The 72,089-nt window shown below is 41.5% G+C and overlaps 2 protein-coding genes and 1 pseudogene across 3 annotated transcripts; all 3 read right to left on the bottom strand.

Annotated features, from left to right (window-relative positions):
• Positions 1 to 17,489: 17,489 nt before the first annotated feature.
• Positions 17,490 to 35,433, bottom strand: LOC132871505 (P2Y purinoceptor 13-like). 2 transcript variants are annotated; one of them, XM_060905712.1, is made up of 4 exons: positions 35,255 to 35,275; positions 33,102 to 33,140; positions 24,972 to 25,692; positions 17,490 to 20,272 (listed from the first exon to the last, which is right to left on the bottom strand). In XM_060905712.1, exons 3-4 carry the CDS (start codon positions 25,671 to 25,673, stop codon positions 19,928 to 19,930), a joined length of 1,047 nt encoding a protein of 348 aa, XP_060761695.1. In that variant the 5' UTR covers positions 25,674 to 25,692; positions 33,102 to 33,140; positions 35,255 to 35,275; the 3' UTR covers positions 17,490 to 19,927. The 2 variants fall into 2 exon arrangements, with proteins under 2 accessions (XP_060761695.1, XP_060761696.1); XM_060905713.1 differs by lacking the exon at positions 33,102 to 33,140 and having other exon boundaries at positions 35,255 to 35,433.
• A 3,361-nt stretch (positions 35,434 to 38,794) lies between these two features.
• On the bottom strand, positions 38,795 to 39,593 carry LOC132871974 (P2Y purinoceptor 13-like; annotated as a pseudogene).
• A 5,163-nt stretch (positions 39,594 to 44,756) lies between these two features.
• LOC132871141 (P2Y purinoceptor 13-like) lies at positions 44,757 to 65,813 on the bottom strand. Its single transcript, XM_060905249.1, has 2 exons — positions 65,776 to 65,813; positions 44,757 to 46,247 (listed from the first exon to the last, which is right to left on the bottom strand). Exon 2 carries the CDS (start codon positions 46,237 to 46,239, stop codon positions 45,262 to 45,264), a length of 978 nt encoding a protein of 325 aa, XP_060761232.1. The 5' UTR covers positions 46,240 to 46,247; positions 65,776 to 65,813; the 3' UTR covers positions 44,757 to 45,261.
• Positions 65,814 to 72,089: the final 6,276 nt, after the last annotated feature.

Raw genomic sequence — 72,089 nt, 5'->3', positions numbered from 1 at the left:
TCTCTCACATTAACATTAGCCAATGTTCATGAGTCCACCATGAGGAGAACACTGAACAACAATGGTGTGCATGGCAGGGTTGCAAGGAGAAAGCCACTGCTCTCCAAAAAGAACATTGCTGCTCATCTGCAGTTTGCTAAAGATCATGTGGACAAGCCAGAAGGGTATTGGAAAATGTTTTGTGGACAAATGAGATCAAAATATAACTTTTTGGTTTAAATGAGAAGCGTTATGTTTGGAGAAAGGAAAACACTGCATTCCAACATAAGAACCTTATCCCTTCTGTGAAACATGGTGGTGGTAGTATCATGGTTTGGGCCTGTTTTGCTGCATCTGGGCCAGGATGGTTTGCCATCATTGTTGGAACAAGGAATTCTGAATTATACCAGCAAATTCTAAAGGAAAATATCAGGAAATCTGTCCATAAACTAAATCTCAAGAGAAGGTGGATCATGCAGCAAGACAGCAACCCTAAGCATACAAGTCATTCTACCAAAGAATGGTTAAAGAAGAATAAAGTTAATGTTTTGGAATGGCCAAGTCAAAGTCCTGACCTTAATCCAATCGAAATGTTGTGGAAGGACCTGAAGTGAGCAGTTCATGTGAGGAAACCCACCAACATCCCAGAGTTGAAGCTGTTCTGTATGGAGGAACGGGCTAAAATTCCTCCAAGCCGGTGTGCAGGACTGATCAACAGTTACCACAAATGTTTAGTTGCAGTTATTGCTGCACAAGGGGGTCACACCAGATACTGAACGCAAAGGTTCACATACTTTTGCCACTCACAGATATGTAATATTGGATCATTTTCCTCAATAAATAAATGACCAAGTATAATATTTTTATCTCATTTGTTTAACTGGGTTCTCTTTATCTACTTTTAGGACTTGTGTGAAAATCCGATGATGTTTTAGGTCATATTTATGCAGAAATATAGAAAATTCTAAAGGGTTCACAAACTTTCAAGCACCACTGTAAGTGAGAGCTTGTCGAGAGCTTTAACGACGTCTCCATATCTGTACTTTAACTCAACAAGTGCATCATAGCGGGAGGACCAGCGGGTTGGGCAGAGGCGTTTCAAGGTTATGTCCCTGCTCTCTGGGCTCAATAAGTCGCCAAGTAATGCCGATCTCTTAACACTGTTGGCAAAAAAGTTGTACAGTTGTTCAACCACATCATAAAACTGTCTAATCTCTGGGATAGTTTTGACAGAATCATTCAGTACCAAATTCAGACAATGAGCCGCACAGTGCAGGCACAAAGCAAGGGGCTCCAGCTCCGGTATTCTTGCTTGAACACCAGAATAAATTCCGCTCATGTTCGCTGCACCGTCATAACCCTGTCCACGGCATCTGGAGAGATCTAAGCCATTCCTTCAATGCAGCTAATAATTCGGCCCTCCAGTTCAGAAGCGGATGCGTTCACAGTTATCTTGAATCCAAGAAAAGCCTCAACTATCCTGATACTATCCTGATAGCAACACCCATTTCATCTCGATCAATTAAAACATACCTGAAGACTTGGCTCAGATGATCGCGCTTTGCTACGTCTTGAGTGGTGTCCATAATGATGGAATAAAATGGAGATACATTTATTTCATGGACTATGTTGCTCTTGACTCTCTGTGATAATACTCGTGCATCTCAAAAAATTAGAATATTGTGAAAAAGTTCAATATTTTCCATCAGTTATTTAAGAAAGTGAAAATGTTATATATTATAGACTCATTCAGTGGCGGCTTCTGAATTTTTTTTCAGGGGGCGCAATTTTCCCCCGTTATGTCTACACGGACCATAAATGTCCACAGGACTGAAGTAAATTGACCTAGGTAGCAAATCAATTGGCCGAACTTGTTTTTGCCTGGTAAATTCAGATATCAATATAGACAATATCTCTTCTCTCCACTAAGTGGCAACACCGAACAAGTTAAAGGTGGCAAGGTAGCCTAGTAAACTAGACCCACACGCCTAGTGGCCAAAAATATTTTTGCCTACGAGTGGCAAATATTCACATTTAGTCTGGCTTGCCAGGCTAAAACCAAGGAAGATTCATTGTGAAGCCTTCAAAGCAAAACATTTGGCATCACAATCAATTAATATTACATTACTCATTTATTTTCTCATATTTTTCCAGTATTCTATAATAAGTAGACACAAATTCTTAATTATAAACATATTCTAATTTCTTCATTCTAAAGAATGCAATTAAAGTGGCAGGATATAAATCCAAAACAAGTGTTTATTTAAGTTTTGAAAAAGATGAAGAAAAGCATAACCATCAAAAAAACATGTGCAGCTTAATTATGTGTTTTTTTATATGAGTGATTCCACGCTTATGGGTACTGAAATGGGGACATGAACTTATTTTTAAAAATTCACCTAAAACAATTTCTTTTTTTACCATCAGGTCACAAAACATGTAATCTTTAATGAATGATATGTTAAAAGATAACTTTAATTTTCTGAGATGTAATAAAAACATATTTATATGCCAAAGTCAAGCCTATGAGTTCCAAAATGATGTCTGTTACATTACTTCTGTTACGATTGTCCATCTCGTGTCTGTTACAAATTAATTACAATCTAGCTATATACCATGTTAATCTTATTGAAAGAATGTGTATGTTTATTCTACTACACATGTTTATTAATTATATTTGCTAAAACATCAACCTTCCTATGTTTCAAAAAGTAATTCTACATTATTAAAATTGAGAATATATATATGTCCACAACACTTCTGTTACGTTCTGACTTTGGCATATAAATATGTTTTTATTACCTCTCAGAAAATTAAAGTTAGAAAAAAAGAAAAAAGAAATGAAAAAAAAAGAAATGGTTTTAGGTGAATTTTTAAAAATAAGTTCATGTCCCCATTTCAGTACCCATAAGCGTGGAATCACTCATATGGAATTGCACCATTTTAACAACAAATAATAATTCTAAATAAATTCTGCAGTTTTTTTCCCCAAGAATTCCTCCAGAAAGCCATGCCTTAAAAGGAAATTTAAAGTATTACAAGCATGTCAATGAACACAAAAGGCTTTAGTTATTTAGCTATATACACACAAGGTTACACAAGGTTTTGTAGTCAGTGCAACTTGGCTTAACAAGTTGGAAAAAAGGTAAGGTGCTGCTGGCTCCAATGAACACATATACTGTACAATATATAAAAACTGAAAATATGCTTAATTTACACCAAGTCAGAGAGAACTTGAGGCTACTGAAATATTCCAAGCATGGCAATGTTAAACTGCCATTGGTAAAACAAAAACATGGCAATGTTAAACTGCCATACAACTTCCATTGGTAACACACACACAAAAACTTTTGCCTAGTAAATTCAAATATCAGATATCACTGTACCGTCTGCTGTGCTACTTCCAGGGTGGAAGAGAACGCAAGGGTAGCAAAAAAGAGCATTGTCTACATCACAGCCAGCTAGCCAAGTTTTCCGGTGGCACCAGTTCTTGTTAAAACCTCTTGAGCAGGTCTTCTCCCCCTTCGTAGACATTTGTTTGATGTTTAAATTCAGTCTAGGAGGTCCTAGCTGTTTGATTGCCGTTTTCTCCTCATTGGTACGACGACTAAAGGGAACTTCTTTCAGAGTCGCTATCGTATTGTTGCACTCAACACTCGCCGCCATCTTCGTAGAATGTTCACACATTTCCTGCGCAAGTTGCGTTTTCCAGCCCAAAATTATGTTCAAAACCCGCTAAAATACACTTAAAAACGTCCAATCTGGCAACACTTGCGCGGCGCAACAGGCGTATGACGTAAGCACGCTGCTTGTGCGAGCACATAAAACCCAATAGAAAATGCATTGGGAGCATGATTTTCGAAAAAAAACGTATGTACCATTAGTGTCAATGGGAGATTTTGGGGCAAATCTGAACCTGACAGAAATCGCCCCAAAAGGGCGTGGCTACACCAGGCGCGACCTTAGCCTGATTGGACAATGACATTACTGTTGCCGTGGTAGTAGGAGTGATAAAAAAAAAATCTCCCTCCCTGTTTGGGAGTGCGTCGCCCAAATCGCCCCTATTAACGAGCCGCCAGTGGACTCATTACACATAAACTAAAATGTTTCAAGCATTTTTCTATTTTAATTTTAATCAGTATGGCATACAGTACAAAAACATAAAAAAACCATCTCAAAATATTAGAATATTTCATTTAGAGTTTGAGTAAAACAGTATGAACACAGTGTATCTCTCGGTCTAGTTCAGTACACACAACCACAATCATGGGGAAGACTGCTGACTTGACTGTTGTCCAGAAGATGATCACTGATGCCCTCCACAAGGAGGGTAAGCCACAAAAGGTCATTGCTGAAAAGGGTGGCTGGAAAAGGTGCACAAGCAACAGGGATGGCCGCAGTCTTGAGAGGATTGCCAAGAAAAGTTGATTCAAGAACTTGGGAGAGCTTCACAAGGAGTGGACTGAGGCTGGTGTCAGTGTATCAAGACCCATCACGAACAGACAGCTTCAAGAAAGGGGATACAACTTTTGCATTCTTAATATCAAGCTACTCCTGAGCCAGAGACAATGTCAGAAGTGTCTTATCTGGGCTAAGGAGAGAAAGAAATGGACTGTTGCTCAGTGGTCCAAAGTCCTCTTTTCAGATTAAAATACATTTTGCATTTAATTTGGAAATCACGGTTCTAGAGTCTGGAGGAAGAGTGGAGAGGCACAGAATCCAAGGTGTTTCAAGGCCAGTGTGAAGTTTCCACAGTCTGTGATGATTTGGGGTGCCATGTCATCTACTGGTGTTGGTCCACTGTATTTTATCAAGTCCAAAATCAACACAGCCATCTACCAGGAGATTTTAGAGCACTTCATGCTTCCATCTGCTGACGAGCTTTTTGGAGATGCTGATTTCCTTTTCCAGCAGGACTTAGCACCTACCCACAGTGCCAAAACTACTACCAAATGGTTTGCTGACCATGATATTACTGTGTTTGATTGGCCAGCCAACTTGCCTGACCTGAACCCCATAGAGAATCTATGGAGTATTGTCAAGAGGAAGATGAGAAACACCTGACCCAAAAATACAGATATGCTGAAGGCCACTATCAAAGCAACCTGGGCTTCAATAACACCTTAGCAGTGCCACAGACTGATCACCTCCATGCCACACCGCATTGATACAGTAATTCATGGTAAAGGAGCCCCAACCAAGTATTGAGTGTATAAATGAATATACTTTTCAGTAGTTGGACATTTCTGTATTGTAAATCCTTTTTTTGATTGATCTTAGGGAATATTCTAATAATTTGAGATACTGGATTTCTGATTTTCATGAGCTATAAGCCATAATCATCAAAATTAAAACAAAAAAGGCTTTAAATATTTCACTTTACATATAATGAATATAGAATGTATGAAAGTTTACCTTTTTGAATTAAATTATAAAAAAAGGAACTTTTTCATTGTATTCTAATTTTTTGAGATGCACTAGTATATAAATGATCTCATCCTGAATACCATGGCTCAGATATTTAACTGATCCCTCGGGCCAGCTGATCAGTTCTTTCAGGACAGGGTTGTAGCGGGCCAACAGTTCAATGATGGACAAAAAGTTTCCTGCGTTCCCCTGCCCAATGGACTCTCGGTGTCCGTGTCCCCTAAATGCCATGTTACATGATGCTAAGGTCAGTGTGACATTCACAATGCGCTCTAACACTTGCCTCCAAAAGTTAGCCGCATTATGAAAATCCCTCTCCATATCAGCATCTATTGTACCATGGAGTTTCCACTGCTCATAGACTACACACACACTGAGATGGATCTGGGTAGATTCATGCACTGTAATTTTGAAGGAGATATGTTTCCAATCTCTAACTCCATTTACCCAGGCATTATTGTAGGAGGGGGCTTGACAATTGGCAAAAAGCCAGCAAGGCTCGCAATATGCACAGTCAAGCTTGGGTGAGTAGCTTAACCAGCTTCGTGGAAGTTTAATACCAGCTTTAGTGACAGATGTGTAGTAATGGGTTGAAAAACTGCGATTGCCAGTGACGGGAAAGGGACTATTTGGCTTACATGGGCCAGTTTGAAGGATATACCTCTTCACATTAGCATCTGCAATGTTTTCAGGGAAATTACCACAGTCTGTTGGAAAATTACCTGGGTTTGATGATTCCATGCTGGGAATCATGCTACTCACTTCAGCTAACTCTCCACATTCCCTACCCTCCTGATTCTGGTTGCTCATCTCAGCTAACCCCTCTCCACGTTCCCCACCTTCCTCTATATGACTTTGGCCGGAGCTACTGCTAAGCACCACCACGCTACTGCTGCTAGTGCTAACACAGAGCAATGCATGTTCACTACTAGCAAATTCAGGGACAGGAGAAGGCAAAGTAAAAAATGAATCCAACTTTGGAAGTTTAGAGTTTGCCTCCTCTTTGTTTTTATTTTCCTTCCTCTTTGTATCCCACTTTTACTTTTAAACATGCTGAATTCGTTTCTAGTAGACAACCAACAATCGCAACCAGGCATGCACCTTCCTAGTCTTGTTGTATGTCGTTAGACGGATGAGGACGTTAGGCAGCCTTTAGATCCTACCCATCATGCATTGCAGTTTTTTTTGCAAATTCCTCAAATGAAAAACAATTAAATACAAAAGGAACAGCTTAATTTAGCTTGAAAACATTACAATTTATTATATTTTAAGTTTGTTTAGGGATTTCACAGGGTTTTTTTAATTTAATTTTTTTTTTAACCATGATAAGAATGTGTAGCAAAAATGAGAGATATATCGGTCAACTAGTCTGTAATCATGTGAATACTTGTAGATTTCAAGGAATTTCCAATGAAATCACGTAAGGCACACTTATTGGGAGGGCCTGAATGTCAAAGGGTGGGGCCCTGTACGGCTAGAGGGAGGGCCCAAGGCCCAGGGGCAATGGCCCCGCCTGCCCCCCCTTTAGCTCCACCCCTGCATTTAATGTTGTGAAACCATTAAAAAAAAATGTGTTGTGAAAGTCATTAAAAAAAGCAGCTTGTGCAGCAGTGAAACCTGAACAACACCAGAACAGTAGTCCTGAAGAATATACCATGTCTGAAGCTTACTGACTTTGTTTAGTCTTACTTTGTGTTGAGCATCGACCATACAAGTCCTGATGAATGGGCTATTAAAATAGAAACAATAATTACGATAGAAAAGATATTAGACCGACTATATAAATCTGTGAATCTATGAAATATAGTCAGATCTATTGTAAGAGCAGTTGGCATAGAAAATAAATAAAAAGTTAAAAAGTGGAGGTTCGGTTATAAAGTTATGACTCCATCTGCTGGATACACAGCACTACACACACACACACACACACACACACACACACACACACACACACACTTGTACTTTTGTTGTTGTGGGGACTCATTGACATAATGCATTCCCTAGCCCCTTCCCCAAACCCCAACCGAAACCTCATTCTAACCTGAACCTGAAAACTAAGTCTTAACCCTCAAACAGCCCTTTGAAAAAGTGAGGACCAGCCAAAATGTCCTCACTTCCCCAAAATGTCCTATCTCTGTTGGCAAAAAAAATGTATTCCGGCCCTCAATATGTAGTAAGTACAAGTACACGCACACACACTTGTACTTTTGTCATTGTGGGGACTCACTGACATAATGCATTCCCTAGCCCCTTTCTCTAACCTTAACCACCACAACTAAATACCTAACCCCAACCCTGGCCCAAACCCTAATCGAAACCTCATTCTAACCTGATCCCTAAAACTAAGTCTTAACCCTCAAACAGCCCTTTGAAAAAGTGAGGACCAGCCAAAATGTCCTCACTTCTCAAAAATGTCTTAACTCTGTTGGTAAAAAACAAAAAACAAACCAAACAAAAAACCCCAAACAAACAAACAAACAAACCCCCCCAAAACTGCATTCCAGTCCTCAATATGTAGCAAGTACACACACACACACACACACACACACACACACACACACACACACACACACACACACTATCATTTTTTGTCTTATTATCATTGTGAAGACCTTGTACTGTGTAGCCAAAAGGAAACCTTTTGGCTGTTTTTTTTTTAAACTAAAAGTGGAATTTCGATCCATTATAGCCCAAAGTTGGAAGGACACTTATGCAATGAATGGGTTCGATTTGGATGGACAAAGAGAGGTAACTTCAAGCCGACAGGAAGGTTTGGTGTCCGCCCCATACATTTTGAAAAAGATAAATTTGTGAGGCAGATTCACATAGCAGGATTTGAGCGATGTCTGGTATGCAGAGGAATTCCTACGATCTGGAAATAAGTCAGAAGCACCATCCCAAAGAGCTCACCACCACACAAGAAGTGTCAAGCTTGTGTTGAGCTTGTTGCTTGAATTTATTAGTTGTCATTAGTCTTTTATCCTTTTCACTGATAGCAGTTCTGAACTTTTATACAAGGCTAAATAATGGCAGCAATTAGGCACTTTCACTTTTAGTGCTGGTCGGACCGGGTGGCACATTGTGCCATATGCATTGTGCGCAGCGAGCATGCAACAGCCAGGAAACTGTTAAGGTTGACTTCCAAAATGAAGGTGCTCATGAAACTACAACCTCTTCTGGTCCTAACGGTACCAATTAGGACCATGTAGACCTTTTCTATTTTGTGCTACAATGTTAAGTAGAGGTGTGTGTGTGTGTGTGTGTGTGCATGTAACAATCTAGCATCTAAATGGCTGCACCAACTGACTTTCAAATTTTCAAGGTCACTCAAGGTCAAAGATCATGGTGCCAAATGAAAGGCCATATAGGAGTTCCTATATGCTCATCATAGTAAACATCTGTCAATCGGCAACTGTTTTTGAGTTATAATGGAAAATATGTTATTTTGACAGATGACCTTGACCCCCCAACCTTTAACCCCCAACCACTACGGAGACTGTCCAAGCTACTCCATCATGCAGCATATGGTTGGAAGCAGAATAGAAAGATGCACATTTTGGTTTTGGGTTGAAGTCAAAATGATGAATTTGAAGAAAGTTATCAAGAAAAAAACAACAATTTTGACCTTTCCGGTGACCTTGACCCGATTACCCCAAAATTTAATCAGGTAATCTATGGACCATTGCCCACCTACCCTGAAAATTTGAAGTCAATCAGTGCAACTGTCTAGATGCTAGATAGTTTACAACAAACAAACCGCACTGAGTACAATACCTTGCCCCGCTTACCAAGGTAGCGCCAGCGAGGTAATGAATGGACATGCCATCCTGTTATCTCTCTCAACTAACTCATTGGTGCTTTTTTCCTTGTATTTATGGCTCTGAAAAAGATTCTTTCTTCTTCTTTTTTATTGTTTTATGGCGGTTGGCAAACAGCTTTTAGGTGCATTACCGCCACCTTCTGGACTGGAGTGTGAGCCAGACTGTTTACTACACTACTGTGCTAAATTCTCCTAATAATTCCTGTATCATTTAAAAACCTAAAAATAGCCCTATATCCTACATTATCTGAACTCATCTGCAATATCTCTCTGACACCTCGTGTCATATGATTCCTTTGAAGTGTCCTTTTAAGTGTCTGTCCTCTCCTGTTGATATCTAGGACAATCCAACATCACATGCTCCACCGTTTCCTGTAGTCCACAATGTTCACATCTACCAGTAGCATGCTCATCCATTATGTTTAATGTACTGTTCAGACTAGTGTGACCAAACCTCATCCTTGATACAATGTCTTCCTCCTTTCTATTTCTATTACTTCCTCTCATTTCTCCTACTCTGAAAGAGATTCTGTCACAACATGAGCAAAATGTATGCTGTTCAATTAATGCTCTATCTTCAGGTACTCTCAGACCTGTGTGCTTTGGCATGCACACCAGAGGGACTCTTGGGCGAGCTCCGGACTGCACGTGCACCAAGTGGACCCCTGCATGCACGCTGTTAACAACGCACACCTGCACATGATTAAGGCGGAATCTGTGCAACTATATAGTGTTTACACGCATGCTTAGTGTGAAGTATTACATGACGTTTGTACACTTTACCGAGTCTTATTTCTCAGTGTTTATCTCCTGATTCCTGTTTGTGCTTTCGTCCTTGCCTGTGTTATGTTTGTGCCTCGCCTGACCCTTGGCTAGTTTCCTCGTTCATGATCTTATTTAGGGTGGTGTAGTGGTTAGCACTGTTGTCTCACAGCAAGAAGGTCCTGGGTTCGAGCCCAGCAGCTGGCGAGGGTCTTTCTGTGTGGAGTTTGCATGTTGTCTGCATGGGTTTCCTCCAGGTGCTCTGGTTTACCCCACAGCCCAAAGGCATGCAGGTGGCTCTACATTGACTGTAGGTGTGAATGGTTGTTTGTCTCTGTGTTAGCCCTGTGATAACCTGGCGACTTGTCCAGGGTGTACCCTGCCTCTCGTCCATAGTCAGCTGGGATAGGCTCCAGCTTGCCTGCGACTCTGTAGAACAGGATAAGCGGCTACAGATAATGGGCGGATGGATGATTTTGCTTGCTGATTTGGATTTGTTCATCTGTAATCTCTTTTATAACAAATACCTATTCTGCACATACATCCATCTACTAGCAATCCCTGACAGGTACTACTATTAATGCATCATATCCATCTTCTGTCAAATAAACAAAATAAACTGTCTAAACAACCACTCTCTTCTCCTTTCGGTATTTCGTTCGAGTGTGCTGTAGCCAAAACAGCCAAAGCATCTGTGTCTATTGTTGTACAAATAGCAGCTCCTCCTTCTTCAAATACTGCACCAGGCACAAACAGAAACAGCCTTTCCACCCTCTCCTTCAACTACAGCATCGGTATTTTATTAAAAAATAAATAATGGTAATTGCATGCTGACCTTGTGCCTACCAAGTGAGGTTACAAAGATGACAGTTACAAAGAGACACTGCTTTATCATAACTGTGAATGTTGAACACCAAAGCAAGAAACAAAAATGACTAACCAAACTATGATTTGTACCATGTATTAACTCCCTGGGTTCCAGAAAACCACTCAAGCAGTTGTTGCTTTTCTTCTTCTTCATGAGTGACTTGGCTTGTGTGTTCATCCTCCTCTTTCTCCATGGCTAATAGATTCTAAATTGTCCTCAGACAACCAACCAAAGATTAAGGAAGAATTTGAAGAGCTTTCGTCGTCTTTTTCAAAAGAATCAGTTTCAAGAATGCACGGCACTGCAGAGGATAGTATGCTTGGGTTTCACGTGATGTCGCATCCTCCTCATTAGTTATTCAAAACTTTAGCTGGTGGTCTACCAAAGCTCAGTTGACAAAGCGTTTGTACGAAGAAGGTGCATTGCTCACATGAAAAATGCCTTACGCTTGCATTGTTTTTCTAGGTTGTTAGAATCAATCAAACCGTGAAACTGATTAGTTTCTTCAGGATTCCCCATGAACTAATAAAAAAGGGTGAACGAACACAGGGTTTCACAAAAAGACGTTGAGAAAGGTGGCTTTTGAACCTCTCAGTGAAATTGAAGGGAGCCGAGTCGAAGCATGCTCGAGTTTGCAGTGATACTTGGTGAAAGGTTTGTATATCCCTCTCAACTATGTCCTTAGTGTTTTCCAAGTACTTGTCTTGGTATGTGTTGTTATTTTATGGTACTTTTTTTCGTCACGAAGCGCTGAAGTCCCCAGCTGTTTCTTTGTTTACTCCTCACCCGATGGCCGCCATACTGAAAACAACGCGTCTCACTTTCTTTAACAGGGTCTCCTAGCGGTCTTTTCAACAAATCTTTCAGCAAGTGCATGCAATCAAAACAACCACGAATAATAAAGTCCATATGCATGAAGGTCGCGACAAAATTCTTACCCAGCCATACAGTTACAATGCGCCGTGATCACGTCTCCATCTTGTTTAACTAAGATCCAGGTCTTTAAACGGGTTTCTGATGATCTTTGTGAATGAGTTACATGAGAGATAAGAGCCAACGTAAGTGCAAATCAAGCGAACTGTTGTTTGTTTACACTTCAACTTGCAGCGCTTTGTTATAAAGATGCGAATGAAAAGCTTAAAAAAACATACTTACATGGGCAAAAACAATACAGGGTTAATTCGGCAGCGACTTGATACTGAGGTCCTTTACCCAGCCACATACAAAAAAGTTGTAAGCCTCCATACTCTTCCACGCTTTCATCTGTTTTGCGGTGTAGAAGGACGTCTGCAACACCAGGTAGTTCGAGATGTCAGGGAACTCGACTGAAGGGTAGTTTTTGAGATTGTATGACAAATCCTTCTTTCCCAGACTGTAGGGGTCGATTCCATTGCACATAGCAATCTTCTGAATATATCTAAAGCAAGCAGTGGCTTCTAGCTTACAAGTATACTCTGATAAGTTATCGCTAGTTGTTTGCACTATGGCAGCCGTTTAGACCACCAGCTATTTCACTTCCGGTAAAACCGCTAAGAAAAGTTACATGACTGAAACCCAGCAATAATGGCAGACAAGCTTTCAGTGATTTTTGGAACAGAATTCAGATGCAACAAATTATTTTTCAAATTAATTTTATTTATCGGGGAACTTTACAACCTATTTGAGCATATCACACACAGAAAACCCAGGATTTTATGATGTAATTTTCATTAGACTAGCACTTTAAATCAAAATGACTCTGAATTACTCATGTGTTCTATATGACTTGTAATACACATGCCTACAAAGGTCTTCCACCAGCAACCCCAAACACTTTACCTAGGTAAACCTTCTACCACCAGGGGGCGCAGTCAACTGAATTCTAATTAAATTATTTTATTTTCAACTTATTAACCAGTTTTAGTAATATCTGTTTTGAGGCACTAACTAATTAAAGCAGTGTTTAGTCTTAATACCTGATTCTAAAGTCCGCTTTTCACATATTAATACACTTTATTTTGATAATATAGAAAATAACATCAGCTATTGTTACCAAAACAGCTTAATACATTGAAACTTAATACTTATTGTAAAATGATACTACATAAATTACCCCCCCCCAAACACACACACACACACACACACACACACACACACACACACACACACGCACAAAACAAAATTCAAAGGAAGAAACAGGGCTTAAGTAAGATTAGTAGAAAGGAAATGAAAATGACTTGACTGTGCACAAAATGAGAACGTTGTTTTTCTTACATGCATTACTTTTTAGAGCTCAGACACCACACCTAATAGCTAATAAGGGCATTAGAAATATTCAGAGAAAAGGTCAATCAAAGAGAAACCAATCTGTGCCAGTTTGCAGCATGCAAATAAGTGGCAACTAAAGAAAAGGTCATTGAAATATACAATTAAACAAACAAAAAAACAAAACCAGAAATGTGCCACGGTGGTGTAGTGGTTAGCACTGTCGCCTCACAGCAAGAAGGTCCGGGTTCGAGCCCCGTGGCCAGCGAGGGCCTTTCTGTGCGGAGTTTGCATGTTCTCCCCGTGTCCGTGTGGGTTTCCTCCGGGTGCTCCGGTTTCCCCCACAGTCCAAAGACATGCAGGTTAGGTTAACTGGTGACTCTAAATTGACCGTAGGTGTGAATGTGAGTGTGAATGGTTGTCTGTGTCAGCCCTGTGATGACCTGGCGACTTGTCCAGGGTGTACCCCGCCTTTCGCCCGTAGTCAGCTGGGATAGGCTCCAGCTCGCCTGCGACCCTGTAGAACAGGATAAAGCGGCTAGAGATAATGAGATGAGATGAGATGAGATGAGATGAGAAACGTGCCAGCTTGTTTATGCACTAATGTTTGGTGGAAAAATATATACATATACCTGTAGGGGTGGGATATATTAGGCAGCAAGTGAAGAGTCAGTTCTCAAAGTTGATGTGTTGGAAGCAGGAAAAATGGGCAAGTGTAAGGATCTGAGCAACTTTGACAAGGGCCAAATTGTGATGGGTAGTCGATTGGATGAGAAAATTTCCAAAACAGCACATCTTGTGGGTTGTTCCTGGTATGCAGTGGTTAGTACCTACCAAAAGTGGTCCAAGGAAGGACAACCAGTGAGCCGGCGACAGGGTCATGGCTGTCGAAGGCTAGCCCATATGGTCCAATCCCACAGAAGATCTACTATAGCTCAAATTGTTGAACTAGGAAGGTACAGTAGGTGTTAGAACACAGTGCATCACAGCTTACTGTGTATGGAGCTGTGTAGCCACAGACCATTCAGAATGCCCATGCTGACCCCTGTCCACCTACTGTGGGCATGTGAGCATCAGGTTTGGACCATGGAGAGATGGAAGAAGATGGCCTTGTTTGATGTGTTTTCTTTTATGTTATATGGACAGCTGGCTGCATGTGCATTGTTTACCTGGGGAAGAAATGGCACCAGGATGCATGATGGGAAGTTGTCAAGCTGATGGATATATTGTGATGCTCTGGGCAATGTTCTTCCTGGCATTCACACAGAGGAACCTCCTACCTAAACATTGCTGCATGGCAATTAAACCATTTATGACAATGGCATTCAATAGCAGTGGCATCTCTCAGCAGAATAGCACTGCAACAATTGCTCAGGGATGGTTCGGGGAACATTATTCATATTATTATGCCCAAATATGAATGTTAACATCACATACTGCTGTATATCAGATCCAGGCTGCAGAGTTGCTCGATAATACTAACCATAAATACTTATAAATTATATTTGAAAGTATAGATGAAAGTGTAATGAAAATATAGACAATATATCAAAATCTTACTCAAATAACAGAGTATTAGCTTAAAATGAACTCAAGTGAAAAAAGAATAGTTGCTGCTTTTAAATATACTCAAGCATTAAATATAAAAATGCAAATGCATTTATTTGACTGATGAAATTACAAAAGTCGTAGCAAGTGATGAACTGGCAGGATTCTTCATAGTTTTCGGACATGGAAGAATTTGATTGGATGAAATTAAAATGGTATTTAAATAATATTGGCTGGCGTTGAGTAGTATATCAGATATATTCCATTCAGCTAGCATGATATTGAATGAGTCGAAGACGACTGGCTGAATGGAATAGACCACAAAAAAAAAAAGCCAGCCAATATTATTATTATAATACATACACATTCCTTTCGGGTGTTCAACGTGTCTTATTCTTTCCAAATTCTCTCAAAATCTGCCATATTTAACAAAACAAACCTGGCAGCCATGTTTGTTTACAAATTGTCACAAAAGTCACTCGTTAGTGCCGAGGTTTTACGTCTCCGACGTATCTCTTTTCCAGCTTTTTGATGTCCGTTGGTGTGTTTTTCTCTTGTAAATATGTGTGAAGAATATCTAATGAAGATTTGGTAGCCTTTCGGCTGTTCAATGTGTCTTTCTCTTTCCCGGCGAACAAAGAAATCTGCGCATGCGCAACAGAAAACTCTCTCATCGGATATTCGCATCAGCTCCAACGTGTGATGTCATGTTGTCTTGACAATCCTGCAATATTGTAAACCATATTCAACACTCATTCTCCACTGGGTAGAGTGACGTAATACATAGGATAAGCGATATGCGAACAATATTGTGTGCTATCAAACCAAATGAATGAAACCCGCTAGAAGGGAATAGAATCTGTATAATAATTAATTGATGTACAACATCGAGTCATTGGTTGTATGAGAGAAGAAGAGATTACAAGATTTATAAGAATACTTCAAAAGTCTGAAAAAAATGTAAGGAGGGAAAAGTTTTTATTCTTGGAAATGTAATTAAGATTACAAGCCTAGGTATAAATCTACTCCAACAAGTAAGACCATAAACAGTTATTTTCCAAATTTATTCAGCATGTAAGGTATGTACAAGATGTCACTTATAATTATTACATATTTACTATAGTTACTATAAAATAAAGTGCTATCCTAATTTCAAAACTGAAATTCAAAGGCCCCAAAGACAAAACCTTAAGTGAAAGTAAAAAAACAGGATATACAGAAGACAGATTTAAAAAGAGAAAGAAAAAAGACAGAAAGAAATCTTATATAAACTTCTCTATTTTTATTTTTTACAAATAAGCTTGATACCTGATAAAAATTGAATAGCTGATAAAATATCAGTGTTTAAAGTAGCAAGAGAAACTAATGCCATGAGGAATCGAACTGACACTAAATGCTGTGGAGTTTAGATTTAACAAAGAAAGAAATCCCCAACATTAGTTAAGCTGCTCAAAAACAGTTGACATGTTGAGAAATTCTTCCAAGGAATTGCTACTTGGGCTAATTTTACACTTGTGTCAGCAGATTTAGCTTCACTTTCTTTTTCTATTAGCAAATACATCGTCTTTTTTATATACCAGAAACGTTTAGTATATTTTGTATGTGTTATCTGCTTTTTGGAATCTGAGAGTTAAAGTGTATAAGTAAAAAAAAAAAAATAAAGTAGCTTTAGCACTATGTTAATAAGGCTCACTAGGACAATATTGTGCTACGATATTTTAAATAACATTATCCTGACTTTACACTCATTAACACTTGCCAGTCCTGATCATTTACTAATGTTCAGTTTAGGCCATTAAAAATATGGAGGACAAATATTTTTATTCTATCAGCATTCACTGGATATGAACAATTGCGCGCTCTGATTAGCTACTCTACTACTAGGATATCAGCTCATATACCGTGAGTAGAGAAAAACAAAATGACGACATGTATTGCTGAACCAACCGAGGAAGAAATAAAAACTCTACTCGAAAACAAAACTCCAAAAATTGTTAGCAAGTATTTAAAAGAAACATCCATCCATCACTGCTTATCCTGTGCAGGGTCACAGGCAAGCTAGAGCCTATCCCAGCCCCAGCTGACTATGGGTGAGAGGCGGGGTACACCTTGGACAAGTTGCCAGATGATCGCAGGGCTGATACATAGAGACAAACAACCATTCACACTTACGGTCAAGGTAGAGTTACCAATTAGACTGTGGAGGAAACCCATGCAGACACAGGGAGAACATGCAAACTCCACACAGAAAGGCCCCCGTCAGCCGCTGGGCTCAAACCCAGAACCTTCTTGCTGTAAGGCGACCGTGCTAACCACTACACCACCATGCCGCCCTTTAAAAGAAACACAAATAACTAAAGGAATATAGTGCTTTTTGGGTCTCCCCCCCAAATAGCTCCTGTTTCACACTCCAACCCAGTCGGTGGCAGTAATGCACCTTTAAGTTGGTTTGCCAACCACCAAAAAACCCTAAAAAAGAAGAAAACTCCCCCCAAAATACAAAAAAAGCAACAAAATATGAAATAAAAGTATCTTTTTATTTTTCTAGAATTATTATTATCGCGGGCGGCACGGTGGTGTAGTGGTTAGCGCTGTCGCCTCACAGCAAAAAGGTCCTGGGTTCGAGCCCCGTGGCTGGCGAGGGCCTTTCTGTGCGGAGTTTGCATGTTGTCCGCGTGGGTTTCCTCCGGGTGCTCCAGTTTCCCCCACAGTCCAAAGACATGCAGGTTAAGTTAACTGGTGACTCTAAATTGACCGTAGGTGTGAATGGTTGTCTGTGTCTATGTGTCAGCCCTGTGATGACCTGGCGACTTGTCCAGGGTGTACCCCGCCTTTTGCCTGTAGTCAGCTGGGATAGGCTCCAGCTCGCCTGCGACCCTGTAGAAAAGGATAAAGCGGCTACAGATAATGAGAGATGAGATGGAGCCTTTTCTGTCCCTGAATGAAACCATCTCATAGTAATTAAACAGGGACACTGTCACCATTTTCATGAACAGGCATCACATTGAGGGGGAAATTCCAACTCCATAAGTTAATCAACTTATTAACTATGGCATCATTCGATTAACTCATTCCACATTATCAGGCAAAGAAACACAAGAAATCAATCAAATGTATTCATTTGTCTGTATGTAAGATCAGTGATGATGAATGAATTACTTTGCTGGCACAATAGCTAATCTTGCTGATGTATTTCTGTCCTGTGAGGTCGGAGAAATTTGGCAGATTAAAGTACACATAACATGTAAATACTGCATGCTAGAAAATAAACGTGAAAATGTTGTTTGGCGGCCTGGGAAAACCATTTACATGATGAAATTATGACATTTTCTACACTGTAAATAATGATTTGTTGTTTTATTTTTTGAACAGTGTACTATATACACTCCCTGGCCACTTTAATAGGAACTTGTTCTTGACTCTAAGATTCCTATTCTTGGCTACAGGAGTTGAACCCAGTGTGGTCTTCTGTCTGCTGTTGCATGCTGAGATGCTTTTCTGCTCATCACGGTTGTAAAGAGTGATTATTTGAGTTGCTATACGAATCCTTCCTGGCAGCTCGAACCTATCTGTCCATTTTCCTCTGACCTCTCTTATCAACAAGGCGTTTGTTTCCACCCACAGAACTGTCGCTCAGTCAAATTTTTTTTTTTGTTTTTCGCACCATTCTGTGTAAACTCTGGAGACTGTTGTGTGTGAAAACCCCAGGAGATCAGCAGTTTCTGAAACACTCAAACCAGCAGTCCATCTGGCTCAAACCAACACCCACGCCACAGTGAAAGAAAGTCGCACTTTGAGATCACAATTTTTCCCATTCTGATGTTTGAACATTGTGAACATTAACTGAAGCTCTTGATTTGTGTCTGCATTATTTGATGCACTGTGCTGCTGTCAAGGGGTCGGCTGATTAGACAACTGCATCAAACAGTATGGGTGTTCCTAATAAAGTGGCTGGTGTGTGTATTTCTATATTCTATAGACGTTTCCTGAATTGAAATGCGTTTCTTTATTTGCATGTATCTCACAAGTTGGGGCGGCACGGTGGTGTAGTGGTTAGCGCTGTCGCCTCACAGCAAGAAGGTCCTGGGTTCGAGCCCCGGGGCCGGCGAGGGCCTTTCTGTGTGGAGTTTGCATGTTCTCCCCGTGTCCGCGTGGGTTTCCTCCGGGTGCTCCAGTTTCCCCCACAGTCCAAAGACATGCAGGTAAGGTTAACTGGTGACTCTAAATTGACCGTAGGTGTGAATGTGAGTGTGAATGGTTGTCTGTGTCTATGTGTCAGCCCTGTGATGACCTGGCGACTTGTCCAGGGTGTACCCCGCCTTCCGCCCATAGTCAGCTGGGATAGGCTCCAGCTTGCCTGCGACCCTGTAGAAGGATGAAGCGGCTAGAGATAATGAGATGAGATGAGATCTCACAAGTTATAGCAGACCTCACTTATAATTTATAATCTACTATATATTTATACATCTGGTTCCTCTTCAAAAAGTGAAAAAGAGAAAAAAAAAGATGAAATAATTTGAGTCCGACTGTGGTGCAGGAACCTAGCAGACATTTTGAGGGTATCTGAAATCTGACATTGACTGTGTAAGGAAATGACACTCAGCTAGGTGAGGTTTTACACATCTTTATAGGAAGACTTTGTGGTTTTTACCACAGTGTTTGTTGAGATAATCTTCGGAGAAAGGGAGCAATTTTAAAACGTACATCAAAACATTTTTATTAGTTCATTTCAATGAAGTGTATTTATGGTTTCTTAAATTTGAGCTGGCAAAATAAGTTTGCAAAACAAACAAAACTATTTTGGTTTTTCTTTCATTTTTTTCATTCGTTTTGCCAGAATTCAGCCACAGAGACATCCGATGGGTTTTCCCAGGCTACCACAGATAGGTTAAGTTCATACACCATAATGGTATTAAAACCTTAAAGGCACTGGATGGAAGGTATGAACAATCTTTAAACCACAGTTTCATCATAAAAATGAAGATAAACTAGGGTCTAAATCTTTGAAAAATTGTATTCTTGTGTAATACATGTCAACTGAGTGAAAGTGGTCTGTTGTGTTTTGATAAATGATTAAATAAAATCAGCTCATGCCAGCAAACAAACCCAGCTATAAGATCTACACAAGTGTCTCAATCTTCAAGCTTCAGTTATATACAGTAAAAATATTATTTTATAAAATTACCCTGTGATGATTTGAAGTTCAGATGTAATGTTAATCACTGTCCTCAACTCCAGTGTATTGTGACCAGACGTCGATATTCATGATGATGATGATGTTAATGTGAGCGGAAATCATTGGCCTTGTTATAATGACCCATGTGTGACATGTCCTGTTTGGTTGAGGTCTCTGTCGGGGACTCGAGTCCTCCACCGGGTAAAGGCTTGCGACAGAGAGTAGCGGTTAATTTCCTGCGGAAGACTCGGCACAAGAAGACATAGATGAGAGGGTCCAGGCAAATGTTGGTGGCTGACAGCCAGAGTGTGATCTCCTTTGCCAAGTAGAGCTGCTTCTGAGCCCAGCAATGTGCCGACGTGCCTCGTGTTTGAGTGAGGGTGTAGGGCACTCGGGCCAAGTGGAAGGGAGCAAAACATATAAAGAACACACCCACTACGACAAACACCTGAGAAGAAAAGATATGAGACAGTGTTATGCTGATAAACGTGGCTCTTACAAAGTAGATAGAAGTCTCAGACTCATGGCCACAAGCTTCAGAATTTTGCTCTCTGCTTGTCTGTTTTTTGCACAAGATGTAGTTGCTGGGGTCAAAGAATTCACAGAAACAAGTCTGTAAATTTTTTAGAGAGTTGGTTTGGCAAGAAAATGTTGTTGGTCATTTGTAGTGGCTGCTTTCTGTGAAAACAGGCAGCTCTTGGCCTGAAAATCACTTCAGGATGAGGGATTTTGTGAGCAAATTAACAACCGAGGGGCAGGCATTAAATTTGAGTAAGCAAGCTCATTCTGTGATTTAAAGACAACATGACACACTTTTTGTAATGACCATTATTTTTTAAGTGTTTTTTTTCCAATTTTATTTAAGCATTTACTTGAAATATTTAACAGTTATTCCACGAAATCAAGTCGTACATGAACTGATAGCTGATGAGGCACGTAGCATCGAGTCGGCTATAAGTAATGTATGACGTGATTGAGTGGAATAACTGTTTTATTCTCTCCACATTCACTGGATTTTGAGAAACAGAGCATTTTTATTGTTATTTTTTGCAAATTCGATAAATAAAAACTTTATACAAAACATAAGATAATAATTTCCGCTTAGAATGTAAACAAACCAGCTAAACGACGGTAACGATTTGTGAAAAATGCTACAGTATTAATTCTTGAAAAATAAAAAAGATACGTTCTTACTGTCAAATACTTTCATTCTAGATTTTGTTGCTTTTTTTGCATTTTTTGGGGTTTTGTTTTCGTGTAGAGTTTTTATTTCGTCCTTCGTTGCTTCAGCAACACGGTCGGACATTTTCTTCTTTAGGGTTTTTTTTTTGTGGTTGGCAAACCAACTTAAAGGTGTATTACCACCACCGACTGGGCTGGAGTGTGGAACAGGTGATATTGGGGGGAAAACCCTTATATTCTTTTAGCTATTTCTGTTTCTTTTAAATACTTGATAACAAAGTGATATACACTATATTGCCAAAAGTATTTGCTCACCCATCCAAATTATCGGAATCAGGTGTTCCAATCACTTCCATGGCCACAGGTGTATAAAATCAAGCACCTAGGCATGCAGACTGTTTTTTACAGTTTGGAGCTGGCCCCTTCTTCTTCCAACATGACTGTGCACAAAGCAAGGTCCATAAAGACATGGATGACAGAGTCTGGTGTGGATGAACTTGACTGGCCTACACAGAGTCCTGACCTCAACCCAAAAGAACACCTTTGGGATTAATTAGAGTGGGGCCTGAGAGCCAGGCCTTCTCGTCCAACATCAGTGTGTGACCTCACAAATGCGCTTCTGGAAGAATGGTCAAAAATTCCCATAAACACACTCCTAAACCTTGTGGACAGCCTTCCCAGAAGAGTTGAAGCTGTTCTAGCTGCAAAGGGTGGACCGACGTCATATTGAACCCTATGGATTAGGAATGGGATGTCACTTAAGCTCATATGTGAGTCAAGGCAGGTGAGCGAATACTTTTGGCAATATAGTGTATCTGACTTGATACGCTCTGCCATTTTGTTTTTCTTTACTAACAGTATATGAGCTGATGGCCTAGTAGTAGAGTAGCTAATCAGAGCATGCTCATATCCAGTGAACGTGGAGAGAATAAAACTTATTATTCGGCTACACTGTAAAAATTGGTATCAGATATTTCTGCTGGATACGAACAACATTCAAAGAGCATGTAAAAGGATTTCGCTACACATCTAAAGAATAAAACATGATGAAGTATGCTGCTATAAGAAAGAACTCATGTAACTAATGGAGTGACATCAAGCAGAGCAGTTTCCACCCTGAAGTTCAACATTTTTCATTTAACAGCACTTCGTGGGGTGTTTTATTCCTTTTACATCCTAACAATTTGCTAAAGATTACAACTTTTATTTATTAAAGAATGACGCATTATACTTTCTTTCAGTCTATTTAATGCTGTACAATGTCCATGAACAAGTTCCTGTTATCATGTATGCGTCCTTCCTTCACTAGCCTCTGTTCTTCTTTCTTTTGAATTTCATAAGAAAACGATGCAGCTTGTCATGTCACAGAGATACCGGAAAACCATCTCTGATAAAGGGGTTCCTTTGGTGGTCAACTTAACCTTACAGTTTTACTTCTGACTGTTAAAAAAGCCCTGACATTGTAGACTTCTTCCAATAATACTCAATAAACATCTCCTTATAGACAATGTGACAATATCAGTGCTTTTAGTTTTTATATCCATTTGTATTCGGTGAATAAATTACAACACCAATTCCAAAAAAAGTTGGGTCACTGTGTAAAACATAACTAAAAACAGAATGTGAAGATTTGCAAATCATGGAAACCCTATGTTTCATCAAAAATAGTACAAAGACAACATATCAAATGTTGGACCTGAGAATTTATTATTTTTTGAAAAATATATGCTCATTTTGAATTTGATGTCAACAACAGGTTTCAAAAAAGTTGTGACAGGGGCAACAAAAGACTGAAAAAGTTGTGTTATGCTGAAAAAAAATAATTTGGTTAATTGGGAACAGGTCAGTAACATGATTTGGTATAAAAAGAGCACCCCAGAGAGGCGGAGTCTCTCAGAAGTAAAGATGGGGAGGGGTTCACCGCTCTGTGAAAGACTGTGTGGGCAAACAGTGCAACAGTTTAAGAATAATGTTCCTCAATGTAAAATCATAAAGAATTTGGGGATCACATCATTTACGGTATATAATATCATTAAAAGATTCAGAGAATCTGGAGAAATCTCTGCATGCAAGAGACAAGGCTGAAAACTGACACTGGATGCCTGTGATCTTCAGGCTCTCAGGCGACAATGCATTAAAAGCAGACACGTGTTTGTAGTGGAAATCACTATATGGGCTCAGGAACACTTCAGAAAACCATTGTCTGTGAAAACAGTTCATTACTGCATCCACAAATGCGAGTTAAAACCAGATATAAACAATATCCATAACCACCGCCACCTTCTCTGGGCCCGAGCTCTTTTACGATGGACTGAAGCGAAGTGGAAAATTGTCCCGAGGTCTGACAAACCAAAAGTACAAATTCTTTTTAGAAATCATGGACACCGCGTCCTCCGGGCTAAAGAGGAGAGGAATCATTCGGCTTGTTGTCAGCGCACAGTTCAAAAGCCAGCATCTATGATGGTATGAGGGTGCATTAGTGCACATGACATGGGCAGCTTGTATATCTGGCAAGGCATCATTAATGCTGAATGATATTTACACGTTTCAGAGCAATATGCTGCCATCCAGACAAAATCTTTTTCAGGGAAGGCCTTCCTTCTGTCAGCAAGACAATGCCAAACCGCTTTCTGCACATATTAAAACTGCATGGCTCTGCGGTAAGAGAATCTGGGTACTAAACTGGCCTCCCTGCAGTCCAGACCTGTCTCCCATTTAAAACATTTGGCGCATTATGAAGTGCAAAATATGACAAAGGAGACCCTGAACTGTTGAGCAACTGAAATTGTATATCAGCCAAGAATGGGACAACATTTATCTTTCAAAACTACAGCAATCGGTCTCCTAAAAGTAAAAGGTGATGCAACACAGTGGTAAACATGCCCCTGTCTCAACTTTTCTGAAATGTGTTGCTGACATCAAATTCAAAATCAGCATACATCTTTCAAAAAACAATAACATTTCTCAGTTTCAACATCTGATATGTTGTCTTTGTACTATTTTCAATGAAAAATAGGGTTTCCATGATTTGCAAATTACTGCATTGTGTTTTTATTTACAGTTTACACAGTAGGGTGGCACGGTGGTGTAGCGGTTAGCGCTGTCGCCTCACAGCAAGAAGGTCCAGGTTCGAGCCCCGTGGCCAGTGAGGGCCTTTCTGTGCGGAGTTTGCATGTTCTTCCCGTGTCCGTGTGGGTTTCCTCCGGGTGCTCCGGTTTCCCCCACAGTCCAAAGACATGCAGGTTAGGTTAACTGGTGACTCTAAATTGACCGTAGGTGTGAATGTGAGTGTGAATAGTTGTTTGTGTCTATGTGTCAGCCCTGTGATGACCTGGCGACTTGTCCAGGGTGTACCCCGCCTTTCGCCCGTAGTCAGCTGGGATAGGCTCCAGCTTGCCTGCGACCCTGTAGAACAGGATAAAGCGGCTACAGATAATGAGATGAGAGTAGTTTACACAGTGTCCTGACTTTTTTGGAATTGGGGTTGTATGTGGAGTTTCAACTCAGATAGCTGTTGCGATAGAAATAACATATTAAAATTAAAATGAATTTAAACCTGTGGCACCACTGTCAGCTTCTGTTACAGGGAATTAAGCAATGCCTTCTGACCAATCAGCTTCAAGAATTTAACACCGCTGCAGTCTAAACTTTAATAGTGAAACTCTCATGACTGCATGGTGTTGACACATCTCATTATGATTTTGTTTGCAGCTAGAAATATACTTATGTATGGTAAGTTTCAATTTGAAGAACAGTCCACACATGAAAAACCTCATTTTTGGTATCATTTCCTTCTCCAACTTTCCAAAAGACATCATTCATCCAAATTAGCACTTTTTATTTAGGGATCTTTGTAACTATTTACGACCTCGATGACTAGTCTTACTAGAAGTCCAGATGGCATTTTTACCTTCTTACCCTTATTTCATTTGAGTTCAGACAGAGTAATGAGTACTGTGTCATACCTTGGACTTGGTGCGTTTGCTGGCGGTGCCAGAGCTGCTCCGTGAGGTGCGGTACGACTCGTACACCTTCCTGCTAATGAAGGTGTAGCAGATGGCCATTAAACCCAGAGTCCCCCAGAACACCACCTGACAAAAGTAGTTAAAGCCCTCGTGCCAGCGGAGGCCCAGCTCACTCTTCATGCTGCTGCATTTCAGCTTCCCAGTGCGACCCACAGGAAGCTCACGGTCAGTCAGGATCACATTAGGCAGCGCAAAAGCAACCATGATGGTCCAGACCACTGCACACACCACCTTACCCACCCCAACCCGCTGCAGGGCGCACTTTCCAAAGGGCCGCACTATTTTCAGGTATCGGTCCAGGCTGATGAGACCCAGCAGCAGGATGCTGATGTACATGGTGGTGTAGAAGAGCACACCCGTGTAGCGGCAGTAGAAGGCCCTCAGTGTGGTTGAGCCTACGCCCGCGTCCGTTAGTACCTTTATAGGTATGGTCAATGTCATGAGAAGGTCGGCCACCACCACGTTCTTCAGGTACACCACAAATGTGGAGCTGCTGTGGATCTGGAAGAAGATCCAGGCTGCCAAGCAGTTGAGGATGATGGCAGCCAGGAAGAGTGCAGAGTACAAGCAGGGGAACAGGACCGAGGTGATCCTCGTGTCCAGCTTGCATTGCATGGAGGTGTTATGCTGAGTCACATTCATCCTCACGTCCTAGCTTTGACTGGAAAATAAAAGTACTTTAAAAATATGTTTTATGCCATAATAATATTTTTTAAGTCATAAGCATTTCTGCCATATTGTTACTCAGTTGATAGTCATAACTTGAAAAGTATTTAATAATTAATTATTCAGTATCGCAGTCTAAATATCCTAAACCATGTGTATATTAAACAATAATTCCATAAAATTGAGTTGTACATGAGTGGATAGCTGACGAGGCATGTAGCACTGAGTTGGCTATAAGCCACGTACAATGAGATTGAGTGAAATAATTGTTTTATTCTATCCACATTCACTGGACTTTGAAAAACAGAGCATTTTAATTTTTTTCCAAATTTGATAAATAAAAACTTTACACAAAACGTCTGACAAAATAATTTCCGCTTAACAAACCAGCAAAATGGGGCGGCACGGTGGTGTAGTGGTTAGTGCTGTCGCCTCACAGCAAGAAGGTCCGGGTTCGAGCCCCGTGGCCGGCGAGGGCCTTTCTGTGCAGAGTTTGCATGTTCTCCCCGTGTCCGCATGGGTTTCCTCTGGGTGCTCCGGTTTCCCCCACAGTCCAAAGACATGCAGGTTAGGTTAACTGGTGACTCTAAATTGACCGTAGGTGTGAATGTGAGTGTGAATGGTTGTCTATGTCTATGTGTCAGCCCCGTGATGACCTGGCGACTTGTCCAGGGTGTACCCCGCCTTTCGCCCGTAGTCAGCTGGGATAGGCTCCAGCTTGCCTGCGACCCTGTAGAACAGGATAAAGCGGCTAGAGATAATGAGATGAGATGAGAAACCAGCGAAATGACAGGAGCAATTTGTGAAAAATAAAAAAAAGATATGTTCTTACCATCAAATACTTTTATTCCATATTTTATTGCTTTTTTTGTATTTTTGGGGTTTTGTTTTCGAGTAGAGTTTTTATTTCGTCCTTGTTTGGTTCAGCAAAATGCTCTGCCATTTTGTTTTTCTCTACTCATGGTATATGAGTTGATATCCTAGTAGTAGAGTAGTCAATCAGAGCATGTGATTACTCATAGCCAGTGAATGTGGATGGAATAAAAGCATTTAGTATGATGATGATTAAATATAGAATTTTCAATAACAAATACATTAATGGTCAAGAAAACTAGAGAGAAAGTATCTTGAACATGTACCTGACTGCAACAGAACTGTTAACGTGCACGTATTGTATATGAGAACAGTTGCATACACATATTTCCACAGTGGAAAACAAAAAGCCTGTAAAAATGGGTCACCATCTGCAGTTTGTAACCACACAGCAAAACCTCATCAAACAAACAACTTCAGATGACACGAGACAATGGTTTTCCTTTTTTACGTATAGTTCAGGTTTTGAAATAGCATTTACAGGCAAAATAATTCTGACAACATTTAAATGCTAATCAGGAAATGACACAATCGACAACCACGTTTTGATCTGTGAAAAAAAAAATATATTAATAAATACATGCAAACTTATTGCCTGAGATGAGTCAAATGACTCATGAGAACACTGCAGTTTTTATCATGTGGTATCCTGTCCAGCTGTAATCATAGACTGTAAAAATAATGGACAAAGCCTCTGTGATGTCACTCATAGGATTTCTGAAGAGTGGGTTTGAAGCTCAAACAAGAAGACAGTCATCTATATCCCCTGCCCTATATACCAAGTTTCAAGATATAATTTGTCACATTTTTCAAGTTCTGCTGCAGGAAACCAACCCTACCTCTTTACACTGACCTCAGCAGCCCATGGCATAAGCCCACTGGACCTTTGGTCCAGGTAAGTTAAAAATTAAAATTTCTCATATTTCTTAATATCAAAAGGCACATATACATTACTTAATCAACACATATACCAACTTTCAAGACCATACCACTCATAGTTTTCAAGTTCTGCTCCAGAAACAAAACCTAACCCTAAGACTAACCTGAGAGACCAAGTCTGAAGTTATTTCCATGGAAACATGAAAAATTAAACTTTCTCAAATTTCTTAGTATGAAAAGGCACATCTACATCACCCTGTTAACATGTATACCAAATTTCAAATCTGTATCATGAATAGTTTTGGATATATGCAAACGAACATTGCTCTTAGAAACTAAGTCAAAATCTATTTTATATGTAAATATTTGAAAAATACTTTTCTTCCCCCAAAAAAATCCAGAATAGCAAAAGGCACCAGTTCACATGTTACTTGATATGTATACAAAGTTTCATGAAGATATCTTAAGTAGTTTTAAAAATATGACACGGAAACGAAAACGTGACCGGACAGACAGCCGGACGGAAGGAACCCGTTTCTAAAAGGCACATCTACATCACCTTGTTAACATGCATACCAAGTTTCAAATCCCCATCATGAGTAGTTTTGGATATATGCTCTGGAAACGAACATTGCTTTTAGAAACTAAGTCAAAATCTATTTTCTATGTAAATATTTGAAAAATATATATATTTTTTACAAAAATCCAAAATAGCAAAAGGCACCAGTTCACATGTTGCTTGATATGTATACAAAGTTTCTTGAAGATATCTTCAGTAGTTTTAAAGATATGGCCCAGAAACAAAAACACGGACAGACGGACGGACGGACAGGACCCCCCCCCCCCCATTTCTATATCCCCTGCCAAACTTCATTTGCGCAGGGGATAATAAGGAGGCTACATGTGTCCCCATCTTGGCAGCGCCTGACTTCGCTAATCCATAAATGGAGAAAGGGATGGGGGTAGTGAAGTTTGGCTACTGGAATAGTATGGCTGGAACATGCCTACTAACCTCAAAGTTAACAAGCTAACTATGCAAGCTAGCCAACAAACTACTGGCTAAACTACAAGAAGCTGCTCCATAAGATACAGACCATAACCACAACGGCCGGTTTACCAAAAGGAAAAAAAAAATCATGGGGTGTGTAACCGTCCAATAATTGAGTTGATCAAGGAGTGTTGTCTTTTTGTCACTCAAGCTGTCAGACTGTCAGTTTGAGCCTAATTTACTGAAAGGGAGACCCTGATAAACTTCATCGGCGGTGATTACATCAAAAATATTGAAAAGTTAGTACAATTTAATCAAGCAAATTAAAGTAACTTAGAGGTGTAGTAATGTGTAAAAGTTGTGTTTGCATGGGAAAAGCTCTTAGACGAAAATAGGCAAGGCTCCATGAATTAATTACATAAATCCATCACCTGCGGTGAATTTGGCTTGAGTTCTGAGGTAATGCTAGCTAGTGGCTAAAAATATGACAAAACCCAGCTGTCAGTCAAATCAGCCACGTCCCTAATTATGCATAAGTGTATGACTCAATATAATTTAAGCTGTTGAATTATATAAAACTTCACCCCCTGCACAGTTGTCATGAAGGGGGACACTAGCTATCGAGACTGAAGCTGTTTTTTGTACCAGGCTGTAAATATATTTGTTTTTGCTGTAAAGTTGGACATTTTAACACAGGGGTCTTGCTTTTGGAGCCAGACTCAAGTGGCCATTCGAGGAACTGCAGATTTTAGCTCTTCCACACTGGCTTCACTTTTCAGGAGCATGGGTTGCCACTTGGCTGTAATGCTGAAATGACGTTAAATTAAATCACAATTACATCATGGCACTGTAAGGATACAAATCCATAATACTGTCCTTCTACACTCTTTTTTTTTTTGCACCGACAACATTAGATGAGACACATTTTTATGGAAAAAGTGATTAATTAGCTGAAACTGCACTATAACGATAGCAGACGAGTGCTTGGTTGGTTTATCCTTCAAACCATTAGCATGTTTTCTTTACAGGACAGCACATAAGCTGGATTTGACTGAAGGTAGTGTACTTTGTCATTTAAGATCTCTGATGATGAAAAATAAAACACCCTCAACCTGGATTTCCTATGAAGTCACTTGGAATGTTCTCCTCTTCAGCAAGTGACTTCAGATGAAAATGGCTGCTCGAAGCATCAGCAGGGTTCCTTCTTATTTTATATACAGTATAAGGCAGTATGATGGTGCAGTGGTGAGCACTGCTGCCTTGCAGCAAGAACATTCTGGGTTCTAACTTTGCAGGACTTCCTGTGCAGAGTTTGCATGTTCTGCCTGTGTGGGTTTCCTCTGGGTGCTTTAATTTTCTTCAACAGCCCATTGCAAATTAGGTCAACTGGCTACTCGAAATTTCCTGTAGGTGTGAATGTGAATCATTGTTCATCTCTGTGTTAGCCCTGAGATAGACTGGTGACCTGCCCAGAGTGTTAGTTGGGATTTGCTCCAGTTTTCCTCTGTTGGATAAGCGGTGTAGATAATAATTGGATGGATAGACAACATAACAATCAACATATAGACATACACTCTCCACCTGCTGTTTTTGTGGCTACTGCCTCATATAGAGGCAGTAGCCACTATGCCATCATGCTGTAAAAATGTAAGAGTGTAACAATCATGCACTGCGCATTCCGCATGATTACAATAGTGCATGCGCATAAGCATTACAATCACCAGAATGGTGAATCGTGATCTTGTGATATGAACAGTTGATCTCGTGTTATCATTGTGTTGTAAGAATGTAAGAATGAGTGTAACAATAGCGCAGTGCGTAAACTTCGTAACCAATCAGCACTTATCCTGATCAACTTTGATTACCCGTTCTATTTCTTGATAAACTTTGGAACTAATCAGAACTAGAAACGAAATAAGAAAAACCTTGTTATAACTTCATAGTATCAGAAGATAATCAGCAGATAAAAAGACAAACAAAATTCACCTCGTGGTTCGCCGAGGCTACTGATTCGATATCAAGTAAGTGGTGTTTATTTTAAGAAAATTTACTTTTTGATTATCACAGCTTTTGTTTGGTCCTTTTGAAAGGCCAAATGAAAGGTTTTGTAAGTTTTTTTTTTTTTATACTGTTGTATTGAAAATACCATTGTTACTTTCCTCTACTTCCCTGTCAGTTGAGTACAAAACATTCTTTGCTTTTGGAAAAATATTCTTATCATATATAGATGATGTCATTATCATTTGCTGAAATTTGTCTTTATTAAATATACTGTTATTCCATAATAATGTTGTTGTTTACGCCACTTGTAAAAATGTAATTTTTTAATTTTATTTTTTATTTTAGAGTCTTTACACTTGTGACACAAAACGTGTTCATTAATACTAAATAATGCTTCTAAGACAATTCCATAGCTGCCAACTACTACTAATAAATCGTATTTATTACGATTTGTCGTTTTGATTACGAAAATACGAATTTACTACAATAAAATACGATTTTGCCAATTTTCATGGGTCATTTTCAAAGTCTATCACCGGTGGGATTCGTATTTGAACCCGTTGTGACGTAGTCAGAGCGACAGAAAGCAGTGGGGGAGGGTAAACCATAGACATATAAACATAGACGCCGCATTCTGCGTAGAATCATACGTCATCCTCGCCGCCATATTGGATGTGGCAAAGTGGAGATTCTTCAACCGTCTCTGGTATAGCGTCTAGACAGTAGCCGAGAATAAAGATGCCTCATTCATGTGCTGCGTTTAACTGTACCAACAGGTTTACCGTCCAAACGAGATCACATGGGATTACCTTTCACAGGTGAGACTGGAAAAATACTTTTCAATACTGTTCCTTCAGTCTTCAGTTTCCCAGCTCATCTCCACCGGGTAGGTGTATAGTTATAAGCAGTGAGAATTAGATAATACAGTGCCACACTATGATGAACGTTTTTGAACGTATGATGAATGTTTTTAACCTTTCTGAATGTGAAGGAATCAGTGATGTATTTTGTTTTGGTATGACGTTAGAACCTGGCCGAACTCAGTTTGGCGGTCATTCAGCTCACTTTATTCAACGAGAGTAGGTCTGTGTGGTGACTCAATAAATAAAACAGTAAATTTTTATTTTCATGCACTATTGCAGTTTTTCCACTATTTCCATCATTTATCATATGAAGTCTTGTAGGTTGGTTATTGTGGCCTCAGGTTTTGGTAGCTTGCTACGGTATGCTGACTGATTAGCTTACCTGAGCTATCTATCGCGTATCTGTCGCTAGTTTGCAGTGTACAGGGTATTTCACACACTATTTATAACCATCACATTAAAAGTTATGTGTTGTTTTGATGCCTGTTTGTTTCCCAAATATATACGTGTGTGTCTTAATGGGTGAATAAAAGGCATCGAGTTAAATATTATTGTAGAAAGGGGCTTTATGAAGTTCAGTCCATTTTCTTGCATTGGTTTACGGGGAAGATTTGCCGCATCCAATATGGTGGACACTCTGACGTATCCCAGCAACGGAGCCACCAGCTCAATGCGGCGTCTATGTTTATATGTCTATGGGGTAAACAAACAGCATGTGGAGAGGGACACCATTGGAGCGTCGAGTGTTTTGGTGAAGATTCAGCGATCATGGAATGAGCGGAGAGCCTCTTCCTGCTCATGTTTCAACGAAAACTCCTAATTCTTCTAAAACTGATTCCAAAGCGGAGTCAAACGAGCGCTGTTCAATAGCACTTTCTACAGCGTCGCGCAGCCTTGTCGTCACTCCTGTAAAAGCCCGCCCAAAGAATCCAAACAAAAACCTTGCGTTGTGATTGGCGGGCACGATTTGATGCCCAGGGTGTGTTGTTGATTCTGTTCTGTTTGATTTGTAGTCATGTGAAGAAGCAAGTTGAAATTGACACTTTTTTGAGCTGTTTCACTTTGTGCCAAGCATGTTTTGAGGCATTTTTATGTTTGGTGTTGATTACAAGAGGTTCCTTTTATGTTTGATCTGTCCCAAATTGCTTTGATGATATATGTATTCTAGTTCCAGGTAAATTTGTTTCCATTGTTGAAAAGAACTTTGCAAATTAATGTAAGATGATAGTTTAGTTTGTAGAATAAATTTTGTCAAACTATTTTGTTTTGGTGTGATTTTTCAGGGTAGTTTTGCTAGAAAGCTTTGGCGGCGGCCCCCAACCCCCCACCAAGACTCAGTACCCAACCTTGTATTACTATTTACAATTTCGGAATGTTGGCAGCTATGCAATTCATGAACAAGTGCTTTCTTACTATTTTGAAAACAGACCTAGTTCACAGCACTGTATTTTGAACAAAGCCCTGATGCTGCTCACAGCTTGGTGATGCTTGCAAGAGATGAGGCTATTACAATTGATAACATGTATATATGCTATATTTACTGTATGGACATTGTATCAGAAAACAATTTTATTTATAAGCAGTAGCCACATGTACCCATAGGGCACCTATTTTATTTTATGCAGTTCTCCAATCAGCCAAACCCTTGACAGCAGCACAATGGATAAAATCACACAGGTACAAATCAAGGGCTTCAATTAATGTTCACACATCAGAATGAGAAAAATTGTGATCTCAGAGTCTGACTTTCACTGTGGCATGGGTGTTAGTTTGAGCCAGATGGACTGGTTTGTGCATTACCGAAACTGCTGATCTCCTGGGGTTTTCACACAGAGCAGTCTTTAGAGTTTACACAGCATGGTGCAAAAAACAAAACAAACAAACAAACAAACAAACAAACTGAATGAGTGACAGTTCTGCGGGTGGAAACAAACACCTTGCTGATAAGAGAGGGTCAGAGGAAAATGGCCAGGGGTGGGTTTCCCAAAAGCATCGTAGCACAAAGATCATCGTTAAATGGTAGGAGTGAGCATCACAATGAACGCTGTCTCTCCTAGTTAAGATGCTCTTAGCATTAAGAGGCTTTTGGGAAACCCGCCCCAGATTGGTTCAAGCTGCCAGGAAGGATATAACAACTCATATAATCATTCTGCCGCTAGGCGGCATGGTGGTGTAGTGGTTAGCACGGTTGCCTCACAGCAAGAAGGTTCTGGGTTCAAAACCAGCGGCCCGCAAGGGCCTTTCTGTGTGGAGTTTGCACGTTCTCCCTGCGTCTGCGTGGGTTTCCTCCGGGTGCTCCGGTTTCCCCCACAGTCTAAAGACATGCGGTTAGGTTAATATGGGACGGCCTTGGGCTGAGGTGCCCTTGAGCGAGGCATCTAACTCCCAACTGCTCCCTGGGCGCTGTTAGCATGGCTGCCCACTGCTCTGGGTATGTGTGTGTGCTCATTGTTCATGTGTGTGTTCACTGCTTCAGATGGGTTAAATGCAGAGAGGAAATTTCACAAGTGTGTGATGAATAAAGTTGTGCTTTCTTTCTTTACAACCGTGGTGAGCAGAAAAGCCTCTCAGCATGCAACAGCAGAAGCCCACATTGGGTTCCACTCCTGCAGCCAAGAACAGGAATCTTAGAATCAAGAACAAGTTCTTGTTAAAGTGGCCGGGGAGTGTATTCACTTATGAAATAAGTAATGTGAATGAGCTCAAAAAGTTACTATAGGAACAAGGATAGAGACGTGAAAGCTGATGAAGTTCAGGAAGCAGAAACTAAGGGTGGATCTGGGCTTATATAAGGTTTTATGAAGTCAAAGGTAACTTTCTGACATGTCTGCTTGACAAAATTTCATCTCATCTCATTATCTCTAGCCGCTTTATCCTGTTCTACAGGGTCGCAGGCAAGCTGGAGCCTATCCCAGCTGACTATGGGCGAAAGGCGGGGTACACCCTGGACAAGTCGCCAGGTCATCACAGGGCTGACACATAGACACAGACAACCATTCACACTCACATTCACACCTACGGTCAATTTAGAGTCACCAGTTAACCTAACCTGCATGTCTTTGGACTGTGGGGGAAACCGGAGCACCCGGAGGAAACCCACGCGGACACGGGGAGAACATGCAAACTCCGCACAGAAAGGCCCTCGCCAGCCATGGGGCTCGAACCCGGACCTTCTTGCTGTGAGGCGACAGTGTTAACCACTACACCACCGTGTTACCCTACAAAATTTCATGCCTTAAATAATTCAAGAACAAATACTGAGTACAGTCACTACTTCTGTTGCTATTTGGCACTGACTCAAAATACACAAGTGTGTTACACAATTTACTGTACACATCACATTAAAGGTAAAAATAATCACAACAGCATTACGATCCTGACACGACCTACTGAACCGGCCATTCCAAGACTGCTTTTCTTTCATTTCTGTCAAGACGAGTGCCTATTTGTTCAATAGTATTGATGTCCTTTCTTTCGACAACTTGCCTCACATCGGATTAGTAAAAACCATAAATAAAATAAATGTAAAGCAAAAAAAAAAAAAAAAATCATTCGCTGGTGTGAGAAATGAAACACATAAATACATAACTAAATGAGAAACAGGACAAACATAAAAAGGAAGAAAGTTAGATAAATTATCCTCTAGTAATGCGCATTTCATAATAATCCTTTAAGATAGAGGATCAACTTGAGGAGCAACACTTATTTTAAATTGCATATAAGTAATTATTTGCTGTGAATAGCACAGCATACACACTGCTATATTGTGTACAGATAAATGCATTGTTTAAATTGTCTTATAACTGTACATTGTGAGACAGTACAGCTTTTATATAGCATATCAAATGTTGCATCTGTAAATATCAAGACCAAATACTGAACAAAAAATAAAATACAGTAATTAAACATTTTTAAATATAACACAATGTGATTATGTTGGATTAGGAACTTACCAGCTGCTTTATTAGGAGAAGTGAAAAATTCTTCTGTTTTTTTTTTCTTCCCCAGATGAAACTGCTATGTGAAATTCAGTAAATGCCTGAGACCTCCCATTCACGCTGTGCTTATTTCTTTGTGCTTGTGGCCTGCATATGCTTGCAGAAAAATACACACGTAAACATGTCTCACACACATTCACACACACACTTGTTTTCTCTACTGTTGGCCTCTCAAAGCCTTCCTTTCTCGTCACAATAAGTCTGTCATTCCAGTGCCAGGGTTTATATCCCCATCCTGTTCCATTTCCTGTCCTTTGTTTCAGCGTGGCCTCAGTTCTGCCTCGTGCCCAACTTTATTTACTTATTTGCATAAACATCAATAGGTGCTAAATAGGTGCTGCACAACACTAACTAGCCTGTGACGTCTTTTCAGGAATTGGTACTATCTCTTGGAAATTAAGGTGCACACACACACACATGTATCTATAGATGGATTTCTAGCTGTCTGGAAAGACAGACGAGTGAGAGAAAGTGTGTTTTGGGTGCATGCATTGTGAGTGGTTGTGCATGTGCAAGCTGATATCTGTAAAACACACAGCTGTTTGTGGTTAGCTGCAGAAACTTCACATACCACCAATGTACCCCCCCCCCCCCCCCCCCCCCCCGATCCAGTCTGTCTGTGTGTGTATATATATGTGTGTGTGTGTGTGTGTGTGTGTGTGTGTGTGTGGGTATGTGTGTGTGTGGGAGATATTGCAAGTATATGGACTCATTCTGATAAAAACGAATGTGGCGTTTCTATTTTGACATTTTCTATTTTTATGACTACGCAAAAAAAGAAGTGAAGAAAAGAAACATTTCCACCAACCTACTAAATTTCACTTTTATCGTCACTAATAATTGATATTTGGAATGCTGTTGCTATGTATAATGTACTAACCCCATTTTCAGAAAAGTTGGGATAGTTTCCAAAATGCAATAAAACCAAAAATCTGTGATTTGTTAATTCAAGAGAACCTTTATTTAACTGACAAAAGTACAAAGAAAAGATTTTCAGTACTTTTAATGACCAAATTAACTGTATTTTATAAATATAAAAAAGTTAAAATTTGATGCCTGTAACACACTCAAAAAAAAAGTTGAGTCAGAGGCAAAAGAAGACTGAAAAGTTTATAGGCTATACAGTGGCGCTTGAAAGTTTGTGAACCCTTTAGAATTTTCTATATTTCTGCATAAATATGACCTAAAACATCATTAGATTTTCACACAAGTCCTAAAAGTAGATAAAGAGAACCCAGTTAAACAAATGAGACAAAAATATTATACTATTTATTTACTGAGGAAAATGATCCAATATTACATATCTGTGAGTGGAGAAAGTGTGTGAACCTCTAGGATTAGCAGTTAATTTGAAGGTGAAATTAGAGTCAGGTGTTTTCAATCAGTGGGATGACAATCAGGTGTGAGTGGGCACCCTGTTTTATTTAAAGAACAGGGATCTATCAAAGTCTGATCTTCACAACACATGTTTGTGGAAGTGTATCATGGCACGAACAAAGGAGATTTCTGAGGACCTCAGAGAAAGCATTGTTGATGCTCATCAGGCTGGAAAAGGTTATAAAACCATTGCTAAAGAGTTTGGACTTCACCAATCCACAATCAAACAGATTGTGTACAAATGGAGGAAATTCAAGACCATTGTTACCCTCCCCAGGAGTGGTCGACCAACAAAGATCACTCCAAGAGCAAGGCATGTAATAGTCAGCGAGGTCACAAAGTACCCCAGGGTAACTTCTAAGCAACTGAAGGCCTCTCTCAGATTGGCTAATGTTAATGTTCATGAGTCCACCATCAGGAGAACACTGAACAACAATGGTGTGCATGGCAGGGTTGCAAGGAGAAAGCCACTGCTCTCCAAAAAGAACATTGCTGCTTATCTGCAGTTTGCTAAAGATCACGTGGACAAGCCAGAAGGCTATTGGAAAAATGTTTTGTGGATGGATGAGACCAAATAGAACTTTTTGGTTTAAATCATGTTTGGAGAAAGGAAAACACTGCATTCCAGCATAAGAACCTTATCCCATCTGTGAAACATGGTGGTGATAGTATCATGGTTTGGGCCTGTTTTGCTGCATTTGGGCCAGGACGGCTTGCTATCATTGATGGAACAATGAATTCTGAATTATACCAGCAAATTCTAAAGGAAAATGTCAGGACATCTGTCCATGAACCGAATCTCAAGAGAAGGTGGGTCATGCAGCAAGACAACAACCCTAAGCACACAAGTCGTTCTACCAAAGAATGGTTAAAGAAGAATAAAATTAATGTTTTGGAATGGCCAAGTCAAAGTCCTGACCTTAATCCAATCGAAATGTTGTGGAAGGACCTGAAGCGAGCCGTTCATGTGAGGAAACCCACCAACATCCCAGAGTTGTTCTGTATGGAAGAACAGGCTAAAATTCCTCCAAGCCGGTGTGCAGGACTGATCAACAGTTACTGGAAATGTTTAGTTGCAGTTATTGCTGCACAAGGGGGTCACACCAGATAGTGAAAGCATACTTTTACCACTCACAGATATGTAATATTGAATCATTTTCTTCCATAAATAAATGACCAAGTATAATATTTTTGTCTCATTTGTTTAACTGAGTTCTCTTTATCTACTTTTAGGACTTGTGTGAAAATCTGATGGTGTTTTAGGTCCTATTTATGCAGAAATATAGAAAATTCTAAAGGGTTCACAAACTTTCAAGCACCACTGTAAGCAGGTTAATTGGTAATATTTAACAGTTATTCCACGAAATCAAGTTGTACATGAGCTGATAGCCAACAAGGCACGTAGCACCGAGTTTGCTATAAGCCACATACGAAGAGATTGAGTGGAATAACTGTTTTATTCTATCCACATTCACTGGATTTTGAGAAACAGAACATGTTTATTTTTATGTTTTGCAAATTCGATAAATAAACTTCCGCTTAGAATGTAAACAAACCGGCGAAATGACAGGAGCAATTTGTGAAAAATGCTGTCATAATAATTATTGAAAAATAAAAAAGATACGTTCTTACCATCAACTACTTTTATTCCATATTTTGTTCCTTTTTTGTGTTTTGGGGGGTTTTGTTTTCAAGTAGAGTTTTTATTTCGTCCTCGGTTGGTTCAGCAACACGTTCCACCATTTTGTTGTTGTTCTTTTTCTTCTTTAGTTTTTTTTTTTTTTTGGCTGGCAAACCAACTTACAGGCGCATTACTACCACCAACTGGGCTGGAGTGTGGAACAGGAGATATTGGGAGGGGAAAAAAACCCTACGTGTATTCTTTTAGCTATTTCTGTTTCCTGAGTACTTCGGAAAACTGTTGTCACTGAACACAGTTTGCTGCTGCATCCAGAAATGCAACCTGAAACTGTATTATGCAAGGAAGAATCCATTCATCAAGTCTATGCAGAAACACCACAGAAAATTGGTAATTACTTAACCAATTAAGTTATGCTGAAGTGAACAACACCTTATCAATAGTATACAAAGAAATATAATGTTAGCTGGTTGGCGAACTTAGTCAATGCTGTTGGAACTTCTGTAGTTTGCTAGTTTCCTAGAGTGGTAAAGTACATAACAGATAAGAAATACGATAAGAATAAGAAAATCCTGAAGCTTTGCTTTACACTTCCGCTTGTCCTTGTTGCCAGGAGACCTTTGCTAATGACTCCAGAACTGTCGTAGCAATGCAGGTGTAACAAAACACAATTACAATGCACACTGTCCAAAAAAATCACTTTGGTGACAATGACGACTGCCTCATGTCAATAAAGTCCTAGTTCACTTTTCATGGCCATGCAGAACTCTCCAGTCTTGGTTAGGTCTTGGTCTGATGTGATAATCAGTAACATATTAGAGCCAATCAACACAATCCAGAAACTGAATGATAGGACATTAGTAAAGAGCAGGTTCTGACACAGAAGACTTCCTCCAGATCTCACAATCTTTAAGTAGCGATCAAGGCTGATGAGTCCCATCAGAATCACACTCATGTTCATGGCTACTGTAGGTAGAAGAAGACACTTGAGAATCAGCAGGTGAAAGCATGCAGCCCTGGAGAGGCTCCCGGGAGTTCACTGGCAACTCAAATGGGAAAGGTCAAGGTCATGAGGAGGTCAGCTGCCACCAAGTGTTTCAGGTACACCGTGAAACTAGAGTTGGCCTGGAGGTGTGAACATATCCAAGCTACTATAAGGTTCAGCGCAAGAGGGAAAATCGTGAAATAGAGACTGGGAAGTGTGATTTCCCATGCTTCTTGATTCATTCCACAATCTGAAGAAGATGCATTTGGAATTTGGGTTCCATTTGAAGCCATAATTAAGCCTAAAAAACAAATTTGTGATGAGTACAAATACTTGTAATTAACATACCAGCAAAAGAAATTGACATTGCATTTCTCACTTTTCAACATAATGGCATTTTTCCAGCTCGTTAAATATAATATGAAAAATCTTCCATTAAATTAGGAATAAATATCTACAAAATAAGGAATAAATAATTTGGGAATGCGTTGCTAAGACTTACCAAGTCGAGAAAAAAGGGAGGGTGTGTTTATTTTCCACTTTCACTTTTAAGAAGAACTTCATTTTATTTGCAGATTTCACACTAAGACTCACATACATACATACATACATACATACATACATACATACATACATAAGTAAATTACCAGTGATTAAACACAGGTGAAAGCCATCACATTACCTGTGGAAGACATTAAAAGCCACCTGTCAAATATTGTGTTGGTCCTCCTTGTGCCGCCAAGCTCTGACTTGTCGAGGTATGCAAGGTTGGACCTTGCTTGTCCTGTGTATCCCACAGATCCTCGATTGGACTGAGATTTGGGGAATTTGAAGGTCAGTCAGATCAACACCTTGAACACTTTCTCATGTTCCACAAACCATTCCTGAACATTTTTTTTTTCAGTATGGCAGGCTGAATTATCCTGTTGAAAAAGGCCACCATTTGAATGGTTGTTTGTCTCTATGTGTCAGCCCTGCGATGATCTGGTGACTTGTCCAGGGTGTACCCCGCCTCTCACCCATAGTCAGCTGAGATGGGTCACAGGCAAGCTGGAGCCTTGCACAGGATAAGTGGTTACGGATAATGGATGGATGGATGGATGGATGGATGGATGGACAAAGTTACACAGATACATATACTTGCCCATTGTTCCTCCTTCTGGCACATCAACTTTGAGAACTGACTGTTTACTTGCTGCCTAATATATGTGCCAATGTAATTAGATCCTTAAAGATTAAGGATATTGTCTCTCTCCAATGTAAAGTCAGACTACATGAAACCTTTCATGAGTTATTAGCCTTGAACAAATCCTCCAGTAAAATCCTGTCACTAGAACATCTACCCTGCACTTCACCGTTCACAGTCACCCGATTACTAATTGCACACACCTGGACTCAATAACCACTGCACTCATTTAAGCACTCTCACAACACTTGCACTTTGTAAAGTATGATTCCTCGCTGCCGCATCTACCCACTCTCGATCTCTGAGCAGAAGGCTATGGAGGATTATGTGCAGGTGGCTCTACAACAAGGGCATATCCTCTGCTTCTGCTGGTTTCTTTTTCATGGAGCAAAAGGGAGGGGGCCTTAGGCCATGCGTTTATTGTAGAGGACTCAACCAAATCACTGTAAAATATCTCTATCCCTTGCCTTTAGTTCCTTCAGCCACTGAGCAACTCAGATCAGCCAGAGTGCTTCCCAAGCTTGACCGACACAGTGCTTATCATCTGGTGTGCGTCTGAGAGGGTGATGAGTGGAAGACAGCATTTAGCACCACCTCTGGCCACTACAAGTACTGCATGATATCATATGGGCTATTCTACATGTTAAGTGTCTTCCAATGCTTAATGAATGATGTATTGAAGGATGTGCTTGGTAAATTTGTAATTGCCGACATCGACATAATATTGATCTACTACCCTACCCTGGAAAGTCATGTAAATCATATTAAGAGTGTCTTAGCTCAACTGCTTAAGAACCACCTCTTTTTCAAAGCCAAAAAGTATGAGTTTCACATCATCCAGATCTTCCTAGAATATGTCACCAGTTCAGATGGAGTAAACATCGATGAAAATAAAGTCTCTGCAGTAACCTCTTTGCACACTCCTACTACAGGTATGGAGCTTCAGTGTTTTCTAGGATTTTCCAACTTCTATGAGAGATTCATCACAGGATTTAGTTCCACTGCGACACTACTCACAGTCCTGCTCAAAAAAGGTCCCATGCACCTCCTCTGGAATCAAGAGGCCAAAAGAGCCTTCTCCCAACTCAAAAAAGCATTTACTTCTGTTCCCATCCTTAAGCACCCTGAGCCCACTAAGCCTTTCGTTATTGAAGTTGATGCATCTGAGTTCAGTGTCAGAGCAATGGGAAGCCCAAGTTTCACCTGGTAGCTTTCTTCTCCAAGAAACTCACCCCCACAGAACAAAATTATGACATTGGTAACCAGGAGCTTTTGGCTGTCAAGCTGGCGCTAGAGGAGTGGCAACACTGGTTGGAAGGGAAAGCCTATCCTTTTACCATTTTCACCGATCAAAAGAATATGGAGTATCTCAAATCTGCCAAGAGACTGAATCTATGTCCAGCACACTAGGACCTCTTTTTCACTAGGTTCCAATTCACCATAGCCTACAGACCTGGCTCTAAGAACACAAAAGCCAACTCTTTTTCCTGTATCTACCCATCCACAGCTCCAGTTTTGCATCCAGAACCCATTCTCCCTTCAGCCTGCTTTGTGAATACCCTGATTTGGGAGATTGACCAAGAACTTGCTCAAATTTTGCCATATCAGGTTCCTGCCAACTGCATTTTCCATCCATCCATCCATCCATTATCTGTAGCCGCTTATCCTGTTCTACAGGGTCGCAGGCAAGCTGGAACCTATCCCAGCTGACTATGAGCGAGAGGCGGGGTACACCCTGGACAAGTCACCAGATCATCACAGGGCTGACACATAAAGAGAAACAACCATTCACACTCACATTCACACCTATGGTCAATTTAGAGCCACCAATTAGCCTAACCTGCATGTCTTTGGACTGTGGGGAAAACCAGAGCACCCAGAGGAAACCCACGCAGACATAGGGAGAACATGTAAACTCCACACAGAAAGGCCCCCATTGGTCACTGGGCTCAAACCCAGAACCTTCTTGCTGTGAGGCAACAGTGCTAACCACTACACCATTGTGTCGCCAGCAACTGCATTTTGCATAACAATTTGGATGTCTGCCAGTTTGCATTATTAAACTCCCTTCTGCTTTTATATCTGTCTGTCACTTGAAGTTTTCTGACAAATCCATTCTTCTTTTCTTAGGAAAAGTTTCCCTACTGCTTAAAACAGTGCTATTTAATAATAATAATAATAATAATAATAATAATAATAATCTCATCTCATTCTCTCATTATCCCTAGCCGCTTTATCCTGTTCTACAGGGTCGCAGGCAAGCTGGAGCCTATCCCAGCTGACTACAGGCGAAAGGTGGGGTACACCCTGGACAAGTCGCCAGGTCATCACAGGGCAATAATAATAATAATAATAATAATAATAATAATAATACCATTCTTTTTTACATCCTGAGGTCTTCTGTTTCACTGTATTTTCTTATCTTGATCCAATTTGAAAAAGAAAGAAGAAAACATTCCACATACCTTTTAGGATGTGAACGTGTCAAACTGCCCTTGTGTCATACATATCATTTGTTCATCTATAGCCTCTTCTATGAAGTAAACAGAGATAACAGTCTTGCTGAGTAAAAAAAATCACAACAAAAAACCATACTGACGTGACTGCCTTTGTACTCTATGTCTCTGCTGCTTCGTTGGAAACCATAATATTCCAGAGGACTGTTAAAACAGCAGAGAGGATGATGGGAACACAGCTCCCCTCTATGGACACCTGTTCACACACCACTGCAGGAACAAACTGCGGGTCATTTGTTAAAGACCGACATCACCCTGGGCATTCTCTGTTTAAGTGGAGAAGCCCTAGACACCAGCCAAGATTCCACTGACAAGAAAGTATCAGAACAAACAGGAAGTACTTCCACAACAGTTTCTTCCCATCAGCTATCAGACTGCCCTCAAAGGACCCGACCAAAACTCCTCCAAAATTGTGACAATAGACTGACAGAATGTCACCCTCATGCACACAATCATATTATAAATCATTATATTATCTGGGGTGGCACGGTGGTGTAGTGGTTAGCTCTGTTGCCTCACAGCAAGAAGGTCCGGGTTCGAGCCCCGTGGCCAGCGAGGGCCTTCCTGTGTGGAGTTTGTATGTTCTCCCCACGTCCACGTGGGTTTCCTCCGGGTGCTCCGGTTTCCCCCACAGTCCAAAGACATGCAGGTTAGGTTAACTGGTGACTCTAAATTGACCTGTGTCTATGTGTCAGCCCTGTGATGACCTGGCGACTTGTCCAGGGTGTACCCCGCCTTTCGCCCGTAGTCAGCTGGGATAGGCTCCAGCTTGCCTGCGACCCTGTAGAACAGGATAAAGCGGCTAGAGATAATGATGATATATTATCTGGACACAAGTGTTTTACTGGGAAATAAACTACTGATATTTTTCATACGAGCAACATCTGGGACATGGAGAACCAAAACCATGCCATAAATCTTGATTTGTCGCTCATGAGGAAATCGATGAAGTGGTTGGATAAATTTGGGTACTTTTTGTTTGTGAATGTGTCTATATAATAAAAAATCACACGTTGGATTGAAGATATCTTTGGTCACATCTAGTCCAGAAGGAATGATCTAAAGTGGGCCACCTTGCACAATAAATGTTCTACGCTATGTACAAGCTGCATGCAAGCTATATATAGAAGCTATATACACCCTAGGAATACATACCTATTTGCCAAAAAGAATCCAAAATTGTGATGAATTGACCAAGAAGAAGTGATTTTTGTTGAACTGCTCATTAAGGCTTAATTAGTCCATAACTTCATTAATAATTGGAATAAAGCAAATCTGGGTAGAAGTTATATGCACCTTAGGTACCCCTACCTTCATGCCAGAAAGAATCAAAATCGGTGAAGAATTGAAGGGGAAGAAGTGATGTGTGGAAACTGCTCGTTAGGGATTAATTACTCCATATCTTCATTATTAATTGCAATTATGCAAGTTTGGGTAGAAGCTATATGCACCCCATGCAGACCTACCTTCCTGCTAAAAATAATAAAAATTGGTGAAGAATTGAGAGAGAGAAGAAGCAATTTTCGTGAAATGTGGATGATGACGCACGGACGCCAGACGCCAGACAACACATGATGGCATAAGCTCATCGCCTGTCAGTCGGATGAGATACTACTACTACTACTACTACTAATAATAATAATAAAATCTGACGCAGTCACATTAAATATATTCATATAATAATTATAACATTTAGTAATAATAAAATTTTATTGTAGATATTTCATGCATTACAAATAAAAGTAGGTCATAATTCAAACTAAACACAATTACACACTTATTATTGCATATGAACTCACAAGCAAATGTTACAATATTTGTTTCTCAACTGGTTTCTTCACTGGATCGGTTTTCAACACATACCGCAGATCAGGCCTTAGACCTTTAGTCCAGTATAAAAATTTATAATAAAAACATTATGAATTAATTACAAAATGTTGCAAAATTGCTGTATTATTTATATCATGACAGACTTTGATGCATATGGAGATATGGTTTGGTCTCTAATGTGAACCTGTGCACAGTTTTAGCTTCCGATGTAGTTTCAACACCATTGAACTATCAGTGTTCTGCAGAAATGCATTACACACTGTAATGTCATGGCAGGTATTTACAAAGAGTTGCACACATTCACAGTTTGCAGCTGCACAACTTGAAATCACCAGTGCTTGCTTTAAATTGTAATTGTTAAAAAAAATAAAAAAAGGTCCATTGCTTTTGCCTTCAGCTTAGAGTGAAGTTTCTGAAGACTGGCATGCATCATTGTTTTTTTCCAAAGGATGGAAAGAGTTTTTCAAGGTCACATATCTCCCAAAACTTTTCCCTGAAAGCCTTACAGAGAAAAAAGTAGATCAGGGGATCCAGGCATACATTTAGAGATGAGAGCCAGAGGGTTAATTCCTTACCAATTTTCAAGAAAAACCAGGTACATGAGCAATTGCCTTTAATCTGTAATAAAGTATAAGGTATTCGGATGGAGTGGTAAGGTACATAACAGATAAGAAAGATGATAAGAATAAGAAAAACCCGAAGCTTTGCTTTACGCTTCCGCTTGTCGTTGTTGCTATGAGACCTTTGATATGACTCCAGAACCGTCTTAGCAATGCAGGTGTAACAAAACACAATTACAATGCACACTGTCCAAAAAATCACTTTGGTAACAATGACGACTGCCTTGTGCCAATCAAGTCCTAGTTTACTTTTCATGGCCATGCAGAACTCTGTGGCCATATTCATAGGGTCTTGGTCCGTTGTCATAATAATCGGTAACGTAATAGAGCCAATACACACAATCCAGAAAGTGAATGATAGGGCATGAGTAAAGAGCAGGTTCTGACCGAGAAGACTTCCTCCAGATCTCACAATCTTTAAGTAGCGGTCAAGGCTGATGAGTCCCATCAGAATCACACTCATGTTCATGGCTAGGTAGAAGAAGACACTTGAGAATCGGCAGACGAAAGCATGCAGCCCTGGAGAGGCTCCTGGGAGTTCACTGGCAGCTCGAATGGGGAAGGTCAAGGTCATGAGCAGGTCAGCTGCCACCAAATGTTTCAGGTACACCGTTAAACTAGAGTTGACCTGGAGGTGTAAACATATCCAAGCTACTGTAAGATTCAGCACAAGAGCAAGAGGGAAAATCATGAAATAGAGACTGGGAAGTGCGATTTTCCATGCGCTTTGATCAATTGCACAATCTAAACAAGATGCATTTGGAGTTTGGGTTCCATTTGAAGCCATCACTAAGCCTAAAAAACAAACAAACAAACAAACATGTGATTAATACAAATATTTGTAATTAATATACCAGCAAAAATAAAATTGAGCTCTATATGCAGTAAGCTGCAATGCCTGCCATCATGTCTGACACCTTTCTATCATAGCCAGCATTAACTTTTTCATCAATGAGCTCATCAATGAGGCTTGTGCACCCAATGGCACTGTGGCAGCGGGGTTGTGGCCAAGCGTCAGTTTGTGAATGGAGGGTGGTGTCAGGGAAGGTGAGTGGCAAAGTCAATGAACCTGGTGTCAATTAATTTTTTTTTTTTTTTTGTGTGTGTGTGTGTGTGTGTGTGTGTGTTTGTTGCAGTGACGGTGGAGGATAGAAAAGGAGGGAGAGAGTGAAGAGAAGGGAGCTCTCCTGACCAGAACCCGTGTGTGTGTGTTTGAATAGTGAGTGAGCGAGTGAATTAATGAAGCTGAAAAGTGATAATTGAAGGTATACTGGCATATATCCTTGACTCCTCTATCCCCTGAGAAAATGGCCTTTTCCACACCGTTTGGATTACACCAGTTTGTCACACTTCCTTTTTGGATTATTTGGGGCTCCCGCTATGTTCCAGCAGCTCATGGACAAGAACCTCCGTCCTCATACTGCCTGTGCAGCAGCGTACCTCGATGACATTATTGTGGATAGTAATGATTGGCCGCGGCACCTTGAACATGTTAGGGCTGTCATAGAGTTGCTGAGGCATGCGGTTCTCTCAGCTAACCCAAAAAAGTGTGCAATTGGTCAGGTGGAAGTACGATATCTAGGTTTCCACTTGGTCATGGGCAGGTGTGTCCTCAAATTGACAAGACTGCAGCGATTGCAGCCTGCCTGAGGCCCAAGACTAAAAAGGGGGTGAGACAGTTCCTGGGGCTGGCTGGCTACTATCGTAGGTTCATACCTAATTATTCAGATATCACCAGCCTGCTGATGGAACAACATCGTCAGCGCTTCTGGACGCTGGCATTGGGGGAGGCCGGCTAGCCATTTGCATTCAGCCAACAGCTCTGGGACGCCTGCCAGCGGTGGCTGAGGGTGGACGACTGTGACGCCGAGGGGATCATTTTTCTGGTGACACTGGAGCAGTTCATCGCACGTCTTCTGGAAGGAATGGTGGAGTGGGTCCAGTGTCATCACCTGGCATCGCTGGATCAAGCCATTGAGTTGGCGGGGGACCGTCTGGTGGCGGTTACAGCAGCAGGCAGATGTGTTGCCTCTTCTCTTTTTCTCTCTCGTTCTCCTTCTCCCCTCCCTCCTCTTCCCGTCCCATCCCCGCCCCATTCCCCCATCACGGAGACAGGGGCCGGTTCCCACCCAGCTGGCCCGCCGCACCCGCGGTGTCCTCCCGTCTTCTCCTTCTGTGTCTTCTCCCCCCAGGTGAGTGACGCCCATAACACTGGTGCAGAGGTGAAGCCTGGGCCAGTATTCTGGAACTGTGGGGAGCCTGGGCATCTCCAGGGTCAGTGTTCCACGATGGATGTAGGAGCCATGGTCTGGATCCCCGATGCACCAGAGATTGCCCCCGATTGGACTGGAACGTATCGTATACTGGTGAGTGTTCGAGGGGATACGTATCATGTGTTGATGGATTCCGGCTGTAATCAGACCTCAATCCACTAAAACCTGGTGCAAGGTGAGGCACTGGGGAAAGCACAAGTGGTGAAGGTTTTGTGTGTGCACAGGGATGTTCACAATTATCCATTAGTGTCTGTCCACATTCTATTTTGGGGAGAAAAACATAGTTCAAAGGCAGCGGTTAATCCACTTCTTACCCACCCGCTGATTTTGGGGACTGATTGGTTGGGGTTCAGAGGATTAATGGAGCATATAGTAGGGGGTGCGTCCTGCAATAATGCATCATGGGGAGATCCTGGTGTGGCATTGACTGGGGAAGCTGTCACAGAGCCGTCTACGTCAGCACCACGTCAGGGCAGTGCAAGGAGTGAGGAGCAGCTTGCCCCTCCTCCCTCTCTGAGGGATTCCCTCAAGGATTTCCTGTTAGAGCTGTCATGAGATGAGACTCTGCGTCATGCGTTTGACAAAGTGAGAGTAATCAATGGTCTCTCCTGATTTCTCCTGCCAAATGCGGCACCCACCTTCCCATATTTCACTATTATTAAGGATAAGTTGTATCAAGTGACGCAGGACACTCAAAGCAGTGAACAGTTAACACAATTATTAATCCCTAAGAGCCGTAGGGAACTCGTGTTCCATGTGGCTCACTTTAATCCCATGGCTGGACACTTAGGGCAGGATAAAATAATGGTCCGGTTCTATTGGCCAGGAATTCGTGGGGATGTTTGTTGGTGGTGTGCAGCATGCTGCGAATGCCAATTAGTAAATCCCATGACCACTCCAAAAGCGTCTTTGCACCCACACCCTCTAATCTAGGTCCCCTTTGAGAGAATTGATACGGATCTTGTCCGGCCATTAGCTTGATCAGCACAAGAATATTGCTTTATTTTAGTCCTGGCGGACTATGCAACCTGATATCCAGAAGCGGTGCCTCTCCGTAATACTCCGCATGCAGTATTGCGGAAGCACTCTTCCATGTTATCTCCCGGGTTGGCATTCCGAAAGAAATCCTAATGGACCAAGGCACTACATTTATGTCATGCACACTGCACAAACTATATGAGTTGTTGGGGATTAAATCTGTCCGCACCAGTGTCTATCACCCACAAATGGATGGTTTAGTAGGGCGCTTTAATCAGACACTGAAAAATTTAATTTGGAAATTTGTAAGTGAAGATCCACGTAATTGGGATAAATGGCTCAAGCCCCTGTTATTCGCAGTATGAGAAGGTTCCGCAAGCCTCCATGGGATTTTAACCATTTGAATTATTATATGGGTGAAAACCGTGCGGCATTTTAGATATGCTGTGGGAAAATTGGGAGGCAGGACCTTCAACTATTAAGAATGAAATTCAATACGTTCTCGACCTATGCACAAAGCTCCACACCCTCACACACTTAAAACCCTTTGGTGACTGACCCCTTGAAAATGGTTCCTCCAGGAACGATGACGTTTCAGTTGTCAAGACAACGGAAAAACTAAAATACAAAAACAGAAAGATACGTCACAATGCTCTTGTGCACAAAACAAAATGCTCTTGTATTTTAGTTTTTCCGTTGTCTTGACAACTGAAACGTCATCGTTCCTGGAGGAACCATTTTCAAGGGGTCAGTCACCAAAGGGTTAACCCAGGAGAATTTACGGCAGGCACAAGAACATCAAGCCCGGCTGTACGATAGGGGCATGTGCCTTGTTGATATTAAAGTGGATCTGTTTTAATATCAGCAGATCTTCGATTAAGGTACGTGAACCCTTTCATCATGGTACACCTTCAGCCTGTTCAGTGTGCTGAGTGCAGGATGTTTAGTCATTCTTCCTCTGCCACTAGCAATAGCTTTATTTGTGATAAGTGCAGATTAGTTAGCTATCTGATAAAGAAAATTACAGTGTTAGAAGCGCACATCCAGGCATTAGAGAAAGCCAGTGAGAATGAGAGCAGTGTAGTTTCTGTAGGGGAAAGTCTGGATGCCCTAGGTGGAGTTAGTAATCCCCCAACTCCGGCATTAGAGGCCTTACAGCGGGGCGAATGGGTGACGGCTCGGCAGCATAAGCATAGAGCCAAAGCTACCGCTGAGGCTCGCCCACAGGAGCACCACTCCTCTCCTCTTCACGTGTCGAACAGGTTTGCTCTCCTTAGTGATGCACCCACTGAGAAACCTGAAAGAGCTCTGGTTACAGGGGACTCTATCATACGGCATGTGAAATTAGCTCAGCTTTTAGGGGCACTAGCAGCTTTAGTCAGGTGTATACCGGGAGCCAGGATGCCGGACATAGCAGGTAATCTTAGGGTCCTAGGCAAGCACAGGTTCTCAAAGATAGTTATCCATGCAGGAGCTAATGATATACGCCTTCGTCAGTCTGAGGTTACTAAGAGTAACTTTGTAGAGGTGTTTAAATTAGCAAAGGCGATGTCCGATGCTGTAGTATGCTCTGGCCCCATCCCAATACGGTGTGGTGATGTAGCTTACAGCAGGTTATGGTCGCTGAACTGCTGGTTGTCCAGATGGTGCTCTGAAAACAGTGTGGGCTTTATAGATAATTGGGCTAATTTTGAGGGCACTGCTGGCCTGTTAGGCCAGGACGGTATCCATCCCAGTCGGGAAGGTGCTGCTCTCATTTCCTGCAGCATAGGTCATAGTATCAGAACAGGCCTAGTTAATTTCTGACAATCCAGAGCCAAGGCCAGGGAGCAGACAAACAGGCTAAACCGACTATCTGCTAGCTGCACAGTCATCACTCAGGGTCCACTACATTGAGACTGTGTCTGTTCCCCGAGCTCAACAAAAAAGTAGAAATACTCAGACAATTTGTTCCAGTAACCTAATCAATATAAAATTAGATCATACTGACTGTACAGCTGCTGCCAGCACCTTTGATCTAAAGGTGGGGCTATTAAATATTAGATCCCTTACATCTAAAGCACTAATGGTTAATGAACTTATTACTGATCAGGAGTTTAATGTACTTTGTTTAACTGAAACATGGATTAAGCCAAATGAATATATAGCATTAAATGAAGCTAGTCCTCCTGGATACAGTTATATACACCAGCCTCATCTAACTGGCAGAGGAGGAGGCGTCGCGATTATTTATAAAGATTATCTAGGTGTAACACAAGAACCTGGCTATAAATTTAATACATTTGAAGTTCTTCATACTCATATAATGTATGTAGCCTTGAAAAATAGGTCTACCCAGTTAATTCCGTTACTTATTATTTACAGGCCCCCAGGGCCATATTCTGAGTTTCTTTCTGAATTTGCAGATTTTATCTCAGATCTGCTTATTTCCTAAGACAAAGATTTAGTTGTCGGAGATTTTAATATTCACTTCGATAACCCAGAAGACCCTTTGAAAACAGTGTTTGTGTCCATTTTAGATTCAGTAGGGATTAATCAGAATGTCATAGGACCGACCCATAATGGTGGTCACACCCTCGATCTAATACTAACATTCGGGTTAAACATAGAAAATACAGTCATACTTCTACAGTCTGAAGTAATCTCAGATCATTATCTCATCTCATTCAAAATATGTCTGAGTAATAATATATGCACCTCACCACACTACTGTATTAAACGTACATTCACGTCAACTACTGCACAGAGCTTTATAAATGATCTCCCAGAGTTATCAACTTTGATTGGGTCACTGTCAGCCCCTGCAGAACTTGATCAGGCAACTGAATGCTTAGAGTCAACGTTCTGCTATACTTTAGATAATGTAGCTCCTCTTAAAAGGAAAATGGTCAGAGACAAAAAATTAGCACCCTGGTATAAAGATGACACTCACACTTTAAAACAAACCACTCAAAAATTGGAACATAAATGGCGTCAAACAAAATCGGTAGCGTTCAAATTAGCGTGGAAGGAGAGCTTCCTGAAATATAGAAAAGCTTCTTAGTGCTGCTAGATCAACATATCTCCTCCCTAATAGAAGATAAAAAAAATCCTAAGTCCACTATAGACACATTCACACCTGTACTATGTAGTAACAACGACTTCATTAATTTTTTAATGACAAAATTGAGAATATCCGACAAAAAATTCAAACTACTAATTTAAGGTCAGACAATGTAAGTGACCCTGTAGTTAACAATATAACTGTATCAGATCAGCAATTAGAATGTTTTATTCCCTTAGAGAAGTTGAATTACTTTCATTAATCTCCGCATCAAAAGTCTCAACTTGTGTACTAGATCCCTTACCTACACGTCTATTCAAACAGATAATACCTGAAGTAATTGAACCGCTTCTAAAAATAATAAAATTATTCTCTTAGGATTGGCTATGCGGGCGGCATGGTGGTGTAGTGGTTAGCGCTGTCGCCTCACAGCAAGAAGATCTGGGCTCGAGCCCTTTGGCCGGCAAGGGCCTTTCTGTGTGGAGTTTGCATGTTCTCCACGTGGGTTTCCTCCGGGTGCTCCGGTTTCCCCCACAGTCCAAAGACATGCAGGTTAGGTTGACTGGTGACTCTAAATTGACCGTAGGTGTGAATGGTTGTCTGTGTCTATGTGTCAGCCCTGTGATGACCTGGTGACTTGTCCAGGGTGTACCCCGCCTTTCGCCCGTAGTCAGCTGGGATAGGCTCCAGCTTGCCTGCGACCCTGTAGAAGGATAAAGCGGCTAGAGATAATGAAATGAGATGAGATGAGGATTGGCTATGCGGGCGGCATGGTGGTGTAGTGGTTAGCGCTGTCGCCTCACAGCAAGAAGATCTGGGCTCGAGCCCTTTGGCCGGCAAGGGCCTTTCTGTGTGGAGTTTGCATGTTCTCCGCATGGGTTTCCTCCGGGTGCTCCGGTTTCCCCCACAGTCCAAAGACATACAGGTTAGGTTAATTGGTGGCTCTAAATTGACCGTGAATGTGAGTGTGAATGGTTGTCTGTGTCTATGTGTCAGCCCTGTGATGACCTGGCGACTTGTCCAGGGTGTACCCCGCCTTTCGCCCGTAGTCAGCTGGGATAGGCTCCAGCTTTCCTGCGACCCTATAAAACAGGATAAAGTGGCTAGAGATAATGAGATGAATGAGATGAGATGAGGATTGGCTATGTACCCAAATTCTTTAAACTAGCAGTTATCAAACCTCTGATTAAAAAGCTGATCTTGATCCCTGTCAGCTGTCCAATTATCGGCCAATATCAAATCTCCCCTTTATCTCCAAGATCCTTGAAAAAGCTGTGGCACAGCAGTTATGCTCATATTTACATAGGAATAACATCCATGAAATGTATCAGTCAGGATTTAGACCTCATCATAGCACAGAGACAGCTCTGGTTAAAGTAGTAAATGACCTACTGTTGGCATCTGATCAGGGCTGTGTCTCGCTGCTTGTGTTGCTTGACCTTAGTGCAACATTTGATACCATTGATCATTCCATTCTTCTGGATAGACTAGAAAATGTTGTGGGAGTTAAGGGAATGGCCCTCTCTTGGCTCAGCTCTTATTTAACTGATCGCTATCAGTATGTTGATGTAAATGGTGATTTTTCTAGACATACTGAGGTAAAGTTTGGCGTTCCACAAGGTTCTGTCTTGTGCCCATTGCTTTTTTCCTTATATATGTTACCTCTGGGTGATATTATTCATAAACATTGTATTAGTTTCCACTGTTATGCTGATGACACACAGTTGTATGTTCCTGCAAAACCTGATGAGAGACACCAGCTTAATAGAACTGATGAATGTGTGAAGGACATTAGACACTGGATGCTTATTAACTTCCTTCTGCTTAACTCTGACAAGACTGAAGTACTTGTACTAGGACCACATGCAGCTAGAAGTAAGTTTTCCGATTGCACAGTAACTCTGGATGGCCTTTCTGTTTCTTCACGCGCAGCAGTAAAAGACCTCGGAGTGATTATTGACCCCAGTCTTTCATTCGAAACTCACATTGATAACATTACCTGGATAGCTTTCCTTCATCTCAGAAATATTGCTAAGATGAGAAATTTAATGTCACTACATGACGTGGAAAAACTAGTTCATGCTTTTGTTACCTCCAGGTTGGATTATTGTAATGCCTTACTGTCTGGATGTTCCAATAAGTGCATAAACAAGCTCCAGTTAGTTCAAAATGCAGCAGCAAGAGTCCTTACTAGAACTAAAAAATATGACCACATCACCCCTGCCTTATCCACACTGCATTGGCTCCCAATCAAATTTCGTATTGTTTATAAAATACTACTATTGACCTTTAAAGCACTGAATGGTCTCGCACCACAGTACCTGAGTGAACTTCTGGTCCTCTATGACCCACCATGCCTACTTAGATCAAAAGGTGCAGGCTATCTGCTGGTACCTCATATAGTGAAGGCTACATCAGGGGCAGATCATTTTCTTACAAAGCCCCACCGTTATGGAACAGCCTTCCAAGTGATGTTCAGGAATCAGACACAGTCTCAGCGTTTAAGTTGAGGCTGAAAACATATCTGTTTTGTCAAGTCTTTTGTTAATGGTGTTTAAGAGGTAAAGGAATAGATCTGGAGGGTCCTCAGACATAGAGTGTTTTGGTAAACTGGGATGTATGGATGCTGTCAGTCCCCCACTCACTTGCTCACTCGAGTTTGTTGACAGTGTAGTGGCTGGCTGCTTTATGTCCTGGGGCTCCCTCATGTCTGTGTTACCTTCTGGCTCTCCCCTTTTAGTTATGCTGTCATAGTTAGATTTGCCGGAGTCCCTATTTGTACTCAGTGCAATATGTATACTGTTCCTACTTATTCAGGTGACATTGGGCATACCTAACAACCTGTGTTTTCTCCCCCCCCCCCAAATCTGTCCCTCTGAGTTACATGTCGGTCCTGGGATCGAGATGCTGACCTCTTCTGCTCCTCGGACCTGCCTGATCCATCCTGATGCCCTGTGTCTGGTTGGAGTCTCATCGCATCACTCCTGTGGAGGACAGCCCCATATGGACAGTTGAAAGTCACACTTGGAAGATGCTCTGGACACTTACAGTAATGCTTTTATGGCTGAGGACTACAGTTGGCTTGCTAACTTTAGGACTGCAGTTGTCATGAACAATTTTGCACTCAAGTTTCCATCAATGAAGAGTTATAACATCAACGAAACTGTCTTCATGTTAAAACTGTTAATGTTATAGTCATGTTGTCTGTTGTTGCCCAAATAAGGATGGGTTCCCTTTTGAGTCTGGTTCCTCTCAAGGTTTCTTCCTCATGTCGTCTGAGGGATTTTTTCCTTGCCACCGTCGCCACAGGCTTGCTCATTGGGGATAGATTAGGGATAAAATTAGCTCATGTTTTAAGTCATTCAAATTCTGTAAAGCTGCTTTGCGACAATGTTTAATGTTAAAAGCGCTATACAAATAAACTTGACTTAGGGAGTTCACTATGGGAGACAAAGTACTCGTGTTACTGTCCACATCAAGCTCCAAATTAGTTGCTAAGTGGCAAGGGCCCTTCGAGGTCACATGGCGAATCAGGGACGTTGACTATGAGGTGAGGTGAATGGATGGGGTGGGTGGGGCTCTGCAAATATACCACCTCAACCAGTTAAAACATTGGAACGAGGGGGTCCCTGTGGCATTGGCGTCAGTAGTTCCAGAGAGGGCGGAGCTGGGGCCAGAGGTAAAAACAACAAAAGCAACAACTCAAACCACTCCAGTCCCTTGTGGAGACCACCTCTCACTAGCCCAACTCACAGAGGTTGCCAAGTTGCAAGAGAAATTTTGCAATGTGTTCTCGCCACTTCCCGGCCACACCCACCTCATAGAACAGCACATTGAAACACCCCCCGGAATGGCGGTGCGTACCTGCTGTAGGGGCGCTGCCATGCCGTAGCCATAGTACCCACAATTCCCTGCTTCACTTTATGGCCCGTCTTCTCCCCTTCCACTGTTACAGCATTGAACACAACAATCCCTGTACTCGATGCCATGTTCTATCTCCGCCCATTCTTCTGACTCCCTGTAATGGTATTGGATACAGAGATGATACTGGATACCAAATACAGTGATGTCACGACTGTGCTTTAAAACCCGCAGCGGAATCGAAATTCTTTCTCTCTGGTGGTGGATCCCCATGCGTGAAAGAGAGACGTCGTTGTATCTGTGCTAAAGAAGGACAAAGAATAAAGAACGAGCTATTGATACCAGACCTTTAGCCAAAGTTCAGTGTGTTTGATCCTCGCACAGTTGTAATAATAACTGAACCAGTTAGTTACTGTAGCCCACACAGTATTTTAAATTAGAAAAGGTGACCGGATCCCTTTTCCCTTTCGCAACATTGACGAACTACAAACAAGATTCCTTCCAGATCATCGGATGACTGACGGGACACCGAAGATCTTCAGCTGATGAACTGTAAAAGCAAAAGGAACAGAACTGTTTTCTCCCTGGACCTGCGTGCCGCACTGTCTTCGGATAACAGACGGTGCACTTTCAGTCACTAAGCAAGAGCGATCTCAAGTAAGGCTGGCATCTGGGCAATTGTTAGTCGTAGCTGTGGCTAGTTAATGCGAAGAGTGTTGTTTAATTGAATTCATTCATGGTTTAAATGTACGCATTTTGATTCACATGAAAGCCGGTTTTAGACCACATGTTGTTTGATTTGCTTTGTTTACTATTCGTATTAGTCAGATTGTGCATGTGTTCTCTCTTTCTCTCTCTCTCTCTGTCTCTCTCTCTCTTTAACTCCCTCCGTTGCACTACACCCCTCAACATTGGGATTTCAGAAGTAGCTAAGGGTTGAATAGAAGTTTGGGTTTAAGTCCTAGCTGGGACTAGTTTTTGAGTTACAGATCCTTTGTTACTCTCCCTCGTGCACTTTCCTTGTTGCCCAACCCCCTTTAGACGGTGCCTAGCACAAAGGCTCGTGCATTACATTCACATACCACACCTATCTCGCCCGCGTGCACACACAGCCTCGTTCCCTCACTCCCCTCCTTTTTGTCGTGCGCCTGTGCACACCCTCTCTCCTTAGCTCCTCCTCATCTCATTAGTGTGTAACTGCGCACACGTACGCACACGCCTACACTCACACACACACTCTCACACAGACACACATAAATACGTGATTTCCCTCTCACATTTTAACATTCACTCGCCCTTACACTGCAACACTTGCATATAGCCCATTACTTCTGATCACCATTAATGCCTTGGTTATCATCATATTCACTTCTGATTTCTCATCCTGTTTACTGCTGGTTATTATTCTACTTACTACTGACTGTTGCTTTCTACACTACTGATTATTACTTGTATACATTGTATCACCATTTTTTATTGAATTATTCCTTAGCTGCTATTGTTACTATATCTGATCACTATTAGTTTGCTAATTCATGTCAGCTATTTCAATAAATGGTACCTTTGGAGTAAACTGTGTCCTGTCTATTGCTACAGCATTCACTGAGTGCCAACCTCTGCCAACAAGCATTCTAATTGCCTTTGCCCATTTGGTTGTTATATGAATGTTATAGATCTAGAGTAAACGTTAGAGCTACAATACTCACTAAAACTATAGCAGCATCACCACTAAGTTATTCCATTGAGTTTAATAGTTTAGCTATAAACTATTAGACACTTGAATTAATGAATTTATGAGACTGATCCCTTTTTACATGAGACTGATTCGATAAGCCTATTGCACCAACTGTTAGGGTTTTGCTGGGATTTGAACCTGGTTCGTTGGTGTGATAATCCAGCAAACCCCCACTAGGCCACCAGGGGGATGACTCAAATGCAGAGGCGTGAGGCGGAAGTAGAAAAAGAATCAAAAGGTTTATTTAAACTATATACACTATATACAGGGCAAAACAAAAGACAAAAAAAACCAAAGAGTATAATCCAAAAGAAAAGCAAAGTGCAAAAATTCAAAAGCTAAGAAGATCAAAAAACACAGTACAAAGGAAACTGGAGATAAACATAACAGCACAAAGACTCCGTGACAAGAGGACTGAACTCAGGGGTATAAATAGACAAACTAATTAAGGACACAGGTGAAGATAATTAGGCAATTAACACAAACACAAAACACAGGAACAGTGGCGGCCTCTAGAGGCCAAAATAAACACGACATGAAAAGGAAATAACAGCGGCCTCTAGAGGCCAAAACAGTCCTAGTCCTAACAGGACCCCCCCCTCTAGGAGCGTCTCCTGACGTTCCCAGGGCGATCCGGATGGGCCGAATGGAAGTCCCGACATAGTTCTTTATCAAGGACATCCCGAGCAGGAACCCAGCAGCGCTCCTCAGGACCATAGCCCTCCCAGTCCACCAGATATTGCAACCCGCCGCGGACCCGGCGGGAGTCAAGCAGGCGATTCACAGTGAACACAGTCTGCCCCTGGAAGATGCGGGGGGGTGGGGGGTTCCTAGGGGCAGGGGCATACGTAGACGTCAGTACGGGCCGTAACAGGGAAACATGGAAAGTGGGGTTGATCCTCAGAGTCCGGGGCAACTGGAGCCGGTAGGAGACAGGGTTCACCCTGCGCACCACCTTGAAGGGGCCAATGTAGCGAGGAGCAAGCTTGCGGTTCTCCACCCGCAGTGGAAGGTCCTTAGTGGACAGCCAAACACGCTGCCCAGGGCGGAAAGCGTGTGCAGGTCTTCTATGGCGGTTGGCCTGAGTCTGGTTGGTTCTGGAGGTCTGTATGAGGGTCTTCCTGACCTTGCTCCAGGTCTTGCGACACCGTCTCACATATTGGTTGACCGAGGGCACCCCCGCGTCCTCCTCCTGGTCCGGGAACAGAGGTGGCTGGAACCCGAATTGGCACTGGAATGGCGACAGCTTGGTGGCCGATGACTGCAGGGTGTTGTGGGCGTACTCCGCCCATGGCAGCCAGGTGCTCCACGATGTCGGGTTATCCATAGCCAGGCCTCGCAGGGTGGTTTCCAGGTCCTGGTTGAGCCTCTCCGTCTGACCATTGGACTGTGGGTGAAACCCAGAGGAGAGGCTGGCAGTGGCTCCGATGACCTTGCAGAACCCGTGCCACACTCGGGAGGAGAACTGGGGCCCTCGGTCTGAGACGATGTCCTGTGGAAGACCAAAGACTCGGAAGACATGATTAAACAAAAGTTTCGCAGTTTCAAGAGCAGAGGGGAGTTTGCACAGTGGTATGAAGTGGCAGGCCTTGGAGAATCTGTCAACTAAGACCAAAATGACCGTGTTACCTTGTGACTCAGGGAGACCCGTGATAAAGTCGACTGCCACGTGGGACCAGGGACGCCGGGGAATGGTCAGAGGATGCAGGAGACCCTGGGGACGCTGTCGTGGGTTCTTGGTTCTGGTGCAAACCTCACAGGACAGGACAAATGACCTTACTTCCTTCTCCATGTTAGGCCACCAGAAGCGTCTTTTCAGGAAGTCCAGGGTCCTCCGAGCTCCTGGGTGGGCGGTGAGAGGGGAAGAGTGACCCCACTGGAGAACCTTGGCCCGGGCTTGATGTGGGACGTACAAGAGGCCTGGTGGCCCCGTCCCAGGACCGGGGTCCTGGCGTTGGGCTCGTCGGACAGCCTCCTCAATACCCCAGCGGACAGGGGCCACAATCCGGGACACAGGGATAATAGGCCCGACTTCATTCTCCCTGTTAGTGGCAGAGAACAGTCTGGACAGTGCGTCAGGTTTGGTGTTCTTGGAGCCGGGGCGGTATGAGAGGGTGAAGTCAAACCGACTGAAAAACAGGGCCCACCTAGCCTGTCGAGGGTTCAGTCTCTTGGCTTGCTGGAGGTACTCCAGGTTCTTGTGGTCAGTCCAAACCAGGAATGGATGTTGTGCTCCCTCCAGCCAGTGCCTCCACTCCTCAAGGGCCAGTTTGACCGCTAGCAGTTCTCGATCCCCCACATCGTACCGGGACTCAGCAGGACTCAGGCGGTGGGAGAAGTAAGCGCAGGGGTGCAGCTTTCCTTCCGAACGTTGAGAGAGCACCGCGCCGACACCACTGTCCGAGGCGTCCACCTCCACGATGAATGGTTGGGAGGTGTCCGGGAGAACCAGAATGGGTGCCGTGCAGAAGCGGTCCTTGAGGTCTTTGAACGCTTTTTCTGCCTGAGGAGACCAGCCATAAGATCCACCTGTCCCTTTGGTGAGGTCTGACATGGGTGCTGCCACAGAACTGAAGTTCCTGATGAACTTGCGGTAGAAGTTAGCGAATCCTAAGAACCGCTGAACCTCCTTAACGGACTTGGGAGTAGGCCAATCCCGGACGGCCAGGGTCTTGGCAGGGTCCATTTGGAGTTGGCCTGTCCGTACAATAAATCCCAGAAAGGAGACCTCGGGAACATGAAATTCGCATTTCTGGGCCTTGGCGAACAGATTGTTCTGTAGCAGCCTCTGGAGAACCTGGCGGACATGGTGGCGGTGCTCCTGCACGGTCTTGGAAAAGATAAGGATGTCGTCGAGGTAGACAAAAACGTATAGGTTAATCATGTCCCTTAAGACGTCGTTGATTAGGGCCTGAAAAACAGCTGGTGCGCTGGTGAGTCCGAAGGGCATCACCTGGTATTCGTAGTGCCCAGACGGAGTCTTTCTGTTAGGGTTTTGCTGGGATTCGAACCTGGTTCGTTGGTGTGATAATCCAGCAAACCCCCACTAGGCCACCAGGGGGATGACTCAAATGCAGAGGCGTGAGGCGGAAGTAGAAAAAGAATCAAAAGGTTTATTTAAACTATATACACTATATACAGGGCAAAACAAAAGACAAAAAAAACCAAAGAGTATAATCCAAAAGAAAAGCAAAGTGCAAAAATTCAAAAGCTAAGAAGATCAAAAAACACAGTACAAAGGAAACTGGAGATAAACATAACAGCACAAAGACTCCGTGACAAGAGGACTGAACTCAGGGGTATAAATAGACAAACTAATTAAGGACACAGGTGAAGATAATTAGGCAATTAACACAAACACAAAACACAGGAACAGTGGCGGCCTCTAGAGGCCAAAATAAACACGACATGAAAAGGAAATAACAGCGGCCTCTAGAGGCCAAAACAGTCCTAGTCCTAACACCAACACTACCCTTACCACTTACCTGAACACACACACAAAAAAGGTGGTTTGGGATGAACTCAAGGCCATGCTCAACATGAGCATAATCAAGGAGTAACACAGTGACTGGAGCAGTCCGGTGGTCCTGGTACCCAAAACCGATGGTTTGGTCCAGTTCTGTGTGGACTACAGAAAAGTCAACACAGTGTCTAAATTCGATGCATACTCAATGCCTTGCATTGATGAGTTGCTTGATTGGTTAGGTGCTACTCACTTTTACTCAACACTGGAATTAAATTTGGAATTAAAGAAGGGATATTGGCAGATATACAGTGGTGCTTGAAAGTTTGTGAAACCTTCAGAATTTTCTATATTTCTGCATAAATATTACCTAAAACATCATCAGATTTTCACACAAGTCCTAAAAGTAGATAAAGAGAACCCAATTAAACAAATGAGACAAAAATATTATACTTGGTCATTTATTTATTGAGGAAAATGATCCAATATTACATATCTGTAAGTGGAAAAAATATGTGAACCTTTGCTTTCAGTACCTGGTGTGACCCCCTTGTGCAGCAATAACTACAACTAAATGTTTCCGGTAACTGTTGATCAGTTCTGCACACCAGCTTGGAGGAATTTTAGCCCATTCCTCCATACAGAACAGCTTCAACTCTGGGATGTTGGTGGGTTTCCTCACATGAACTGCTCACTTCAGGTCCTTCCACAACATTTCGATTGGATTAAGGTCAGGACTTTGACTTGGCCATTCCAAAACATTAATTTTATTCTTCTTTAACCATTCTTTGGTAGAACAACTTGTGTGCTTAGGGTCGTTGTCTTGCTGCATGACCCACCTTCTCTTGAGATTCAGTTCATGGACAGATGTCCTGACATTTTCCTTTAAAATTTGCTGGTATAATTCAAATTTCATTGTTCCATCAATAATAGCAAGCTATCCTGACCCAGATGCAGCAAAACAGGCCCAAACCATGATACTACCACTACCATGTTTCACAGATGGGATAAGGTTCTTATGCTGGAATGCAGTGTTTTCCTTTCTCCAAACATAATGCTTCTCATTTAAACCAAAAAGTTCTATTTTGGTCTCATCCGTCCACAAAACATTTTTCCAGTAGACTTTTGGCTTGTCCGCATAATCTTTAGCAAACTGCAGACGAGCAGCAATGTTCTTTTTGAAGAGCAGTGGCTTTCTCCTTGCAACCCTGCCATTGTTATTTAGTGTTCTCCTGATGGTGGAGTCATGAACATTAGCCATTGTGAGAGAGGCCTTCAGTTGCTTAGAAGTTACCCTGGGGTCCTTTGTGACCTCAGCGACAATTACACGCCTTGCTCTTGGAGTGATCTTTGTTGGTCGACCACTCCTGGGGAGGGTAACAATGGTCTTGAATTTCCTCCATTTATACACAATCTGTCTGACTGTGGATTGGTGGAGTCCAAACTCTTTAGAGATGGTTTTGTAACCTTTTCCAGCCTGATGAGCATCAACAACGTTTTCTCTGAGGTCCTCAGAAATCTCCTTTGTTCATGCCATGATACACTTCCACAAACATGTGTTGTGAAGATCAGACTTTGATAGATCCCTGTTCTTTAAATAAAACAGGGTGCCCACTCACACCTGATTGTCATCCCATTGATTGAAAACACCTGACTCTAATTTCACCTTCAAATTAACTGCTAATCCTAGAGGTTCACATACTTTCTCCACTCACAGATATGTAATATTGGATCATTTTCCTCAATAAATAATTGACCAAGTATAATATTTTTGTCTCATTTGTTTAACTGGGTTCTCTTTATCTACTTTTAGGACTTGTGTGAAAATCTGATGATGTTTTAGGTCATATTTATGCAGAAATATAGAAAATTCTAAAGGGTTCACAAACTTTCAAGCACCACTGTACTTGACTCCTCTATCCTGCAAGAAAATGGCCTTTTCCACACTGTTTGGATTACACCAGTTTGTCACACTTCCTTTTGGGTTATTTGGGGCTCCCGCTACGTTCCAGCAGCTCATGGACAAAAGCCTCCGTCCCCATGCTGCCTATGCAGCAGCGTACCTCGATGACATTACCGTGTATAGCAATGATTCGCCGCAGTACCTTGAACACCTTAGGGTCACTGAGGCATGCGGGTCTCACAGCTAACCCAAAAAAGTATGCAATTGGGTGGGTGGAAGTACGGTATCTGGGTTTCCACTTGGGTTATGGGCAGGTGCATCCCCAAATAGACGAGGCTGCAGCGATTGCGGCCTGCCTGAGGCCCAAGGCCAAAAACGGGGTGAGACAGTTCCTGGGGTTGGCTGGCTACTATCATTGGTTCATACCTAATTTTTCAGACACCACCATCCCACTGAATGATCTCACTGAAAAGGGAGCACCAAATTCAGTCCAGTGGATGAAATAGTGCCAACAGGCTTTCACTAAGGTAAAAGCTGCACTGTGTGAGGGGCCACTTTTCCACTACCCTGACTTCTCTCTCCCCTTTATTTTGCAGACAGACGCATTGGACAGAGGGCTGGGGGCCGTTTTGTCCCAGGAGGTAGAGGGTGAGGAATATCCCGTGTTGTACATCAGCCACAATGTCTCGATGCATAAGTACAGCACCATCGAGAAAGAGTGCCTGGCCATCAAGTGGGTGGTTCTCACCCTCTGATACTACCTGCTGGGGTGCCCTTTCACACTCTGTTCAGACCACGTACCCCTCCAGTGGATCCAACGCATGAAGGATGCCAATGTGCGGATTGGTATCTCACCCTCCAGCCATTTAAATTCGAGGTGGTCCCCAAGCTGGGGGCGCAGATGGTAGTGGCAGACTTCCTGTCCCGTCATGGGGGGAGTCCGCTGCAGGCCGGCTGGCTCCCCAGCCTGAGTCGGGCTGTGGAGGTATGTGGCAGCGGGGGCATGGCCAAGCATCAGGTTGTGAATAGAGGGTGGAGTCAGGGAAGATGAGTGGCAAAGTCAATGTACCTGTTGTCAATTAATGTTGTGTGTGTGTGTGTGTGTGTTTGTTGCAGTGACGGCGGAGGGTAGAAAAGGAGGGAGAGACCAAAGAGAAGGGAGCTCTCCCGACCAGAACACGTGTGTGCGCGCACGCGCGCATGGGTGTGTGTGTCTGAACAGTGAGTGAGTGGGTGAGCGAGTGAATGAATGAAGCTGAAAAGCGATAATCTTAAAAATAAAGTGTGTGAGAACATCATTTCCCGCCTGCCATGCTTCAGTACTCCACCCACATAAGGGTTTACTACAGACGTTTCACCAGTTCACCAGTTGTCCTTCCTTCGGCCACTCTTGGTAGGTACTAATCACTGTGTTTCGGGAACACCCCACAAGACCTGTGGTTTTCAAGATGCTCTGATTTAGTCATATAGTCATCACATTTTGACCCTTGTTAAAGTTACTCAGATTCTTGCAATTGCCTATTTTTCCTGCTTCCAGCACATCAACTTTGAGAACAGAAAGTTCACTTGCTGCCTAATATACCCCACACTGTGATATTATGGTTTTAATGTAATGGCTTAAAAAAGAGAGAGAGAGGGAGAGAGAGATTGTGTCAAGGCTCAAAGCTTCATTAATGCGCTGTTAGTCAAGCAAATTGCAAGATAAAGATCTGAATTTTCAAGATACAGCAGGATCTTATCTCTCTTTGTAAAGTTAGACTACCCAAAACTTTTCACAAGTTGTGTTAATAGCCTTCCACCAATCCTACAGCATTGCTTTATAAAAGATTTCTTCACTGTTTAGGAATACCGTGAAAACCCACAGAGCTGCCATTATTATGACACTCTTGAATCCTCTAAATGCATGCATCGCATGCAATTGCCAATTCAGGACAACCATGTATACTTGTACACTTGTCAGTGTCCAGTTAAAAACAAAACAAGACAAAAAAAAACCCATCAACTCTTGCTGGAGATGAAAGAAAGAAACCACAAGTATTATTTGTTCCCTTATATTTTCAGAAACTGTGGTTCAGTTCTAACATGCTATAAACTAGAACTTGGTTCAGCGGTATATCAGACTGTTGAGTTGTGAAACTTTGTCAAAGCGCTGACATGGAACAGATGCACATATTAATTTCTCTGTTTGTAAACATAGAGAAATTGTAATCAATTCAGAGCTTGATTTAAAGACCATTTCATTTTTTTTTATACCACAGAATTATGGTTTAAACATAGTGATGATATACTATCACCATCACGATTACTGTGATATAAACATGAATGTAAAAAATAATGTGATTTGTAATTTATGCAATTTCAGTCATTTATAATACACATCTAAATGGGTGATTGCACTACTTCAGCATGCATGTAACGGACATCCTATCCCAGGGACACTGGCTTTGAGGTAGGGACACACCCTTTATGAGATGCACACACCATCCATACACACCTGGGTGATTTTTTTTTTTTATATTAACCATGCATTTCACCTCCTGGCAGGTTTTGGGGAGTACATGCACAGAAAATCCAATGAAGTTACAGAAACTCAGGATCAAACCTGGAACCTTGGAGCTGTAAATTGACGATGCTGCCCAGTATACCGCAAGAGAATTTGGAAGGAAGTAGCAGAGATCTCTGCTGATTGTAGCATTAAATACAGAAATATCTGCCCATTGCTGAATGATTTATGAAATAAAAGCGGTAGTGTAGATACTGTATGTACTGTAAGCCAATAAACTGAAGCTAATTATATACCATAAACCAGAATTTGTTGACTGAATTGAATGAAAGTTTTATTTAACTCAATTTAAATAGTTTCTAAATAAAATGATAACAAAAAGCCTGTTGTTCTTAGGAAAATGTTCCTTATTGATTAAAATATGCTATTTAAGACTACTACTACTAAATAATAATAATAATAATAATAATAATAATTTTTTTTTACATCCTGAACTTTTCTGTTTAACTGTACTTTCTTATCCTGATTCAGTTTGAAAAAAAAAAAAAAAAACATTCCACATACCTCTTAGAGTGTGAGCATGTAAAAGTGTCCTTGTGTTGTTTATATCACTTGTTCATCTAAGGCATCTTCTCTGAAGCAAGACCAGATAACTGTTTGCTTGAGGAACAAAACACACCCACTGATGTGACAACTTCTCTGTTCTCTGTGATGATGGAACTTCATGTGTACAATTGTACACATTATGTCCGAAGGGGTTAATACTGGGTAGTAGGGTGACCAGATTTGAGTTTGTGAAAAAGAGGACACCTCAGCATGTGTGTGTAGTGTATCACATGTTCAAATACAAATATGTCCACAGACATGGTGACTAGATATGAAAATGAGCTTTATTGGCCGTTAACAACACTAACGTAGAAAAAAAAACATTGCCTCAAAATGTGCAAACACTGCTTCAAATGTGCAAAAACAAAATTAAACATTTCTGTGCCATTCAGTGCTGTGATAAAGTATTATATAAAATATAAAGTAAAGGTTTTCAATGTTTGTCCCGATAAAACAATAATGGTAACCTAAAAAAAATACAAAATAAAACATAATTTGTTAACATAAACATAATTATTTGTATGGGCACAAAATAAAACATTTCTCAAAAAGTAATAGGCTACACTGGCCTATGGCTTTTCAGTCCTCCTCACATGGGGCGTATTTCTCAGATGACTGAGGCCATGTACACACGTAGCCGGGTATTTTTAAAACCGAACATTTTCCCCCCCTCTGTTTATAAAAATGTTTTATCCACACCACCTCGTCTTCGAAAAAAATCCCTTCCACACATAACCGAACATCTGCGTTTTCAATCACATTCATAAGCATTCCAAACCTGTAGATGGCATTATTTCTCCAAATCCTACCGCCTAATCACATCAGAATAGCCCTCTGTTGGCTTCACTTCCGCCTAAACATAAAACATGGCGCCAAGCTCGTTCGTCTGGACAGACTCGGAGACAGAATTGCTTCTAAACACAATTTTGGAGTATAAACTTCAAAAGACGCAAGAAAACGTTGATTGGGAATCTTGTCAAAGCAAATATGTGGACATATTGACCCTGTTTTTGGAGCAGTAGTTGGGCTTCTAAAATTAAACATGTAAATAGCACCTGCACAATAATTAACGCTTTCAAGGCACTACTCCGATCCATTACTCTTTGTCCATGCTTAATCTGGCTTCTACAGTAAACAAAGGTCGCATGTTTGACGTCAGGGCAGATTTGTTGTCATTTTTTTGGCGCAGATTGTGAAGTTCTAAAACGCAAAACTCCGGTTATCTCTGTCTACACGAAAAGGCATACACGGAGTTTTCAAAAATCTTCACTTTGCCCGGAGTTTTTTAAAATATTCGTTTTTGATGTGTTTTAATGTGGATGACAGGCCAAAACGTAGAAAAATATCTTCGATTTAGCAGATACCCGGCTACGTGTGGACGGGGTCTGAATCTTTCCCAACAGTTGTCTATTGCCGAAGAACATGATTGCAGGTCATGTTCTTGAAATTGTACTGTGTGCACAGAATCCCCTTTGGTGAATCAACAGACAAGCGATTCCTCTCCTTGGTCCATTGGGCTTGCATCAGTGAAAAGATTCGTTCAACATTTGCACTGTGAGCAGGTATGGCAAAAAAACAAACAAACTGTGCCATCTTAAGTAGCTGTGAATGAAAATTGACACTTTTGGATCTTTCAAAGAATTTGGTCCACCTCTGGTGTGCTAGTAGATCACTGAAGTCTGCATCACTGTTACTTCTCTCAATGAATTTCTTTAGATTGGTGACCTGATCAAAGCACTTTGAATCATTAGTTTCCACCCCTTTCCCAGCTAGGTGCTTGATGCAGCCCTCTACGTCATTCCAGTCAGGAATTTCACTCAGATACATCCACATAAAAGTGGAAAACTCCTCCATGGGTGCCATCCATCTCTCTAGATAGTCAGAACATGAACTGTACAGGTCCTGTACTTGAGCACAGAAATGGTCACACCTTTGTCCATATCCATCCTTCTGCTTTTGTGCCAGCATACTCTTGACTTTAAGAGGCATGAAGTTGTTCATCTTGCGTTCATGAAGCATGCTCTGGACCCTGTTCAGAATCCTCTTTACTTCCACAACTGAATTGCTCTTCCTCTCCATCTCTTGGATATGCGACTGAAATACACACGAGTGAATGCATTTGCCAGAGGTAAATCTCACTGAACTCGTTTTCAAAAAACTTCCTGATCTGCATTGGTGGCTTTTCCTGTGACAAAAAGAATGCTTTCAAAGCTGGATACATCTGTAGCAATCTCTCAATCCCTGGGAATAATGACAGCCATTGTGTCTTGCTGTGAGATTGGAGAGTTCTAAATTCAACTTGAGCAAACTCACAGTACTCCTTCAGACTCTCTGTGCGCACAGTGTAGATGTGTAAATGTTGATAAATTTTGAAAATGATGTGCTCAATGTGGGCGGCACGGTGGTGTAGTGGTTAGCGCTGTTTCCTCACAGCAAGAAGGTTCTGGGTTCGAGCCCCGTGGCCGACGAGGGCCTTTCTGTGCGGAGTTTGCATGTTCTCCCCATGTCTGCGTGGGTTTCCTCTGGGTGCTCCGGTTTCCCCCACAGTCCATCACAGCCCCACAGACATGCAGGTTAGGTTAACTGGTGACTCTAAATTGACCGTAGGTGTGAGTGTGAATGGTTGTCTGTGTCGATGTGTCAGCCCTGTGATGACCTGGTGACTTGTCCAGGGTGTACCCCGCCTTTCGCCCGTAGTCAGCTGGGATAGTCTCCAGCTTGCCTGCGACCCTGTAGAACAGGATAAAGCGGCTAGAGATAATGAGATGAGATGTGCTCAATGTCAACATCCAGTGTGTCTGCTCCATGGTGAACACAATTGTTTGGGGTGCTTTTAATTTCAAGTAACTTACTTTGGACACCATCATTTTTTCCAATCAAAATACTGAATGAGCAGAGGGAATATTTTCACTGCTCCGTCATTGCTGCCATCAGTAGACATGCCACAGTAGGGAATATCTTGAAGTGCTTCTAGAGCAAAGTCAACAGAATGTGGGGCTATCACGGCGTTTACAATTGCTTCTGTCTTTGTTCGAGCACTTGAGAATTTTTGAGCTGTTAGGGAATCTGTGAAAACCTTTTTTAACAAGCCAGATGTGCAGTCCATTGACCTGTAGCTTTCGTGGTGCTTAACTGTGTGAAAAGCATTGGTACCCTCTGCTGCAGTGACAGTTGCACTCTCAGATTTACTTGCAAAAAACTCTGTGAGTTTGGATGATGAGCTCTCACCCCTCGCTGCCGTTGTATGCTTGGCTGAACTTATGTGTGCTTGTAAGTCGTTGGCACCTTTATTTGCGACTGACACGTAAGTGCCTACTTTACACGTCAGACACTCAGCTTCGTATGGATCATGACCAAGACGAAAACATGGAAATTTCTTTTTTAATTCATCCATGAACTTACATTTACGTCTCGGCATAGCTGCAGAGATGCCGGGTACATATGCTCTCTTTGATAAACAAGGAAGCTCGCGGCGTGCTACTGAGGTGCACACTGACCAATTAAATGATTAGCCCAAAGAAAAGGCTATCGACCAGTGACGGTAGCTCTACAGTCAGACCGTACACCCCTCCCCCTACTCAATTTCTTTTTTTAGATGACACATATCAGACTAGACAAGTACATACACGTGTCGGGGTACAATATAGACATATCACAAGGCATATGTAGGCCACAGGTATAGGCAGGAGGACAAGAAATAATAAAAAAAGCCAAAAACAAATAAAAGTCACAAGTGAGTTAGACAATAGTTCCATACAAAGGTACAGTTCTCTGGGCTTTCGCATTATTGGAGTGACTTATTGTTTCAATGTAGTTATTCACATCGATCATGAAGGCCGGAAAACAAGGTTTTCCACCACTAAACTTGCATTTATGGATGTGGTACTTGGCAAACAAAAATAACAAGTTTATAATGAAGTATTTGCTCTCATACTCTTTTTCATAGTCAAATATACCAAAGAATACATCTTTAAAACAAAATGAAAGATTGATATTTAGGTCAGTGTGGATAAATTCTTGGACCTCTGACCAAAATTTCACAGTGTGAGGACAGTTCCAAAACAGATGTGAAGTGTTTTCTAGCAGTACATTACAAAAGGAGCAATTAGTATCAATGTCTTGTTTATAACGTTTAAGAAAGGATTTCACAGGGTAAAATCTATGAATTAACTTAAAGGTGACTTCTCTTACTTTATTTGTAACAAAGTACTTGAATGCTAAAGTCCATACCTTCCTCCAATGCATGTTCTCTACAATACCATTCCAGAAATGGACAACATATGGGAGAGAAACAACGTCACTTTGAAATACAGCTCTGATTTTTCTATTGATGTTGTGATGTTTTGAGGATAAGCACAGATTGCCTATAACCGTGTCAGATAAAGAGGTCAAATGAGCAAAGTGTGATGGCAAGTTGCCCTTTAACAGCATAATGATCCCTGTAGGAATTGCATCGAAAACAATAGCATATTCCTTAACAGTGATAGGTATGCCATACGTTCTTAAAAAAATCAGAGTATTCATATAGTCTACCATTCATTGGAATCAAAAAGCTGGCTAACTAGGGTGATGTTGTTTCTGAACCAGTTATCAAAGAATAAAGTTTTCCTTTTGTAAAGAATATCCTTGTTATTCCATATGTAACATCTATGCGGTGAGAAATTGTGTTTATATAGGAGAGACCAAGCCAAGAGCATCTGTTTGTGAAAATTTGACAACTTCAATGGGAGCTTACATACATTGAAATTACGCATAAGCAAAAATTCCAGGCCACTAACTTTGGAAAAAACATAGTTGGGGATGAAATTCCAAAGTGATGTCGGGTTGTTCCTAAACTGTCTGATCCAATTAATTTAAAAGTGTTATTCAATGTCGTGAAGTCTAGGAAATTCAACCCACCACAATGGTTTTGGTTCATTATAACTGATTTTCTAACATAGTGTATTCTATTTTTCCAAATGAAGTTAAATAACATATTGTCAATTTTTTTTAATAGACCACCATCAACAGCCAAAGAAAGAGCACTATAAGTAATTCTAGAAATACCATCAGCTTTGGACAAAAGTATTCTGCCTCTCAAAGACAGGTCCCTTTGTAGCCATGAGTTAAGTTTCTCTTGTGTTTTATTAATGATGGGGTTAAAATTCAAAGAAGATCTAGAGATTTGATCTTTGGAGATTGTAATTCCTAAGTATGTGACTTGGTTCCTTAAAGGGATGTTATGTATAAAGGGCATAGAACAATCTTTTATAGACAAAAGTTCACACTTGTTAATGTTCAAGTGGAGACCTGAAGCTTCAGAAAATGCTTTAATGATATTTAATGCTGGGCTGCCAACTCTCACGCAATGAGCGTGAGACACACGCATTTGATTGTCTTCACACGCTCACACGCCATACCTCCGATTTCTCACGCTAGAAAAAAAATCTAGTTTATCTATCTAATCTAGGCTACCCACTGCATCGCGCCAACCACTTGCGATTGATCAATTACTCCTTACGCATGGCTAAACAGGCAGAGAGGTGTTCCATTCTGTACACACTCCCCTATGGTAGGTGGCGCATCTAATGATGCTGCACTCACCGGAAGTTGGATAATTGCCTACTGTAAATTTAGAGGAAGAGGAGGGAGAAGAAGGTATCCGAGTTGAAGACGGGTGTCTCAGACAGGTTTGTACATATGCACGCCAATGTGTGGTGTTACTGGCGTAATTATGAACTTATATAAAGTTTCTGAATCGTTTTAGCCTATAAGTGTTGTGAGAATATTTAATGCCATATCGAGAGCTGTGTACTAGGCATGCTAAATCATTATAGGCCTACTGCCATGCCACAGCCTCTATCTTCTCCAACAAGCAGCACGGGAGAGCACCTCCTTAGCACACGTTTATTAAGGCGCATTTTTAGTTTGTTTACTGTATGTTATCATATTTTATGACTTTATTTGAAGCCATACTGGAAATGTTGTAAAATAAAGCAAGTAAGAGATAATATTACAAATGCAAGAAGAGCCATTAGCCACCATACCTATTGTTTATTTACAGGGTATTTATTTTTAATTATTTATGATGTATGTAATTGCTCAGTTAAAGTAAATAAAGCATGGTCACCTGTAATATCAAAGAACTTGAACTTGTGAATAATTTAAAAAAAGACAGAGAACAATCTACTGAGGAGACAGGGTTTCAAAGAGGGCAAGACAGGTAGAGAATATTTGTCAGATAACAGGCCCTGACGAATGCTCTATTACTAATAAGAAACATAGATAAGAAA

The sequence above is a fragment of the Neoarius graeffei genome, chromosome 23 (assembly GCF_027579695.1).
Source record: "Neoarius graeffei isolate fNeoGra1 chromosome 23, fNeoGra1.pri, whole genome shotgun sequence".
Taxonomy (NCBI): domain Eukaryota; kingdom Metazoa; phylum Chordata; class Actinopteri; order Siluriformes; family Ariidae; genus Neoarius; species Neoarius graeffei.
This window is presented reverse-complemented; position numbering and strand designations above follow the sequence as displayed.

Bases quoted from the DNA above. Each gene is read 5' to 3' on its own strand.
- LOC132871505 (XM_060905713.1), bottom strand. From the start codon at position 25,673: ATGAATGTGACTCAGCATAACACCTCCATGCAATGCAAGCTGGACACG. The intron at 20,273-24,971 runs GTATGACACAGT...TTTTCTTCTCAG, and splicing joins GCAAACGCACCAAGTCCAAG to GTGTTTGTCGTAGTGGGTGT.
- LOC132871141 (XM_060905249.1), bottom strand. From the start codon at position 46,239: ATGGCTTCAAATGGAACCCAAACTCCAAATGCATCTTGTTTAGATTGT.